Here is a 62948-nt window from a genome sequence, read left to right on the forward strand (position 1 = left end):
TATGTGAATTATGTATGATTTTAGATTAGACTCTTTAAACTAGAGACTCATCTCAGCATCTAATTGCTAGAGAGGGTACAATAAAAATACATTTAAGGCCCCATGGAAATAGCAACAGCCATTAAAATTGTACTACTACTTAAAGAAAAACTTGTAATTGAATAAGACTGCTTTGGTCTCACTATAGTACTCACATGTATGTACGTCGTTTGGAAAGGGCCAGCTCCTAGTGATATAAAATACATTTTGATTGTTTGCCTACAGTTGGGGAGGTTCTGAAAGTTACTGATAACAGCAGGGAATACCCAAGCGGGATTTTGTTTAAGAAGACAAAGTATATGATAGAGGAAAAGGTGAAGAGTCATGATATTCTTGTCTAATTTCAATTTCAGCAATAAAAGGTTTCAACACATACTCGCAGGCTCAGCACTATTGTGTATCTTGAAACTTCAATGCATTGGAATCTGTGCACAAGAACTTTGTAAAGATGTCAAGATAAAGTGACTTACCGTCACTGTGGAACTGTCTCAGCTTGCTGCAGATGTAGTCGTCACACCTGTCACACCCAGTGAAGATTCCCTGCAGATAAAAACCCAAAATTATGCCAGGGGACAAAGGCAGGCAGGATGTGTTACACACGAAACACATTTAACCAAAGTGTAAAACATACACTTTGAATTGTTCTCGGGTAAGGAGCTAGGAGTGGGAGCAGGAGGTTAGGAGAGGTCCCCAGCTCACTCCTAGAACTCTTCTTTCAAATGTATTAGGTAAATTTTTACGCTCCAGGGCAAAACTTATGTGCATTTCTTGGCAGCAAGCATCCTGGTATAAAATAGCCTTTGGCACACCACCATCTAGTGGCAATCAGGAAGAACTCAAAAAGCTCAATTTTTTTTTTCTTTAAACTCACTGGAGGAGGAGTTTATGTACCTGGGAACCTGTTTTCTTTGCATTCTTGGCCCTCTCTAAAGAGGGGGCACTTGGTTGGAATTTAATAATGGCAGAGCAGACTGCCCTCATTTGAATGATCATGCTGCCTTCCATTATCTCAGGTGAGGATAATAGTAACTATCCCTAAGTTTGTTGTGAGGATAAGAATGTCTCACACATGCTTGTGACCATGCTTGTGCAGGGGAAGCACTCAAATATCTTTGCCAACAACCAGTGGTATAGCCAATGACATTCCTACACTTAAAAACTCAACTCACCACTCGTTATGCTAAACCCAGCCATCCAGGCTTGTCAGTTGCCCACTACAACCACTCACAAACATAGGCGGCAAAGCGGTGGGCAGAGGCAGTGCTTCCACTGAGCAAGGGCAAGAAGTCCATGAAGAAAGCTCCCATTCTTCCCCCTATTCTTAGAATCATGATTCTTTCTGTGACCTCCAAACAGAATTATGACTTTAACCATTTTTGGTTGCACAAACACCTCTAGAAGGTAAAACATGGGTTTACCAGAAAAATGCATGCACAATCTTACATTTGATGGTTTTGAATGGTTCACTGACCCCCAAAGCTTATTCCCATGAACCCTAAGGTTAAAACTGCCTCATTTAGAGACTACAGTGTTATATGGAAACAGGTGAAGGGGACTTTCCCTCCGCCCCTATGTGTTCTCTGCCCTGGGGTAAATGGGCTTGCCACTCACTCACTGGGGAAAAGCTGGCAAGTAGCCTTTAAGCTGCTGTAGCCATTTAGGTATTTTGTCAAGCTTTACTCTCTCCTTCTTCCAGACCAGGAAACAATGCCTGGGAGATGCCCTTGGACAGTATGACAGCTAGAAGCCCAGAATAAAAGGCCTATGAAACACACTGACATTAAGACCCCAGGCATCTGTCAAATAATTTCGGATTTTAAATAATAACATGAGCAATTGTCCCACAGGCCTGGCTACCCATCCTACATAATAAAAGGCTAATATGCAAATAGACCAAACAGCCGAAAACAACCAGTCGCTATGATACACACTGACCACCAGGGGGCAGACGCTCAATGAAGGAGCAGCCCCTTGGTGGTTAGTGTGCTCACACGGGGGAGTGCCACTCAACCACGAGAAGGACTCACAGCTGGCAAGCACAGCGGTGGTGGCGGGAGCCTCTCCCACCTCTTGTCAGCTGCCCACTACAACCACCCACAAACATAGGCAGCAAGGCGGTGGGCAGAGGCAGTGCTAAGGATGTCCTACTGATGGCTTAGGCCCGAGGTCTCGGCTGCCTAGGCCCTCACAGCCCCAGCTGCCACCACCCTCTGCAGGGCGATCGATGGTGGGGGGAGCAGCTCCACGATCGATTGCCCCTCAGAGGGCGGCAGCAGTTGAGGCTACGAGGGTCGAGGCCGCCACTGCTGCAAGGGCTGAGCCCCTTGCACGAATTTCATGCATCAGGCCTCTAGTATCTTCATAAAAGCCACACCTTCTATTAAAGAAGTGACTAAATAAAGGTGACCAAAGCTGTCACCCACTGGAAGCCACAGGGCTTTCCCCACCCCATCATCATTCACTCCTGGACCATGGCAACTGCCAGATTGCAGCATACCTTCTCCAAACTGAAAAGCTATAAATGGCTCACTGATTTTAGGGATGTCATTAAATATAGTTTTATATAGTTCAATCATTTTAGAAAGACATTATCTGGCGTGGATGGGGGTATGCACATTCTGCCCTTCCCAGGTCAAATACGTCACATACCCAATGGACTGTAGCATGAAGCAGGAAGAAGAAAGTTGGTTTTAGTGGAGGTCTTTGGATTTTCTTCCCCCCCACCACCCCCACCCCAAGAGTTGCTCAAGTTCCATTTTAAATTTTTGGTCTCAATTTTCCTAAATTACATTCAAGCCAAACAATGCCTCTGTGGGCATCATGCCACACTAATTGTAGTCATGTCTTTAGTCAGCCACAGTCCCCGCCTTTCCCTTTTGTCTCCCAGGCATCAGAGCCATCTTTCATATCCGATGTTTTCTTTTATGATCTCTTTATACTTTGTTCTTTTCATCTGCTCTTTCATTAGTTCATTCTTTGGCTATATCTACTAATGCTCATCTATAGATGTGTTCTTTATCTGCACTTTTCTCATGTTTCTACTTGGTTCTTTTGATGTCTTGCTCTGGCCTCACTTGCTCTGCTAACACTGTTCACAGATCATTCCTATTGCAAGTCCTTGACCATCTGTTCCAATAGTTCTGTTTCAAAGGGTTTGCGTTATTCAATTTGTGGTCTTCAAAGTGTCTAGTCATGGAGACTGTGAGCTACTTCCTTGAGGGTGGCTACTACCCTGCTTATAATGAGTCCTGGGGAAGGCTGACAGTCAGGTTCTCCTCTGGTCCTTGTGAGCCTAAAGGATGAGCAGGTGAGGATGCCAAGCACCACAGAACCACCTCTGACCTTACCAGACAATTCCCACCTTTAAACTCTTAGAAAGACATGGTCTTAGGAAAGAGCTACAGAGCACCACCCCTGGGTTTAGATGTGGAAGGACACAGGGCTAACAGGTGGCTGGTCAGCCCTTCCTTTACTTCCTCTACTCCTCATACCAGCAGGCATTTTTGTCCATTTGCTGCCCTGATGTTATCTGGCCTTCAATTGGGGTTGGGTTGCTGCTTCCAGTTCCAACAGGGAAGAAGCAGGCAGTGATTGTGCCCAGGCAACATAGAGGAAAAGCATGAACAGAATCAAAAACATGTCTTCTTATAACCATCCTCAGCCACCTCACATTTAAAACCTGGGGCTGCCTCCTTCAGGGGTTCTCAATTGTTTTGTAAGTTGCCAGAGTCCACTCTTGCTTCTTACTTCTCTAGGGTTGATTTTTCTTGAGAAGCCAACAGCCCACATTGTTCATCTGGATTTGACATGAATCACCTACTATTCTTAAGGAAAGCCTCCTTCCCGTATTTGCTACATGCTTAACTCCTAGAAGCACTAGATTTGGTTCTAGATGACTAAACAAAACCTTGAATAAAAGGCCTCAGCAATAATTTAGAAAAAAACACACCATCATTTCCTAAAGGTAGTAAAAATATATTTTTAATCTAGAAAAATGAGACCTTGGCCATCCCACCATGGCCCCAGGGTTGGTCTCCATGGATTATAGAACAAAGAATAGAGACAGGAGATGAGATACAAGGATGCTTATTCTAATCTATCTCCTTAGATTAGTTCCTCGTATTGGAGAAATTGAGTGGTTAGGTGGTCAGCAGAGTGCAGAAAATAAATACCTACACACTCCATTTGCTGAAGGAGTGATTGGTATTTTGACTTAAGAATATTGAGAAAATCCAAAAATTCAAAGTGCATAGGAACAATCTGATATTGTTGACATAAAATTCCAGTTATTGATAGATTCCCAAGTACCTTCTGGATTCTCCAAAACTTTAGTTTCATTTTCTCAGACATGTAATGAGATTTAAGGAAGTCACAAACAGTGGATGAGATGACTGGCTGGCTGGTGAGTTGTGACTCAACAGCCTGCCCACTGGACAGGAAAAAGGAAAGAGACTTCCTACTCTCTAGCATCAGCTGCCAGACCTCAGTGTGGTTTTCCTACAGGAGGTAGTAACAGAAAGTATGTGAGCATTTCCACACAGCAAATGACTTCATCTTGGAGGTTTATTGGGTGCCAAAGAAGTGGTGTGGGTACAAGAGGGAGAAAGAACAAAGTAAGAGAAGTAAATACACACCTACTTCTGGGATGTGCTTCGTTACAAATCCATCTCCCATCAGGCTATGAGAGTCTTAGGGGCAAAATACTCTGAATTTCATAGTTTCAGGCTCTGCCACAAAATATAGGGTGGTGCAAAAGTAGGTTTACAGTTGTTCATACAGAAAATAATACAATAATTAATAAACAGTAATACAAGAATAAACTGTTTCACGTACTTAAAAGTGAAACTTTTGCCCCACCCTGTATATGCTCAGTACATACTTGAATAAAGGAGCCAACTAGTGCATAATGAATTGGATCAGTAACTCAACAGCTTGCTATAATTCCTAGTGGCTCCCACTCCCTACATGGATGATTCTAGTTTTGACCAGGTGACTAGCCTCAAAGTTCACTCAATTTACTATCTTGACCTTACTGGAACATAGAGCCTAAAACTTCATTGCAGGACCAATATAACCATAGCCTAGGACAGTGGTCAGCAAACTCATTAGTCAACAGAGCCAAATATCAACAGTACAACGATTGAAATTTCTTTTGAGAGCCAAATTTTTTAAACTTAAACTATATAGGTAGGTACATTGTTATTAACTTAATTAGGGTACTCCTAAGGCTTAGGAAGAGCCACACTCAAGGGGCCAAAGAGCCGCATGTGGCTCGCAAGCCTCAGTTTGCTGACCACGGGCCTAGGATTTTATTTTTTTAATATATGTTTATTGATTTCAGAGAGAAAGGGAGATAAAAACATCAACGATAAGAGAATCATTGATCAGTTGCCTCCTGCACGCCCCTCACTGGGAATTGAGCCACAACCCAGGCATGTGCCTGACTGGGAATTGAACTGTGACCTCCTGGTTCATAGTTCGATGTTCAACCTCTGAGACACGCTGGCTGGCATAGCCAAGGATTTTAAGTCCAGCCCTTAGGTGGACAGATCTCCACTAAACTCAACTTTAAGACCAGCAACCCCAACAGTATACCTCTTGAGTAAAAAGCAAGGACATAAATGGAAATTTTGGTTTCTATTTTAATGCTATGGTAATAACTCAACATTTCCCCATAACTGGTTTTAGAAATGCAATAACTAAATATAGACAAACATATAAATATATTATTTAGAAAAACACTGTTCCCAAAGGGCTGCCATGAGAAGAATGTGACTCTGGGTGATTTAAACCTCTCTGAGCCTTAATTAAGAAGACACTTCAAACCAGGTTGTAAAGAAAATGTCTAGTCTAGCACAGACCTGGCAGAAAGTAGGTGCTAAACAAAGAGTTCCCTTCTCAAACTGCTTTAGATAGTCTTATTGCTCCTGCGATTCAGAATAGCCTTCAGACATCTAGAAACAAATGCCCTCAAAATCAATCTAGTAGTAAAAGGAAGGGTGGGGGTCATTAGCAGTTCTGTGTTATAGAAAATTAGATGAAGAAAAATCATACATCTCACACATAGTGCCTGCCATCTTCATATATGCATAATTCATAAGGTTATAATTAAAAGGTGATGGAGGTAGATTGCAGCTCCCCACGGAGGTGCCACTCAAAGCTCTAGCTTTAAGTGTGCCAACTGGCTCTTGGGGACCAATGCCAAGAGTGTAGTTGAATGCTTTCTGCCAAAAACAAAGAAAATTTAATCAACATGGAAGGGCAGAAGGAACTGGGCTCCTGAACCAACATAGTCTTAGGAATCACAAAGGTGTCTTTCAGGGTGTTCTGAACCTGTGCCAAGTGGAGACAAGAGAGGTAGGTGGAGCCACAGCTGGAGAGTGGCCAGAAGGAAATGACAACCTCTGAAAGAGGAGAGATTGTGTGAAGAAATAAACCAGCCTCATAAGCCAACCCAATACTAGGGAAGAAGTACAAGGACATCCCCAGGTTTAAAGTCAGTGGCGTTCTCTCATTGAAAATTGTCTTTAGAGCAGCAGTGGCCTATCATGGAAGGGAAAGAGGAACAGCCAGTGAGGTTTTGATGTGTAGATGAAGCTGTGAGGCAGGACTTAGCCTAGGCACTGTATCATTTTGGTTTGGGTGCTTTGGGAGGCTGCACTGATAATCCAGGCAGGGTGGCCAGTAGGAAGTGACTTTAAGCCAGAGCTAACAAACCAGACCAGGTGCCCAAAGCAGCACAACCTTTTATTTAGCAATGCTCACACTTGACAGGACTCATTCTGGCTTGAATCCAGGTACATTACAGCCTTAAAGTGGAATCAAGACCAAGCACCTGAAATGAGTTGAAAACAAAAACCTGGGAGTTTACTATCAGCTAAAATAGCAACCATCTGGCCCCTTCATAGCCACGACCAAAATTAAAATGACTAGGTGGTGTTGCTATGGTGATTTAGTTACTACCATTGTAGACAGGCCTGTTCCCTTGGGTAGAGTGACAAGGTCCCATGAGCCCCACATAATACTGCACTTTACCTCTGTATTCTGATCATTACAATTCAATTTTAAACTTCTGTTTCTAACCAAAGCCTCAAGGACCCATGAAATATACTACGAGCCCAACTTCCTTTCAAATGCCATTATCTTGGGCAGGCAGCACGGCTTAAATAACCCCAGGTCTTGTGCCCTTCTAGGGATGATTCTAAAGTTAGATACAGAGTTCCCCCTACTTAGGACTTAAAAACAAAGCCTCTTAGTAATTTTAGAAAAGCATAAAGCTAAAACACAAAAGAATAGCTTGTAACCAAAAGTTACTTCACTGAGGCAACTGCAATTTACCAAAGATCTAAGGAAGGGCTCCTCAAACACCCCATGGAAACAACAACAGTTGGCTTAGGAACCTTCTCTTCCCCCAAATAACGACATAAGACACCATGGTTCTTCAGAGCAAAAATGGGGCAGTGGCTGGAGACCGTATTCTCTAGAGAGCAGATTAAATGCACAGAGGAATTCATTTCTATGACGACAAGGAGACACACAGCTGACCTTAGCTCTTTCCAGGTCCCTCCATGCTGTAGGGACTCAGATTTTTCCACAAACGCTCTGTTTATCCTGGGCTTACCTTCCAGAAGTCATAAAGCTCTGGTCACAGCTACTAGAACAGCCGGTTTCAGAAAAGACTCCAGGCACAGGCTGGATTCCTCACCACCCTTGAAGGCAGAGGCTGCTGGTTCAGAGAGAGCTTTTATAACCTCTGACTAGATTTTTTTCCTCAGGAAAACCTGAGGAGGAGGAGAATCCACAATTCTACTCAGCTGCTTCACATGAGGGAGCCTTCATTTGAGCAATAGTGCACTATTTCTTTTTTTTAAATAATTCTTTATTGTTGAACGTATTAAATATGTACCCTTTTCCCCCCATTGCCCCCCACCCCTTGCCCCAGGCCTTCACCACCCTATTGTGTGTGTCCATGGGTTATGCATTGTGCATACAAGGTCTCTGGTTGATCACCTCCCACCCACTCACCCTCCCCTGCCTTTCCTCTGAGATTTCCCACTCTGTTTCATGCTTCCACATGTCTCTGGATCCACTCTGTTCATCAATTTATTTTGTTATTTAGATTCCACATATGAGTGAGATCATGTGATACTTGTCTTTCTCTGACTGACTTATTTCATGTAGCTTGATACTTTCTAGGTCCCTCCATGCTATCTCAAAGGGTAAGAGATTCTTCTTTTTTTACTGCTGCATAGTATTCCATGGCATAAATGTACCACAGCTTTTTTATCCAACAGTGCACTGTTTCTAATAAGCAGTCAACACTTCTATGATTACAATGAATATGCTAGGTGGGTTCTTAAGAAAACTAAAGTGGCTGTATTTTTCTGGAAATGGTCATTCCCCAGAGTCTAATGTGCCGTGTGGACAAGCTACTGCCCAATCAGCACTTGGCAGCATGGGTTAAATATGTGATTCTCAGGCCTCATTGTACAGGGGTCACACCAGAGGAGCTTAGTAAGATGCAAGTTGCTGGGTCTCACCTCCAGAGATTCTGAGTCAGTGGCCTGTGATTCTACATTTGTATCAAGCACCCTGCTAGTAACAATGTTAAGTGTTCCATGGCCCACACACCTAAATAGCAGCATGCAAACGCTCAGTGGGGGCCAATCCCCGACTTACACTTTTAGGAGTCCTTCCTATGACTCCATAACTCAGGTTGTTTGCTCCATGATTTGTCTGGGACACCATCAAATATTCAAACTAACGCTAAGCCTATATCAGTCATGAACAGGGGTGGCTCCAGAACCTCCGGAAATTCTGTTTCTTTGTTACTAATGTTGTGGCCCCACCCCATAACAAAGAAACAGAATTTCCGGAGGATGAGGCCCAGAAATCAGGATTTAAAAAATATTCCCAGGTGATTCTAATGTGCAGCCAAGGTTGAGAACCACTGGTATAAAGGCTTTTTTTTCTTTAATGGACTTTGCTCTTTATGAAGTATTTTGAGATTTCTCTTACTCCTCAAACTGGTCAGTGACCAAAAGGATATATCTATGAGAAAGCCTAGAAAATTGTCAAAAATCTGTGACCAAAGACAAAGAAAGAAAACTCAGTTTAGATCAGGGTATTGGCAATACTGTACTTAAGAAAGTGCCAGGTCTATGCCAAGATGTCTTAAATGTAGAGCTAGCACTAGCATGAGGACTTGCCTTTCAAAATCTTAATGCTCCATGCACTAAGGGAAATCACTTCTCTAAGTCTGCCTTCTGCCTAAATTTCCTCCCGCTGTCGGCGTGCTCTGGTTCTATCTGTGCTGACCCTTCCTTTTGACTTAAAGATCTCCAAATTCTTTCAAAGCAGCACCTGGACAGTGATGGGTGGGGGACGGGGGTAACTAAATCGTCCCATTCATCCCCTCTGTGCTTACTGCCTTCATGCAATATTCTCACCTCAGTAGAGGAGAGGTCATTATCAAAAGTTACACAGGATGGAGTAGAAGGGAGTCATGGGGACTTTAGAGACTTGGCTGGAATTTTGGAAGACTTACCACACTTATAAAAATAACATCTCATATTGAAAACAAGATTTCTTCCCCAAAAGTTTCCTTCACAAAATCTTGTTCAAAGGGACCAAAGATCAGAACTTGTATTTCCTTTTCCTAAGAGGAAAAAGGTGATTCTTGGGGAGGAGATGTCTGTCTTGGCTTGGAGATTTCCATGGAGAAAAAAAGCAAGGGGCTGCCTGAAATGTCCAACTCTGAGCTGTGCTGAATTGGAGGTTAACTAACAAATCAGGCCCAGATGGTGTGCTCAATTGTTGAGTGTCAACCTGTGGAAGAGGAGATCACAGTTCGATTCCCAGTCAGGGCATATGCCCAGTGTGGGGCATGCAGGAGGCAGCCAATCAAATGATTCTCATCATTGATGTTTCTCTCTCTCTTCCTCTCCCTTCCTCTCTGAAGTCAATAAAAATGTTATTTTAAAAAAATATCTGGTAGTTGGGGACCTGTGGGCTGAAGGGACGGCAGATTGACAGGTGAAGGCAGTGAACAAAGACTGATTCCCAGTCAGGGCATTTGCCTGGGTTGCAGACTTGATCCCCAAGCGGGGTGGGGGGGTTGGGGGGGGCACGTGCAGGAGGTGGCCGATCAGTAATTGTCTCTCATCATTGATGTTTCTATCTCTCTCTCCCTCTCTTTGCAATCAATTTTTAGAAAAAACAAATTTTAAAGGAGTTTTAAATATTTAATTCTGTCCAGACCCTATCCCCAGATTCCCTGATGCCAGGGGCACAATGACCCAACTTTAACTTTCCTTCCATTTGATGTAAAACTGTTTATTATTAAACTATGTATGACCTGATTGAAATTTCTAATGCACTAAATGTACTTTTCTCTTACCTCTCTACCTATGCCCCCCCCCTTCCAAAGTTAGAGCTCTATATCAAGGCTTCATTAAGCTCTGCCTTTGGGCTGCCGTCCTCAGATAAGCCCAAATAAAAAATCTTTCTAATATTGTCAGAGAATCAGGTTCTTTTCATTGACAACCTCAAAGTTATTCCAGTTGGAACCCCAACTCTTCATTCCTTTGGACGTGCTAATGAAGAATGAGGTGACTGGGAGAAGACAGATCTCTGAGCACGGGACAAAGAGCAGGATAGGCTGAAGGGCTGGGATGGAGGAGTTAACATTTACTTTCAGGAACATGTATTTAAAGCCTGATGCCTTTATGTCACAAATTTCCAGCTGCCTGTGTGTCTCTACCTCTCCCCCGAATCCCTGCTATTCTCTCATTTGTAAGTGAATGGGGGCAATAAGAGTAACTTTGGGATAACTGGGAGTTACAGAAGATAGGAAGAAAAGGACACCTTTTATGACAATCTTGGAATTGCTTCCCTGTTGGATCTGCTTCCCACTTGCAGGAACCCAGAAGAAAAATTGGTCAGCAAGGAGGCACAGCTGGCGAGCTCAGGGACTGTACCTAATGTAGCTCACAGAACAGGGCTTGAGGAGCCATGAGACCAGGTGCCCTCTGCTGGTTTCCCACTGCACTGGCCTCTCTGGCAGTAATTAAGTGGGCCCAGTGTCCCCCCCCCCCCACCCCCCACCCCCCACCCCCGGCCAAATTTGGAAGGCTCTTGAAACCAGAGGCAACAGGCATGTTATGCTGGGCCAGGTGGGGGCTTGGGGGCAGCTGTGCAGATGGCAGAGAGTCATCGAGAGCTGTAACTGTGGCTGCAGTGGCTGTGGGGGAAACCAGCCACAGTGCTTAGGAGGGACTCTCCTTCCTGGGTGATTAAACCACACAAAGAGGAGCAATTGCTAAAGAATTTAGGGATGGTTTGTAGTTTTCTGTCGTTGTGGCTCCAGCTGACTTCAAAGTGAATCATAGGGCAGCCAGCAGCGGTGACAGGGGTTCAAGCCAATCTTGGAGAAAACTAGACTTACAAACTGTGAATGTAGCTTGTCACAATGATGGTGCAATAAACTAAAAACTCTCTCCAGATTCTACGCAAGGAAGTGAAAAAATGCTTCAGGAGTATGTGGATGCCAAACACCCTACAGAATCTTACCTGTCAGTCTCACAAAACATGAAGGAAGTGATTGATCCCCAGAGCTTAGACCCATGGTCGGCAAACCTCGGCTCACAAGCCACATGCAGCTCTTTGGCCCCTTGAGTGTGGCCACGAAGTTTCTATCGCACTGTACGTGCGCGCCCGCACGTGGTATTTTGTGGAAGAGCCACACTCAAGGGGCCGCAGTTTGCCGACCACTGGCCTAGACCATGGTTCTTAAACTAGAGCCCACCCCAGAATCCCCTGCAGGGCTGTTAAAACACTGACTGTGGGGTCCCACCCAGAGTTTCTGACTCAGGAGGTCTGGAGTAGGGTCCAAGAATTTGCATTTCTAACAAGTTCCCAGCTGAGGCTGGTCTTATTGATCAAGGATGTTTCTCACTGGAAGAAATACTATGCAAAGGAAAGGGCAGTGGTTTACTAGTAAGTAGTGCCTTAGGTAGGGCTGCAAGCAAATAAGGTCTCCCTAAATTTTAGTGTCTACAAACACAATTATATCGCCTGAAGCCACTGATTTCATAAAAGGCAGAGGACTTCAGTTTTAACAAAGACCTAGCTCTCTGAAGTATGCCCTACCCACTTCGTTGTGAACATACCTGAAGAGAGTTGTGGTTGTGTCTGCCTGATGTTGTTACTTTTATGGATTTTGCAATGTTTGTGTTGTCAGTATTTTAAACCTGTAATCTCATCTGATATTGAAATTTCATTTATGTATCTGGAAAGGAAACCAGTTTTCAAGGGGCAAGAGTATAAGTAGGGAGACTCAGAGACATCTGGCAGGTAAAAAGAAGAAAGGTATGGGAGGGTTTGGCAAGTGGGGCTTGTGATGTTGAGATCATCAGTATAAGGGTCAGCCTTGGACAAACAGAGGAATGTTCGTTCTCTGGGGCAGGAGAAAAGGAGTGAGAGATTAAATATGCAAATAGACTGTAGCCAGATGACATATAAAAATACAACTCTGACCCACAACCTGCAGCAACCTGTCCAGGAAACTAACCCCCTCATCTACAATATAAGTGGCCCGGGAAGCCAGTCTGCTATAAGTCAGATTTGTGAGAAGTCAGACTGCTACCTCCAGTAACAATTCCAAAAGCTAACCAACAACTTCTGTAACAATCAGACCCAAATGGCCAGGAGTTAATATCTGACAACTTCCCTAATTTTTGTCTCTACTTCCAATTTAGGATCAACCAGAGAAAGCCTACAGCTCAAAATGATTTTTCTGTTAAAGAGGCATATTTGGGGATGACATATTCTGGTTTCCTTAAGGAGATACTCTTATTTCATTTTACAGATGAGGAAACTGAGGCACAAAGTGAACTTGGAATGAATATGTAGCCTGAAATCCTTAAAATATTTTTTTTCTAAATTCTCCTATTCTTAAACTTGTTTCCCTTTTACTGGGGGTATTTACAAACAGAAAGAAACAAAGTTTAAGGTCCTTTACACGTGCTTACCTTCTTATTGAATTTATTGGAGTGGCATTGGTTAATAAAATTATATAGGTTTCAGGTATATAATTCTTCAATACATCGTCTGGATACTATATTGTGTGTTCACCACCCCCAGTCTCCTCCCATCACCAATCACCTCCCTTTACTCTCTCTACCTCCTCCTATCCCCTCCCCCCCTTTTATAAAAGCTCCTAAGGATACTCCGTTTAAGCTGCTCATCCAAACTGCAACACTGTCTCCGCATCATACCACCATCCTTTAACGAAGAACACAACATTGTATTCAAAATCAACAAGTTCCTCTTTAAACACACCCAGCGCAGAGGTGAAGAGAAGGGATCTACCCTGCAGGAGACACACAAGAAAGCAGCTGAGAGCCACGTGTTAGCCGGCAGGCGTGCACAGCTGCCGCCCCTCGGAACGGGAGGAGGACGGAAATGGAAAGGCCTCCTGAGGGATGATCCCGGCAGTGAGTCTGGAAGGGGGAGGGATATGCAGCTCGCCAGACAGAGAGACAAATAATTTCCAGGACTGGCGTGTAGAGAGGCAAAGGCATGACAGAGCGTATGAAATCTGGGGGGGGGCTCCACGTAGCCACCCGGGGTGGTTTAAAGGCGGGGGATGTGGTGTTAAAAGATAGTAACCCTCCCCCCCTCAAAAACAAAGATAAAATTATGATTCTCCTATAGATCTAAACATGGACAAGTGTTAAAGATTCTCTCTCATCAGGCAGATTTTATAACCAGCGGTTCAAAGGATCCGTCCAAAGAAGAGACACACATACAGTGGGGCCCTGACTTCCGAGTTTAATTCGTTCAGAGACCGAGCTCGTTAAGGAGCTCGTTAACTCAAATTACTCTATGAACTCAGTGCAAAAAATCAGCCGAGAGACAGCTGGTATCTCAAAAAACTCGTTAGTAGGGACACTCGTAAGTCAAGGCCCCACTGGTATTGAAACGAACGTGCAGATGGATGCAACGGTGGGAGTGGGACGCCAACGGAGCTCCCGCAGGACCGCCTCTGCGTGTGCGGAGGCCCTTAGTTTGCATGGCTGCCCCGTGCAAACAGGGCCCACAGACTCAGGCTCGGGTCGTGCAAATGGGTGGCTCCTGCGCACGGTTTTCCGCCGAGGCCCACCTTTTCCCCTAAAACGGCAGTAAGACAACATTAAACCCTCAGGTACCACCCCACAAAGAGCTCGGACTTTGTGTCAGCTTCAGCGTTTGGGCAAAGGAGGTTCTTGAGGGTCAGGCTGGGCAGTGCCAGGACCTCCTTTCTTTTGGGGGTGGGGGGGGGGAGGTGGACACTTGCCTGACATAACACAAGGACGGAGGCCCCAGTACAACTGGGGGGGCCGATGCAGCCCGGCAGCCGAGAGCCGGCGGCACGGCAAAGGGGAAGATGGCTGACACACACAGAGTAGGGTCAGGCAGAGCTCACGTGCACGCGGGGTGACGTGGCCAGAAGGGTGTCCCCGGCTCCCAGGCTTCGGGCGTCGGCAGCTGGGTGGGTGGTGGTGCGCTGCTGTGAGGAAAGACTCCCGTTTTGCACGTCCAGAGTTTGAGGTGCCCACCGGACATCCGAGTGAGCACATCCGGATGGCAGATGGAAAGGGACCCCTGAGACCTGAGGTGGAGTTGGAAGCCACCGGCGGACAGCGCTCTCTGTGAGGAGCTCCGAATGGTTCCGAAAGGCTGCGGCCTAGAGGAAGGCACCGCGGAAACTTCGAGAGAAGCCTGACAGGGCGCGGCCGCTCTGCCGCACGTTGCTGCTTCACGCGCCCGCCCAGCCGGCCTCGCTGCCCACTTCCGCTTCCGGTCGGTCGGCCATAGGGGGTCCAGATGAAGGGCGGGAAGACGGGCATTGGATCCCGGGCGGCGGCGGCGGGAGCAGCTATGGCGCCTCCGGCAGGCTCCTCAGCGAGTAGGGCGGGCGGCTCGGTGCAGACGAGGCGGCCGCCGCCCTCGAGCCCCACGATCTCCTGTGGGTGTGAGGGCCCTGCCCGCAGCCTGAGGAAGCGAGGCCGGCGGCCGGAGCCGGGCGAGGCGGGAGCCTGCGGCCCTGACGCGCCCGGGCCTGAGGAGAGCAGGAGAAAGAGGAGGATGGTAGGCCGGGCGTCTGAGAGAGAAGAGGCGGACAGTGACACGACGGGTGAGGCATCCGGGCCTGGGAAGGCCGAGGCGAGGTGGCCGCGGTGGCGGGTGGCGGGCAGGTCGGCCCTTCACACCTGTGGGACCCGCAGGGCTTAGAAGCAGAGAAGGGGGCGCGGTCCCCTGGCCATCGGGAAGACACGGTAAGGAAGCGCCCAGGGCCACTCCCTCCCTGGCCTTTGTACCTCAGCCCGCTCCATCTTTGTTTTACCGCTAGCATTTCCCTTAACCAGCGTGGGCTTTACTGATGACACGGAGAGAGGGAAGACACGGGAATTCTCTTAGCAGCGGTTCTCAACCTGTGGGTCGCGACCCCTTTGGCGGTCGAACGACCCTTTCACAGGGGTCGCCTAAGACCATCCTGCATATCAGATATGTACATTACGATTCGTAACAGTACAACATTACAGTTATGAAGTAGTCATGAAAATAATTTTATGGTTGGGTCACACCATGAGGAACTGTATTTAAAGGGCCAGAAGGTTGAGAACCACTGTAAGGGGTATTTGCCCAGTTAGGAGCTCTTGGTCATAATGACTGTAAAAGGAATTCCTGCTAGTGATCCCTTTTGGTTTGTGTGAACTGACCATGATGCAGAAGGTTAGTCAGCTTAGAACTTACACAGGTTTGTACGTGGCTCCTTAACAGAAATCAGGAAAATGAAATGGGTGGCATCGCTTTTTTTTTTTTTAAACTGGTGTTGCTTTTTTTCCCCCTCCTCAATATAAAATATTTGCTGGTATATTTTGTCGTTTTGATCAGCCAAGGAAAAAAGAAAAGTTACTGGAGCCTCAAGTGATGATCCACAGCCAGGGACTGACCTGGTAAGAAAGGAATCATTAACCAGTTCGGAATCTTTCCAAACAGTGGAGTGCAGTGAAATTCAAAGTACACCTCTCTTGCGGTCTTCGGGTAAGGAAGTTTTGGTAGACGGTATTAAAAGAAGAAGTCGAATTAAAACACTTGAAAGCTTAGCAAGTCCACTCTTCAAAATAACTGAAAATAAGGCTGCACAAAATAGAAAGGTTGAATTTCAAGATGAACTGTACAAGAATACTCCAAAATATTCTTGTAACAGTGTGTCACCTGGAGTAGAAAATAATTCCATTTTTAAATTACATGATTGCAGTTGTTTCCCCCATTCCAAGGATTGTAATGATGAAAATAACCTTACATATAAACCTGATGGTGGATGTATCCATGAATCAGAAAATTCCTCAGAGTTAAAGAAAGAAAACCTTGGGAGTCTTTCAAATAAGAGTGACACAAATAATAGTCTTCAACTTTCAAACACTGAAGAAAACTTAATGGGAGTAAATAAATTATTGCTTGAAGAAACTGATATATACCAAAGCAAAAATAATGGCTTGCTTCCCTGCCGTCAAAATGAAAAAAATAAATACTCAATAGAGGAGAGCAGTGTTGGGAGAAAACCCAGGAAAAGGATGAAGGTGTCTGAAAAAAGAGATGAAATGGTTATCAAAATGAACTTCTCTAATGTGCATAACAAGTCTGAGTTGCTGTTACAAGAAAACCATATGGGTGCTGAAAGTACAGAAGCAAAAACTTTAAAAATTTTGAGAAAAGCAAACCATAATACACTTTCTCCAATGGATCATTTATCAAGTCTTCCAGAAACAGTAGGAAAAAAGACAAGTCCTGAGCATCTTGTAAATACTATGTTTCAGAAAACCCTAGCGCCACTTTTGAAAGAAGAAACCAAGAATGCTTCAGAACCCTTAAGATGTAAAAGCACTGAGCCAGAAGTGAAAAGCTCAACAGTGAAATCACCTAGTGATTGCCATCCTATTGAAAAGAGATCACAGGAAGATTTAAGAAATGAAGCTGAAGAATCCAAGTTCAGCTGTCACAGAACAATACCAATGACGGGTAAAAGAACTTGGCCATGTTATTCATGTGCTAGAGTAACAGCCTATTGTTGGAAAAGGTCTTCCTTGCCAAAATCAAATGACTCTCTTCCTGGGTCTGGGGAAAGTGTTAGGCAAGATGATTTTCTTAAACATCAAGCAAATCATACTCACTTAATTGACTCCAAATTACCATTACAAAGTTCCATAAAAGAAACAAATAGTGAATCTTCAAGTAAAGAAAAATTGGATTCTAATGTAAATTGTCTGTCTGCGGTCTCTGAAGTAGTCTCTGCTATAAAACCTACTTTAATGGTTATAAATGAACCTGTAATCGATGATGAAAAGATGAAGTACGAGGAACCGAGCAGAAGTGGGTCAGAGGTAGTTTCTAATGCAACTGAAGATACTCGGTTAACTAATGTGACTCAAAACTTAACAGGAAATAAAAGAAAAGATAGAGGGACTTTAACAAAACTTAATTTGACACTGGCTTCCCAGCAAGGCCAGGAAGCTAACAACTCTACAGGCAAAACTATTCACCGAAAAACATGTGTTGCTAAGCCAACAGTTGTGGTTCCAGACTTGGTTAAAATACTGAACACAGGACGGCTGACTAATTTTAAAATTCCTTTACTTAAGAATAAAACAGAAAAAAGAAAAGAAATAAATGCCAAGTCATCAGAGAGAGAAGCATATAGTCCCCTAGAGCTTCTTGACAGTATATCTGGAACAGAGATAAGACAGAATAGGAATAAAGAAAACATCTCCACAGTAATTTCAGGACTTCAATCTTTGAACATACAAAATAGTGTCGCTCCAGTGCAATCTAGTTCTGACTTATACTGCAATAAGAATTTCCATAGTATTTCTTCAAGTTTCTTAAAGCAAGGTAATAATAAACCATCTAACTATACCTCTGAACCAGGCAATGTTGTTTCTAATAAGAAAGCTGTTTCTCTCACAGTTGAAAAGAATACCTTTTTCTGTGATCCTGGGTCTATAGAGAAAAGTCCTGCCTTCTGCTCTGATGAACAAGAAACATTCAAACAAGTTTCCTCTGAAGTTAGTGGTAGAAAAATGACTAAGAACTTTTCAGACATTAAAATTATTCCAGATATTCTTAAAGCATATGAAGATGATGTCCTCTTAATTGATGTAATTCAAGATGACCCAGACCTCTTTGGAGTCTCCAATGAAGGGGAGCTCTCATTTACTTCAGAGGTCCCCATGGTAAACCAGGAGCCCAATGTTGCTGAAGAGCAGCAATCAATAGACTCCAAGCACATGGAACTTCCTGAAAAAAAAGAACCAAGTGATAACTTGAGGTATGCATGTTCAAGTATGCCTTTTAGTACACATTATTGGGGGTTTCAAAAGCACTTTCTACTCTTAGGTGTCACTAATTTATTCAGTGATCATTGAAGCTCCATTTTTTAACCCTGTTACTAAATATAATATAGCATATTATTGCTGAGACATGGAAATGTCATTATGCTAAAACTTATAATTGAAATAAAACAATGATATATGTATATACATACACATATGTATATACATATATATGTTGGAAATTATAATGGAGCAGATTGTCCAAAATAAAATGATGATTCAGTCTTTTTAAATTATTGAGATTGCTTCTTTCAAAGTCAAATTTATTTTCATTATTATCAAAATACAGATATGCTTTTATTTCAGCCAAATTACTTATTATGAACAATACTGTATGTTTTAACCCACTTTCTGAATTTTTAAAATAATAGTTTTATTGATTTCAGAGAGGAAGAGAGAGGGAGAGATAGAAACATCAATGATAAGAATCATTGATCCGCTGCCTCCTACAGACCCCACACTGGCCCTGACTGGGAATCGAATCTCCTGGTTCATAGGTTGACGCTCAACCACTGAGCCATGCCACCCGGGCTGTGACTTTTTTATTAAATAAAAAATTCATTTTTGAGGAACAGAGAAGTCTTGGAAAAGTTTATTTGATGTAATGAGGACTTGAAAATAGAATCAGAAGTTAAACCAATTTTCAGAAGAAAAGAAATGTATTGTGCTGTTAAGGTCAGGGTTTTAAATGATGATTTAGCCCCCAATGAGGACAAGTTTGCCTGGTGCAACTTTAAATGGAGCCAAGTAGTAACCTTATGCTTTGGAACTTAAGCTATTCTGGGTTGGCTCAAATATTCTTTAATAGTATGTCATATTTTACTAAACTTTTATAATTCTTCAAGCTCTGATTTATATTTGTATGTTGCAATACTTGAATATTGTAATGGTCTGTGAACAGACTCAAAAGGAAACATGAAAATACTTTCCACTAAGAGAGTGGTACATGACTTAAATTTATATGGTATTTATAAATTTTAGTTACTTTTGTAATGCCATATTTTTTCTTGATGTTCTTAGTATTATAAGAATTTGTAATCTATAATCACAAAGTACTTTTTATGTGTCAAATGAAGGACTAAGAACTTTATTATTTATTTTATTTTTAAACTTGTTCTGCTAGTAATTATTCTCAAGCAGTCATCTTCAAAACTTTTTGTCAATTACCCATAGTCAAGACATATTTTACATTACAATCCAGTCAGTGCATACTTATGAATATGTGAAATAATAGATTTACAAAAACAGAATTTTCCTTACAACAAGTGGTATAACATATTTTGTACTTTAGTCTGTTTCATTTTTTAAAAAATGCTGGTTGGAACCCCTTAAATTTCATCATCCCCTTGAAAAATTCTTTGGAGGATAAACTTGATGTACTCTGTGTAGTTTTTCAGAAGCTTCTCTTGTTCTCTCCTTTTTGCTCAAATCATCTCTTTTGCTTTTCTGTACTTCTGTAGCCTCAGCCATATCTCTTTGTTTCTCTTTTGCTCCTTCTATCCTTCATTTGTTTCCCTTCTTGCTCTATCAAGGCAGAACTGTAACTTTCCACTCCACAAATGCAAAACTGTAAAATGTTTATGTGGATTGCAATTTTGCTTACTTTTTTTTTAAACTTAGGTGAATTTAACCTCTGTGTCTCTCAAATTTGAAACAAAACTAAATTACTTGTAACGAAAGTGCCATGTGCAATTTTACTTTCCTTGTAAACTATTCATAGTAAAAAGTGTCTCATACTTATGAACTGTATCAGCAATATTAAAATACGATCTTACTACTTTTAAATTAAGCAGTATACTTGCTATACTATTTATTTTCTTCATTTTGTTTTGTCAGGAATAACCTCCTGTATATCTGAAGCTAATAAACTATTATGAATATAACTTTCAGGATAATTAGAAACCACAGAAACATCCCTCACTTCTCTATTGAGTCACTTAATACTATTCATGCTATTATCTTATTATCTCACAATTTTCCTTCCTCTCAATTTTCACTGCTGGTATCTTATTCATCTTTCCCTTAAATTATTGTAAATGAGCTTCTGGTTAATCTTCCTGAACTCTCTTAGTATATCCTCTCCATAGTGTTACTGTGAAATAGAAACTGATCTGCCAGTGACTGCTTACAGTGCTTCACTAGCTTTCAGCCACTTGAGGATAGAGGCTAAATTGCTTGGCATGGCTCTTTAAAGCTCTTTGACAACTGTGTGGTAGGGGATAGGAAAGGGGATGAAAGGCTAATAAAAGATGAGCAAAGCAAGAAGCTCACCGTTTCCATAATCTCATGTATTTGATTCCTTTTGCATATGCTTATCTGGAAGTCCCGTTATTTTCATTCAGTTATCCTTCAAATCACATCTGAGATGTTTTTCTAGGGATTTGTTCCAATAGTTCTCTTGGCATATATGTCAGTATATTATGTCTGCTTGTATGTAAGTCTCCTCCTATACTGGGAGTTTCTAGACAGGAGAGAGGCATCTTCATTTGGGTCTCCTTCATGTCTTGCCTGGAGGATGTTAAGTGCTGAGTATATGGAGAGTAACTAGACACACTTGGGCCTTATTCTCACAGCACTTTTAGTCTGTCAAGGGAGGCATATATTAAGCAAGTACAATAAGATATGATTAAGTGCAAGATACTAAAGGTTTCCTGGTCAAAGTGACAGTTAAGATGAACACTAAAAGATGATTAGGAATTCGCCAAGAGGTAAAGAAAAGTGAGTAGAATTTTGTCATAGAAAGAATAGCCTATATGAAAGCCCACAGGGAAGAGCATGTCACAGCTGAAAAACAGAAATAACGTCCCTCTCACATCAGTGTTCCTCTCTCTCTCTCTCTCTCTCCCCCCCCCCCCCCCCGCCTCTGTCCCCCCTTCCACTCTAAAAATCAATGAAAATATATTCTCTTGTGAAGATTAACAAAAAAAGAATGGTGTATATAAAATGTTTTGTTCGGTTTCCCTTTTTCTTGGCTATTTAGGATAAGTTTAATAAATCCCATTTATTAAATGATTAAATGGTGGGATTATGGGTGTTTATGTTATTCTACGTACTTTTTTTTTTTTTTAGAAAATAGGTTAAGTTTTTTGTTTTTTTTTAAAATATATTTTATTGATTTTTTACAGAGAGGAAGGGAGAGAGATAGACAGTTAGAAACATCGATGAAAGAGAAACATCGATCAGCTGCCTCCTGCACATCTCCTACTGGGGATGTGCCCGCAACCAAGGTACATGCCCTTGACCGGAATCGAACCTGGGACCTTTCAGTCCGCAGGCCAACGCTCTATCCACTGAGCCAAACCGGTTTCGGCTCTACGTACTTTTTTATATTTTTGTCTAATTTTTTAAAAAATAGAATAGTGTTTAGCCTTTTGTTTTCGAGTTATAGATGTAGTTTTCATTTGTTGGAGCCTATGCTATTGGCTGTAAGAAAATTTTATCACATTAAATCTTTACATAACCTCGTGGGTAGGTGGTATTCTCATTTTACAGATATGATTAGACTCAAAGAAGTTAAATATTTTTGCCACAGTTAACACAAAGTGGCAGAACAATATTTAAATTCAAGTTGGACTAACTATGATCTCCATAGCTTTAACCTTTGGACTCAATATGTTGTTTTCAGAGACCACCAAAAAAAAAACAAAACAAAAAAAAAAAACACCTCAAGCTGCTCTCAAACCATCTTCCTTTTACATTAGCAATAAGACATACATACACATATCTTGTTTTGGTGTAATACTTGAAAACTTTTTAAAATGCTGGGTACATGCCACTGGGTTCTTTTTGAGTAACAAAGTTTGAATGGCAGCATCCTTAACAATTGAAGTACATGTAATTGAAGAACCAAATGAGGAATCTGCTTGGATGTGCTATGTTCTGAGTCCCAGTATAATTCTCTTTCCCTGGAGGACCTAAGCTGATGTTCACCAGCTGCTAAAGCTAGTATTGTATAATGTTTAGAGAAGTAGATAGTTCTGCATAGGATATGTTATAATGTTTAAGCTCTGTTTGTTTTATAATAGAGAATTTCCTGTACTGGATCCTGGATTGAAGTCAGAAATCTGTACTTCCTTGCCAGCAGGTAAAATTTGACATTTTCAGAATATGCAGTATCAAGGTATCTTTTCATATCTCCAAGCCTAGTCAAAATAAGTTCATTAAAATAAGAAGCTTTTCATTTGTTAGTTTTCTCAAGTTGCAGATCAGATTTTGAAATTTTTTTATTTTACTATTTTATAAATAACTTTGTTAGGCTTTATCTACAAAGGATAGATGATTGGCCTTAGTAATTCTTGTAGTCTTATTTTGAAATTGAAATATATATTTAAGCGTTATCACATTTTATATCTGAGTTCTTTTAAAAAATTTTTATAATATCTAGTTACAGATTTAAATACCTAGATCTTTACAGGAAATAACTTAATTTGAAAGTTAATTTTATTTTGACTTTCAAGTTTCAAAATATGTTGAAAATATGTGGACATGATCAAGAAAGATTCTTAAAAGTATCTTGATATGTTTCAATTTTATCTTACTGCCAGTTCTTTTTATACCGTATAATGGAGTTATTTGATAAAGGGGAATAATTGTATAATTTGCTGAAAACTTTAAATTTGTCATATTGGACTTTAAAAGACTGAATTCTAACTTATTTTTAGGATAATCTTTGAATGACTTGCTTATTTTGTCATTTGTAGTTTCTACAGTTAAATATTATTTCTTTTCAGCAAGTGAGATAAAATATGATTTTAAAGATGCAGACATTTCCTTAGGAGAAGTTACTAATAGGACCTCTCAAAATGAAAAACTGGGAGACTGCAATGAACACATAAAAAGTTCAGACTTGGATGAAAAGGTACTAGGGAATCTTTTGCATTTTCTTATTTTTTGGTGTGAATAGAGGTAATACAGAAATTTGTCTGAACAGTGTCATCAGATGAACAAGTCTAACTCCTTTTTATTGACTAAAAGAATAATAATACTCTTCTGGCCATTGGATATATTGCTTAATGTTTTGCATAAGCACAATAACAGTTTTAGGAACTTTAGAGGGTAAATACGTTGATTTATAGGACATAGGCCTGACCTACCACCTTTCTGCTTTTATATATGGTTTTCTGTGAATTTTTAGAAATGTTTTATTATCAATTTTATACTTAGGTATGTATATCCTATATAATAAAAGGGTAATAGGCAAATCTACCGAACGGCAGAACAACCGGTCGCTATGACATGTACTGACCACCAGAGGGCAGATGCTTAATGCAGGAGCTGCCCCCTGGTGGTCAGTGCACTCCCACAGGGGGGAACACCGCTCAGCCAGAAGCCCAGAAGCCTGGTTCATGGCTGGCGAGTGCAGCAGCGGTGGCAGGAGCCTCTCCCACCTCTGCAGCAGCGCTAAGGATGTCTGACAGCCTGTTTAGGGCGGGGAGAGGGCCTAAGCAGACAGTTGGACATCCCCTAAGGGTTCCCGGACTGCAAGAGGGCACAGGCGGACTGAGGGACTCCCTGGAGTGCACAAATCTCGTGCATTAGGCCTCTAGTATGTTATATTTATATATATATGTGTATATATGTATATATCAATACATACATTCATATATGCAAACATTATACACACATGCTGTTTTTTCCAGAAACCTTGTTTTTTCTTCTATGTATCAGTTATAGTCTGAATTTATATGTAACTATTTTTAGGTTTACTGTGGCAGTAATTGCTTAATGATTCTAATTTTGAGCCCCAAATAGTTAAAATACTAGTGTACTTTATATTTTTAACTTTTCATTTTTATATAATTGTAGATTCACAGGAAGTTGAATAAGTAGTAAAGAGGATCTGTGTACCCTTCACATAGTTTTCCCATAATTACATCTTAAGGTACAATACCAGAAACAAGAATTTGCTAGTACAATGAGTGTATATAGTTCTGTGTATTTTATCAAGTGTGCAAATATTTTGTAGCCACCACTGCAATCAAGATAATCATTCCATCACTACAAAGATTTCCCTTAAGCTTAGTCACACCTTCCTCACTACCTCTAACATCCCTAACCTTAGCAACCATTAATGTTTTCCATCTCTGTAATTTTGGTATTTTGCAATAAAGGTAAATTCATTGGAGGTTAGCTAAAAGGTTATTAATTTTATTACTATTCCAAAAGAACTCACTTTTAGTTTTATTGATTTTTTTTCTATTGCTTTGTTGTTTCCTATTCTCTGCTCTGATCCCTTTCACCTTCTTCTGCTTGCTTTGGGTTTAATTTGCTCTTCTTTTTGCAGTTTCTTAAGGTTGCAACTGAATCATTGATTTGAAACCTCTTCTTTTCTAAAAGAGGCATCTAGTGCTATGAATTTATCCATAAATGGTGGTTCAGCAGCATCCCACATTTTTTTAAATTTTGAGATAAATGCAGATTCACATGCAGTTGTAAAACAATAACATAGTAATCTCATGTACCCTTTACCCAATTTCCCCCAATGACATTGCAAAACTACAGTACAATAGCACAATCAGAATATTGGCATTATTATAGCTATGATACAAAACATTTCCGTCACCACAAGGATCCCTCATGTTGCCCTTTTATTGCCATGGCTACTTTCTTCCCTCCTACCCCTAATCTCTCCTTAACCTTTGACAACCACTAGTCTGTTCTCCATTTCTATAGTTTTGTCATTTCAAGAATCCTATATAATAAAAGAGAAATATATAAATTGACCCTCCCTCCGCTGTGCTCACCAGCCAATCAGGAGTGAGTATGCAAAGTATGCCATCTTTGTCGGGTTAATTTGCATACACAGGCACCAAGCGGCTTGGGTCCCCAGAACATCCTCGGGACCCAGGCCACTCCTAGCCTGTAGGCCTGCGCGTAGGCCTGAGTGGCGGGGGTCCCAGAAGGCCCCCAGCCACTCCGGGCCTATGGGCACAGGTGCCAAGTGGATGTTCCTGCCCCGTGGCCACCTGCACATGCGCCAAGCGGCAGCCCAGGTCCACGCCCTCCAGCCCGGCGCCCACAATGCGGGGCTGGCTGCTGGCCTCGGGGGCGTGTCCCCCCCACCCCCCTGACAGCGGGGACACGCCCCTAGCCCAGTGGACACAATGCAGGGGGTCCTCTGCACATGAGCTGCAGAGGAAACACCTTTTTTTTTTTTTTAAATATATTTTATTGATTTTTTTACGGAGAAGAGGGGAGAGGGATAGACAGTCGGAAACATCGATGAGAGAGAAACATTGATCAGCTAACTCCTGCACACTCCCCACTGGGGATGTGCCCCCAGCCAAGGTACATGCCCTTAACAGGAATCAAACCTGGGACCCTTCAGTCTGCAGGCCAACGCTCTATCCACTGAGCCAAACCAGTTCGAGCATAAAAACCTTTTCTGACAACTCATTGGCTAAGCTCCCTGTACGCTGCCACTTGCAGTGTTCTTGGTAACTTGGGTTATAAGAATCCAAGAAGGTGATCTAGGGTTTTTCCACCTCACTCCTGGAGGAAAAAGTGAAGGTCCGCTGCTGGAGGGGCTAAGAAATGTCATATCCTGCCCTAGCCAGTTTGGCTCAGTGGATAGAGCCTCGGCCTGCCGACCGCAGGGTCCAGGTTTGATTATGATCAAGGGCATGTACCTAGGTTGCAGGCTTTTCCCTGGCTGGGGCCCAGGTCAGGGCTCATGCAGGAGGTAACCAATCAAAGTGTCCCTCTCACATTGATGTTTCTCTCTGTCTCTCCCTCGCTCTTCCACACTTTCTAAAAATCAATGGAAACATATCCTCAGGTGAGAATTTAAAAAAAAAGAAAGAAATGTCATATCCTATGAAAGACACATCTTTGAAAATGCCTGAAGAAAGTTGTCATTTTTTCATGGTGAAGGGACTGGAGTCCATGTTGATTCAAACACCTTGGCGGCTGCGGTGGCTGGCAGTGGCTGCAGCAGCAGGGTGATGGGGCTGGTGCCTTCCCCTGATCAGCCCAGTCACCTCCCGCAGAGGGAGGCCAGACTGCAGCTTAGGCCACAGGGATCAGGCCTAAGCTGTCAATAGTACATCCCTGAGGGCTCCCAGTCTGTGAGAGGGGGCAGGTTGGGCTGAGGGGACCCGCCCCCCCCCTCCCCCCAGTGCATGAATTTTGTGCACAGGGCCCCTTGTGTTATATAAATGGAATCATAAAGTTTGGAACCTCTTCAGATGGGGTTTTTCAGCCAGTATAATCCTCTGGGTATTCATCAAGTTTGTTGCATGTATCAATAGTTCATTTACTGTTATTGCTTAATAACACTCCATAGTATGACTTACCACAGTTTATTTAGCTATACACTCTTTGAAGGATATCTGGGTTGTTTCTAACTTGGGGCTATTACAAATAAAACTGCTATAAACATTCGTGTTCCGGTTTTTGCATTAATCTAATTTCTAATTTCTCAAAACATGCTTTTGCCAACTCCAGTATATAAGTCAAACCATGATGCTATATGGCTTAAATTTATATAGTGACGATATCAATTATTTCTCAATAAAACTGGAAATTTTTAGGGAAAACATAATAAAATTTAAAAGATTTTAAAAAGATACAAGTAAGATTGGTTATCTCTGACTCCTCAAGTAATGGGTGATTTGGGGGATTACTTTCTTGGTGCCTGTTTTCTCAAAAGTTTAATATTTGAGCATGTATAACTTTCTTATAGTAATTTAGAAAATCACAACTCCAAAAACACTAATTGTGAAATGTTTTAAGTACAGCAATGTTTTAAATACACCTAAATATTCTTTTTCCTTTTTTACATATTTTTATCATATGATTTTCATTTGGCTCAAAAATTAAGAAAAATTTTTTAAATTATACAGATAACTAAGGAAAAATACAGATAAATTTTAGCATATACAGGGACTTGTGGCTATTTCCTATCATCATTTACTCTATTGTCTGGCATAGAGGAAGTGGTCAAATTTTGATATAATAAAAATTCAAAACAAAATTAAATAATACTCACTCTGGCCCTAGCCGGTTTGGCTCAGGGAATAGAATGTCGGCCTGTGGACTTGAAGAGTCCCAGATTCAATTCGGGTTGCAGATTCGATGCCCAGTAGAGGGTGTGTAGGAGGCAGCAGATCAATGATTCTCATTATTGATGTTTCTATCTCTCCCTCTCTCTTCCTCTCTGAAATCAATAAAAATATATTTTATAAATAAAAAATACTCACTCTGAAGCCCCTCTTACTGGTCCAGGTACCATTTCCCACCCGGCGTCTTGCCCAGTCATCCAGATCTTTTACACATATACAATTTTATATTTTTCCAAAAGTATTATCACTTAAGCCATGATACAGGATCCTAGGGTGGGATATAGACAGGTCTCTCTTCACCTCCCTGGGAGAAGGGTGGAGGACAGAGACAGGTGGGGTACAACCAATTCAGATCTTCCCAAGAAATATGCCTTTTGCCCGGCGGTCATCCCAGGTCAACACCCAGGATATGAAGCAAAGGGACTTGTATACACACCAGTACCATTCGCACATGGAGACATCAACCCCTTTAGCAGTCATTGCCTTCTCATGGGGTGGAAGTCCAGATATTTGTGCCAACAGTTTCTGGTCTGGTTCTGGTTGGGGAAGCAGCTGTCAAAAGGGGTAATCTGGTAGTTATTTTGATCGTGATGTCTTCTGCCATGTTCCTGACTCCTAAAGATGCCCCTGAAGCCACTTGCAGTTCAGTGTGATCCTCAGCAAAGATGCCTCAGTCTGACCATAACAGCAAAATGGGAGTGGAGTATGGGACCAGATGGTCTCCAGAGTATCCTCCAACTCTAAATTTGGTATCTATGTACCAAATAGAATTGAGACCTAAATACATATAAATATTTCTCTTTTTTAATATATTTTTATTGACTTCAGAGAGGAAGGGAGAAAGAGAGATAGAAACATCAATGATGAGAGAGAATCATTGATCAGCTGCCTCCTGAACACCCCACACTGTGGATTGAACCCACAACCTGGGCATATGCCCTGACCGAGAATCAAACTGTGACCTCTTGGTTCATAGGTCGATGTTCAACCATTGGGCCACACTGGCCGGGCATATAAATATTTCTAATGAAAAATAAATGTATGTTCATAAATACCACCTAAAAATAAAAGTTATTCAAAGCTTTTTTTCTTAATGAAACATAACCCTGGACAGGTAGCTCAGTTGGTTAGAGCATCATCCCAATAAGCCAAGGTTATGGTTTGATCCCCAGTCAGGGCACACACAGGAACATCCAAGAATAAACCAATGAATGCAAAAATAAGTAGAACAACAAAAACGATCGTTCTCTCTCTCCTTCCTTTCTCCCCTCCCTCTCTCTAAAATCAGTATATTGAAAAGAAGCATGACTTTTTTTTTTGCATGACTTTAATTGTTCATAATAATTTGAAATGTTGGCTTGTACAAGAGGATATCAAAAGCTGAGAAAATAGATTTATTTGTTTTTCTCTTAAGCAACAGTGGAAATTCTGAAGTCAATTTTCAGTATTTTAAATAATGTAGAGTAGGATTTTTTTCTAGGTTGGCCATAAACCAGTTGTTTAATTAACATCTAATACATTCTAATAAATCTTGTAAGCCTCATAGCTTAATATGGAATACAGATATTTAAACTTGAACTTTTTAACATATCTTCACAGTGTAAATTTTCAGACAAAGTGACTATTAAGGAAGAAAAAGAAAATATGCATGAAGTGTGCAAAAGGTCTGTAACAATTTTTAAATCTGTAACTTTAAGACAGTTATTCATATGATTTGCATCTTGAGTATGTTTTTCATTCTGTGCTGTATGTGCTTGGACTACTATGCCATAAGCCACACATGGGCATTATTTAATTAATATGTCAGTTATACCTAGATGTCAGGGATATTGTAAGTTACCTTAAAACTGTCACTAAGTTTTTTGAGCCCTTAAAATAGTTTTTGAGAAAGGCATAAGGAATAATGATCTATATAATAAAGATGTAATATGCAAATGGTCGTTACATAATGACCGACAGCTTAACGACTGGATCACAGATCAGCAGGTGGGTGGGGCAGCGAGCTACAAGCGGGTGGAGGAGAGCTACAGGAGGGGGCAGGGCAGCAAGCTATGAGGGGAGTGGAGAGGGTGGTGGGGGGAGCTACAGGAGAGTGGCAGCAAGCTACTGGCGCACGGATTTGCGCACAGGGCTACTAGTAAAAGAATAAGGACTATGTATGTGACTTTTATGATGGTAAGAATGGCGGAAATCAGATGAACATTGCAGTTTGCAGGTATTTACATGACTGCAGTGATTAGTACTGGGAGTTACAGTACACTCACTAGAACATATATAGGTACCAAATTTAGGGTTGGAGGATACCTTGGAGACCATCTGGTCCCATCCTCCACCCCCATTTTGCTGTTGTGGCCAGAGCACACTCAGATCAGGTAATGAATATGTTCAAGTCTTTTATGTTAAGCCAGTGGGTTTCTTTTTTTTTTTTTTAATATATTTTTATTGATTTCAGAGAGGAAAGGAGAGGGAGAGAGAGATAGAAACATCAACGATGAGAGAAAATCAGTAATTGGTTGCCTCCTACATGCCCCCAACTGGGGATCAAGCCTGCAACCCGGGCATGTGCCCTTGCCTGGAATCGAACCTCGGACCCTTCAGTCCACAAGTGCATGCTCTATCCACTGAGCAAACCAGCTAGGACAACCAGTGGTTTTCAAAGTGTGATTCTTGGAGCAGCATCATGGGGGAACTTCTCAGAAATACAAATTATTGGGTCCCATTCCTGACCTCCCAAACTCTGGAGATGGGGCCCATGAACCTGTTTCAATAAGGCCATCAGCTGATCCAGATTCATGCTAAAGTTTGGGAACCATTGTATTAAGGAAAAGCCTAGGTAAAAATTAGATTGGCCTCCTTTTTGTATGACTATTGATTCATGACTATTTGGAGATCTTAAAGAAAAACTAACAGGGTTAACTTTTCTATTGAAAGCATTCTGCTACAACTAAAAAGTGTCATTGCATCCTGTAGAGTTGTGTTATCACTTTGGCTCTGCCATAATGACCAGGAGTGTGACCATTAACCTGTGCTTCAGTCATCCAATCAAAAATAAAAGAATTTTACTAGAGAATCTTTTCCATCTATAAAATTCCATAATTCCTATTTCTTTTGTTTTATGTTACTGCTTTTGTTTTATTTGGAGAGGAGTTATGTTGATTGCACACTGATGTCCCAAGTTGGGAAGAGAACTATGTTTTATATGTAATTTTTTAAACTCCATTGGTGCTAAGTTTCAACTATTATTAAGTGTGGGCCCCTTTTCTTACTATTTGTATTCTCTTGTGGCCTGGGGAACCTCAGCTGGAAATGCTTATTAGAATTGTTTTTTAGATAAAATATTATAGTATCTGAGTGCTCTTCTAAAAAGGAAATTCATTTATATCTGTCAGTTCTGAGATGCTTCCCACCCTCCCCCTTGCTTAAGTTATTTCTTTTTCTAGATAAGTTTCTAGATAAGTTCAGGTTAAGTTTTTCTAAAATTGGTTATATAGAATCTTGTATATTAGAATATAGTCAAAGCTGTTTAAATGAGCAACCAAGAAAAATACATTTTTTAAACTTCTTCCCAAAGGAAGCTCTCAAGTACATGTATAAATTTATTATATATACTTGTCCTGAAGAATAATTTTTAATTTATTTTATTGCACTCTCAATAGAGTAATTGAATGATCTTTTCTGGATTGGAACACTAGGCCAGTGCTTCCTCAAACCTTTTGTCTGGCATGATCAAAAATATTTTGTTTTAGTTTTAATTCCACCACCTAACTCCTACCCCTATCCCAGTCATTTAACAAGCTTTGGTTTTCTAGCTAAGAAGGTAGAAACAACCTGTTAAAAATACTGAATAATTGGCCCTGGCCAGGTATCTTGGTTACGGCGTCATCCCAATATGCCAAGGTTGTGGGTTTGATCCCTGGTCAAGGCATATACAAGAATCAGCCGAAACCGGTTTGGCTCAGTGGATAGAGCATCGGCCTGCGGACTGAAAGGTCCCAGGTTCGATTCCGGTCAAGGGCATGTACCTTGGTTGCGGGCACATCCCCAGTAGGAGATGTTCAGGAGGCAGCTGATTGATGTTTCTCTCTCATCGATGTTTCTAACTCTCTATCTCTCTCCCTTCCTCTCTGTAAAAAATCAATAAAATATATTTTTTAAAAAAAAGAATCAGCCAGTGGCGTGGCCAGTGTGGCTCAATGGTTGAGTGTTGACCCATGAACCAGAAGGTCTTGGATGGATTCCTGGTCAGGGCACATGCTGGGTTTCAGGCTCAATCCCTAGTAGGGGGTGTTTAGGAGGCAGCTAATCAATGATTCTCTCTCATCATTGATGTTTCTCTCTCTCCTTCTCCCTTCCTTTCTCTGAAATCAATAAAAACATATTTTTTTAAAGAATCAATCAAAGAATACATAAAGTGGAACAACAAATGTCTCAATCTCCCTCCCTTCCTCTCTCGAGCTAATAATCTATAAATACCAGATAATCATAGTATAATAATAGTATATAGGAATGTATAGCATTAGGTTGTATTCCTACTTAATTTTATTCTCATTACTTTGTTTTTGGAATAAATTTAAATTGTGATTCTGTTTTTTCTGCTCACACAGCAAAGATTCTAAAAATGCAGAGATTATGGTTAGTGAATGTCAATTAGCAACACTGGGCCCAAAACCTCTGTGCTTATCACTGCCACCTTTGAATCTAAGTGCTTTTCAAGAAGACACCCTAAAGCCATGGATGAATGGTACTATTTTCTCAATAAAATTATGTTGGCATTTGATAATATAGAAACTATATAGGAGATTTTTCTACTAAAAACAAAAAAGTAAAAAAAAGTAAAATAGAATATATTAAAATTAAAGGATGTGTACATTTAGTACTTTTGATGAAATAATTTCTGAAGTATGTATTTATGTGATATTGGTAATACAAGTAAATTATAGGTTATACCTAAAATTTCATACTTTAGTTGATTATTTAGAATATATTTTAGAATGTGTCAGTTCTTTTAATAATTCATAATGCTTTGATAAAAATAAGCTAGATTGAAGAATTAATTTAGAAACAATAAAATGTTTTTGTGCAGCTCACACCTAACTCTTCTGTACCTTCACACTACTGACTTCATGCAACCTGTTATATACTATAGCAACAAGCCCATGATGGTCATGTATTTTATCTTGAAAACCTTACAGGTTTCATAATGAAAATTACTGCAAAGCTATGCAGCGAAAGTTTTAGCTTGTTCCAAATTATATCTGGATGCTGCCAAAAAAAAGAAAATTATTTAAAATTTTAAAAAGTTTTATCTTTAGAAAAAAAAATTTAAGATCCTCTTATTTAAAAAGACCAACATTAAGGAATATGATGCCTAATATATTCATCAGCTCAGGCTGCAATAACCAAATACCACAGACTAGGTGGCTTAACCCTTTGAGTGCCAACCAATATTCTAGGAACTATGCTAAAATTGCCAAGGCATTTTTGCTGATTTTACAGCAGTTTAGGGAAAAAAATTATGAATCGCAAGTAAATGAAGTTACATATTCAAAAACTTAAGGAAACCTTTACTGCATTGACATATTTAGCAATATCATCATCACTAATAAAAGCAGACTTAGAACTGGACGCCATTTCAAAGCTTTGATAGTGCTCCCAGCACTTTAGGCGAAAGACTGGAGGAGCACGATTGCGCTCCCCGGCACTCAAGGGGTTAAACAACAGAAATTTATTTTGCATGGTTCTGGAGGCTGGAAGTCCAAGATCAAGGTTCTAGCAGGGTTCAGTTCCTGGCTCGCATGGCCTTTCCTTTGGTACATGAGTAAGCTCTCTGGTGTCTCTTCTTATAAAGACACTAATTCTATCAGACCAGGGCCTCACCCTTTTGACCCGATTTAAACCTTAATACTTCCTTAAAAAGCCCTATCTCCAGATGAAGTCACAGTGGGGGTTAGGGCTTGAACATATGAATTTGAGGGGGGTCACAGTTCAGTCTGAAGCACCTGGGATGTCAGTAGCTTTCTTTCCTTAGAAAAAATTATTGTGCAACCAGAGACCTTATATGCATATATGCATAACCTATGGGCACAGACAATAGGGTGGTGAAGGCCTGAGGCGCAGGGCGGGGGAGGAAAAAAGGGGACATATGTAATAACTTTCATCAATAAGGAATTATTTTTAAAAATATTGTGTATAGTATTGTGTATAATACTTCTCTGTTTAATTTAGAGATAATCATTTGAATGCAGTGCTAATGCTGCTGTGTAAGGCTTTTAAGAAAGTATCTTAAAAAATAAAAAGAAAAAGAAAGTATCTTTAGCTTATAATAAATTTTAAATTTAGGTCTGAATATACTTAAAGAGCACCTAATCTGTAAATCATTCTGTATTTCACAGAACACCCATGGCAGCACAGTCTATGAATTGAGCATGAATAGAGTCCCAAGTAAAACTTTAAAAGCAGACAGTAGTGGTCATCTGTTTAATTGTATAAAATAAATAAGTTGTAACCTATTGGTGTATAAAGTCATTCTTAATTATTTTTAGATTTCAGATTTTCAGGACAACATTATGTCCTAAAGTTGCAGAATCCTGAAACCTGTGAAATATTTAACAGGGAAAAGATTGTAAGGGTAAGTCCCACATTTTAAAAAAGTAATTGGCCCAGCCGGAGTGGCTCAGTTTTTTAAGTGTCATCCTGTGCACCTAAAGGTCGCTGGTTCCATTACAGATCAGGGCACATACCTGGGTTTCGAATTTGAACCCCTGTCGGGGGAACGTACAGAGGCAACTGATCGATGTTTCTCTCTCACATCGGGGTGTGTGTGTGTGTGTGTGTGTCTCCGTCCCTCCCGTCTCTCTAAACATGTCCTTGGTAAAGATTAAAAACAATAAATAATAATCTTATAAAGCACATACTTTGGGCTTTTCTGGTTGTATTTCCCTATCATTTTTTAACCAGTTCCAGATATTGTATGGATTTTTTTGAATTGGGGTTGGTGGTAAAGAGGCAGAAAATTTGTCGTGATTCAGAAGATATTTACAAATAACATAAAAGGTTGAAAGCAGAAGAGGGGGTAGATATCCAAAACAGAAAATATGGGATAAAAAAAAAAAGAAAATACAGGATAAATATTCCCTATGATGAAAGGGAATAGTGATATAGAAGTTTGTCACAGAAAGATTTGACTATCATTTGACTTCTTCTGTTCATCTGAAAAGCTAAGGAAAATTTTGGTTCTAATAAATATATTTGAAATACGATGCATATTATAATAGAATTAACTTTTTCTGAAAGCAAAAGGGGGCAAGCTACACAAGGAAGAGGGACTAGATCAGCTTTTTAAGAGATACAAAGTAAAGCACTAACTTCGATGAATATTTTACACTAAAGGAAATTGCAAAAATTTAGACAACTCACTTTAATTGATTTTTCATAATTTTTGAAATGTAAATTGTTTGAAGCTTTATTTTTTATCAAGTCAGCAAGCAATTTATTTTGATACTGTTTTGGGGTATATATTTCTGATTGCTTCAAATGTTTTCTCACTTGACTATAATAAGTATTTTATATTTAACACAGAAAGGGAATTTGTCTTATTTTCTAGGTGTTTCAGAAGTCCCTAGGGTTGATGATACCCCATAGATATTGCAAATTTCATTTTAACACGTTACGTGGCTGTGAGCGATCACAGTGCAAGTTTGCTCACGTGCCTGAGCAAGGGGATGAAAAGGTAAAGTATGTAAAGTCTGGTCAGTGTTTTATCTTTGAGTCAATAAATGGTTATTTTTTAAATGACCTAAATAAGGCTTATTATAATGTTCAAGGATTTTCCTCCCTTCTGCAGTTGCTTATAATCTTGACTGTTTTCTTGACTCTTTCTTTGACAGAGATTCTCTAATTACTGTTTTTGTAATTCAGCATGTATTTCAGATCTGAATTAACCTAACATCAGCTTCTTTATTCCATTGCTTTAAATTCACTTTTAAACAAATGGAATAAGCATAAAGATAGGATTGAAATTTGTATAGTTTTTATGAAATATCAAAAGGTAATTTTACATTTTTCACAACTTGCAGGTTTGCATGGATGTGCTTAAAAAATATATAAGCATCAACGAGCTGTGTTTGCTACAACGTGCAGGTATGAGACAATGAAATGACTACTCTAAATTCATTAATGTGTTTCAAACCACGTACTATTGTATCTTACAGTTTGAAAGTAGTTTAGTACTTTTAAGTATGAAAACCAAATGCCTTAGAATAGTTCTGTTGATCTTAGAAAGAATTAAAAATAAGTGCCCTGGCTGGGTAGCTCAGTTGTTGGAGCATTATCCTGTACACCAAAAAGTTGCAGGTTCGATTCCCAGTCAGGGCATATACCTAGGTTGTGGGTTCGATCCCCAGTCGGGGCATGTATGGGGGAGGTATCCAATCAATGTTCCTCTCTCACATAGATGTTTCTCTCTCTCCCTTCTCTAAAAATCAATAAAAATATATCCTTGGGTGAGAATCTACACTAATAAAAGAGAAACATGGCAATTAGCGTACGACCGCTACCCTTTTCATTGGCTAATCAGTGAGTATATGCAAATTAACTGTCAGCCAAGATGGCTGCCGGCAGCCAGGCAGCTGGAAGTGAACATGAGGCTTGCTTGCTGCGGACTCCAACGTTCCCTGCCTGCACTGCCGGCCTCTGAACTACAACTCTAAGCAACTATGTACTATGTTGCAAATAAGAAGATAAACAAAACCCCAGAAACGGGCTTTCATTCAGCCGGGCTTTAGCAACATTGTATCGATGTTTTCAGAGGCGAGGCCTCAGAGCTAAAGCTGGCCCAGAATAAAAAAAAAAAAAAAGAAAACAAGGAGCGGTTGGAAGCTTCAGTCACTCGCTTCCAGAAAACAGCCCTCAGCCCCTCACCCAGACTGGCCAGGCACCCCAGTGGGAACCCCCACCCTGATCCAGGACACCCTTCAGAGCAAACCAGCCGGCTCCCATCCGTGCACCAGGCTTCTATCCTATATAGTAAAAGGGTAATATGCCTCCTGGCACCGGGATCAGCGGAGCAGTGAGGCTCCCGGCACCGGGATCAGCGTGACAGGGGGCGGGGCCACAACCTCCCTATCCGCCCTGCTCTGTGCCTGATAGGGGGGAGCTCCCCAATTCCCTGATTGCCCTGCGGCTCTGTGTGTGACAGGGTGCAGCGCCTCAACCCCCGCCCCCCCACGGGCCCTGCTCTGTGTGTGACAGGGTAGAGCTATAACCTCTCCATCAGCCCTGCCCCGAGTGTGACAGTGGCGGCGCCCCAACCCCCTGATCGGCCCTGCTCTGTGGGTGATAGAGGGTGGCGCCCCAACCCCCCTCCACGGGCCTTGCTCTGTGTGTGACAGGGTAGAGCCATAACCTCTCCATCAGCCCTGCCCTGAGTGTGGCAGGGTGCGGTGCCCCAACCCCCCTCCACGGGCCTTGCTCTGTGTGTGACAGGGTAGAGCCATAACCTCCCCATTGGCCCTGCCCTGAGTGTGACAGGGTGCAGCGCCCCAACCCCCTTATCCGCCCTGCTCTGTGTGTGACAGGGGGCGGTGCCCCAACTCCCCTATCGGCCCTACTCTGTGAGTGACAGCGGGGAGTTCCTCAACCCCCTGATGGGCCCTGCTCTGTGCGTGACAGGGGGCACGCCCCAACCCCCTGATCGGCCCTGCTCTGTGCGTGACAGGGGTTGGCGCCGCAACCTCCCCATCGACCCTGCCTTGAGTGTGACAGGGGGCGGTGCCCCAACCCCCCAATCGGCCCTACCCTGAGCGTGACTGAGGGTGGCATCACAACCTCCCGATCCGCCCTGCTCTGTGCATGATGGGCCGGCGCCCCAACTCCCCAATCGGCCCTGCTCTGAGCCTGACCAGGGGCTGCACCTAGGGATTGGGCCTGCCCTCTGCCACCCGGAAGCAGGCTTAAGCCAGCAGGTCGTTATCTCCCGAGGGGTCCCAGACTGCGAGAGGGCACAGGCCGGGCTGGGGACCCTCCCCCCCACCCTGTGCACAAATTTTTGTGCACTGGGCCTCTAGTCCTATATAATAAAAGTCTAATATGCAAATTGTCCCCTTGGGTGATAGTTTGGGATACTGGGAGTTCAACCGCTCACTATGACGTGCACTGACCACCAGGGGGCGGCTCAGAACATGGCGGGTGTTGGCAACACGCTGCGACCTCTCACCAGCTACCTGGGGGCAGAGGTGATAGGGATGGAGGTGTGGTGAGAATGTGGGGGGGGGGGGGGTCCGCCGAGCTCACTCTCACTCGCCCTGCTACCCTTCCCCAGGATGCCAGGGCTCGCACGCCAGGGAAGCCCCCACACTCAGGTGCTCCCCTCCCCCGCCCCCCCGCACTCAGGTGCCAGGCACCCATGAGCTGCCCGCCCTGCACCCACACGGTGTCTTCCGGGTGAGCCGGGTTGCAGCCACCAGGACCACAGGGGCCAGTTGGGCTCCCCCTGGGTTTGCACAGGAGCTGGTCTGCGAGGCTGGCTGGAAGAGAGTGCACTGTCCGCCCGGCTTCTGTGCGGCGCCACTGGGCGGCCCAGCCTGCAACATCTGGCCGTGCTCACCACATCTCCATATGGAGGCTCGGGCACAGTGACTTAGGTGGAGGGGGACACACGGGGACCCGGAGACCCAGGTGCTGCCCAGGGCCCAGAGGTCAGCTGGGACCTGCCCTTCCACACCAGATGCTCACGCTTTGATCACTGGCCAGGCCTAGGGGCTGCACCATGCACTAATTTTGTGCACCGGGCCTCTAGTTTAAAAATAAAATAAAAGGAGAAACTATATTAACATTTTAATAATTTAAATTTTAAAGTATTTAATGTCAAAAAGGAGGGATGCATGTCAATTAGTGGACTATCACACTAGCTAACAAGTTCTTTGCAACTATACCTTCTTTTTTAAACATCTGCAGTTTCTGTTTTATTAATAAGTTACAGTAGCAGACATTGAATTTCCCATGTTATCTGTAATCTGCTTCTTATATAGGCAACTATACAGATACTGCAAAGTGAATAGCCGGAAGAATTTTTCTGTATGTGCCAGGAAAAAAATTGTAGTATATAAAGAAACTTTGGAATAAAGCTGAATATTATCATAATGTATTAGTACATTTTTAGTACAATGTTCATAATCATAAGCTGGAATAAAAAATATCCTCAAGGTCAACATGTTGGTGGGGTTAAAACAACAAGAAGGGGTATATGTCAAAATATAGTCTTGCATCCATCCCCAAATTATAAAGTTTGTCATACATGACCAGGCCATTGCCTGAAGACTTCCTAGGAGTGAGGCTTCCTGGAAGTTCATATTGAGACCATGATGTATGAGACAGTTTGGACCTGTTTTTTGTGGAGAGCCTATGAGTTAGTTTTCAATCTAGTTCCTAACATGCCTGGTTGGCTTCAAATGTCATTGCCATTAACTTTTGCTTTAAATTACAATGGAACCTCGTTTTTTGAACTTAATTCATTCCGGAAAGCTGTTGGAAAACCAAATTATTTTTGCCATTAGAAATAATGTAAATTGAATTAATCCATTCTAGACTTCCAAATGGTTCCTTGTTTTAACCTTTCGTATATACAGTACATGTGTAGTGTACTATTTAATCTGTAAATAAGCACTTGAAAAACAAAAAGGACATGAAATATAAATGAAATTTTAACAAAAAGAAAGAAAATGTAAAAAATGAAAATTTAATAATAATTATAAGCAGCAAAAAAACACAAAAATATTCACAGCACAATATTCTGAGACTTTAACAGTGGTAAACTGACCCATACTCACCCATTCTCTCCTTTTGTTTATCCCCGGAGAGATGCATGACTAACCATACAGGCATCAGCATGAAAGGGTTGTCAGGTTGAGAAGCAAACTGTTTGAGATGGGAGACATTTGAGAATCGAGGTTTGACTGTATTTTCATCAAATATTTCTGATATTGGAAATGTACCTTTTAAGAAAATGAATTTCTACTACTCAGTCTTTAAAACTAGAAAAATTGTCCAATTTAGGAAAGATGAATATCTTAAAAGTAGCAAATGACTTTAATATATTTTTTCATTTTCAGTAAACATGTTTACAGAGTACTACAGAAAGTTTCCTCCTGGTATACACTTTGATTTACAAGTGCTAAATGACCTCCTGAATTCTTTACTCAAGCATTGCTTATTGAAAGAAGTATTTCAGGTATTGAACCTCAGCATAATGGTTAACACGCTGGTAAGTAACCTGAAAATATATTATTTTTAATAACTTAATTCCTCTATTATAGTTCTTGTTTATGTAATTTAAGTTATAATTTCCACATTTGTTGACTACTTCTAGAAAACACTTTTTTTCAGCATAGAGACATTTAAAATGTACTGAAAGACATGAACATGAGTGTAATTTTTTTGTTTTATCCAGCCTGCTCTGAAAATATTACTAGAAATATTTGAGTATGTGGCAACTATGAAATTAAGGAGTGCTGTACCTGCTTTAATTGGTATCTTTTGCAAGGTATGATTTTATTTTGTCTTTTATTCTCTGGTAGTGAATAATCAATTGAAAGAAAATGATTTAGAAAGAAATAATGATTTTTCAAAAAAATAATGATTTCTGCTTACACTCTTAAACTGTCTTTTATTCACATTCTTAATGCCAAAGAATTCTATTTTTAGAAATGTTTCTTTTCTCCTGAAATAGGGTTTATAAACAGACTCCAGTGACTAACAGGCCTTCCCTTTAAATAAATAGTTCCAAGCACTTCAGGTGACTTCTTTCTGATTCGTAAACTATCCTCATATCTACACCTTAAGGATAATTATAGAAAATTTTCCTCTTAGAAAAAATCTGAGGTCATTTCTAATAAAAATAAATGTATAAGTAAATATACAAATAGAAAGTCATGACCAAAACAAAGAAAGTAAATGGAAAATGGTGGCTAGTAATTAATTTTATATTTGGCATAAACAAAAAAATTATGGCTCTCTAAAAATATATTAAAATGTTTACTTTGGTTGAATACTTCCTTGTATTTGTACTGCCCCGCCATTTATTTCTGAATAGGCCTAATAGCCAGAAAAGCCCTCATTTTCTTTAGGAAGCAGCATTGGAACTACTCTAGCAGATGAACAGATATTTCAATGAATACCTCTAGTTCCACATTACAAAACTTGACAGAATTACTTGCCTGGAAAATTGTTTAATTAGATATTATTGATCACCTCTAGGAGTTGTAGAAAACCTCAGTATGATACTTCTCAGGAAGTTTACAATCAGGGATAAGGTATACATCAGTGCTTTACTACAGGTGGGATGAGTAAAAATAAGGGGTAAAGTGACAAAATTGTTGAGATAACTTGGAGAACAGGAAGAATATTCAAGTTTAAAGTTCAAATCACAGTTTTCTTTTTGCTTTAAATTCTTGAAGTCGGGTGTCTTATTATGGTTTCCAAGTATTTGAAGAAAGTATGGTTTAAATTTTTTAAGGAGTGTTAATTCTACTTGTCAATGTTTCACTTTCCCCATCACTCTCTTAGTTGTTTCACACACTTTGTGGTTTTCAACGCTTCCATATTTTTATAAGAATGACTATGGTAAAGATAAATATATATATTTTTTTTCCTCTCTTCTTCAGCTTGTTGAAGCTGGGCTGTTGCTTGACCCAGAACACTTTAGCTATATTGTTAAACTCTTACACCAAGTACAAGCCCCCAAACAAGAAATAACTGCAGTTCTAGAAATGAAATCCAGGTAAGAAAAATCACTATAATTAAGGCGTGTGTGTGTGTGTGTGTGTGTGTGTGTGTGTGTGTGTTGGTGGGGACTTATAAAGGATGAAGGCAAAGCACTTATCGCTATTCACATGTGCAAACATCTAGTTACACAGTGTACGCCTTAAGCCTTTCTCCCGTCTCTTGTTCATGTTTTAGTTACATTGCCATTAGTCAAGCTGCCTCTAGCCAACTCTCCTGGCCAGCCTCACCAGATCATTCTCTGTACCTAATTTCATCTCAGTGCCTGGTACAGTAAGTGTAAAAGGAATCTCTGTTATCCTCTGGTTCACAACTTAATTCTACTTATTGTGCTCTCATATATGTATATAAATTACCTTAATAATTTTTTCTTTCACTCTTGTCATGTAAGCTAAGTAAAATATTTTAGTTCCTCTCTTCCATTCTTTTTCTCACTGCTTGCTTTTTCTGTTCAACTTATGGCCTTCCAAAGCCCTTTAAAAAAAACTATGATAATTATAAGGGTAGTACCATAATATATCTGTATTGAGTAAAAGAAAGGCCATAAGTTTTTTTTTTTAATTACTAAACTGTACATACCAAAAGAATAGCCTCCAAATTATGTTATTCTTCCCCTGAGCTAGAGGCTCATTGCTGCTGGAGTGTCATTGCAGCCAGGTCTTGTCAGTGGACAGGACTAGGAAAGATATTATATATGCATATGAAAATATGTAAACCTATGTATAGGAAATATGTGTATACAAAACACACATAATAAAATATTTCTCTTTGTATGCATATTAAAAAACAGCTCATACTGATAGCTTGATTCTAATCCAACACCATGGGTTTATTTTAGCCTTTTCTTATAAATTTTTCTCTGACAGTGAGAAATCTGATTCTCATTATCTACAATATGTTTATTCATTTATTCTATCCTATCTATCCATCCACATAAAGTAGTCTCAGAACTGCTAACTTACACCCCTGGGGAGAGGGATTACTATCTTGAGTTCAGTATTAGTAAAAGCTGTTTTTTCTTTTGCCTTACAGTATTCAGCCAAAATACTATTTCCTACATTAACTTAAGGTAGTTCTTTTTTCCCCCACTCTCATTCAGTATGGTTATTATAGAATATTTAGGTTTATTTGTTACTGTTTGTACTATGTTTTGGAGTTCTTCTACATCCTAGTTAGTTTTATTTAGGGAGGTATATAAAACATTATTGTTACTTGTAAGAATCAAAGCTGTGCTAAAAAGTATTCAGTGAGAAGAGTTGCTCCTCCTTACCCCTACTCCCCATTTCCATTCCCTCCTTCCTTCTACTCCTTTTTTTACCTACACATTGGAAGTAACCAGTCTTTTAGTTTCTGGTTAATCCTTCTTATTCTGAGCAAATATATATATATGTATTTTATCTTCACTTCTTTCTCACATAGAGTATAGCATACAAAAAGTATTCTTTACAACTTTGCTTTTTTCACTCACACAGTATATCTTGGAAATCAATCAATCAATTCATAGAGAAATTCATCACTTTTTATAAATGCAAAATACTCCATTGTGTGGATATATGATAAGTAACTGGTATTTCAGTTCTCTCCGATTTGTTGCAATAAAAATGGCACTTGTTTGTTGATTTATTGATGGTAGCCATTCTCTCTGATGTTTAGTGACATTGAGTGTTTTTTATAGGTCTATTGCAACACTCTTAGTTTAATGGTACCTTCTTCTTTCCCTTTTTTCTTCTTTTCCTCTTTGCAATTGCCAAAGGTTGCTTCTCCTTTCCATTTTTATCTTTTTGTCCTTTCCCAAAAGCTATGCATTTCAAAATTGCCTTCTTTAAATCATATAAAATTTTTTAAGTTCCTTCTGTGTGCTCTGTGTTCTACCTACCCATACACTTTTTTTTTTCAGCATTTTTAAACTTGGTGTGGACTTAGTCTTTGTAGTGGTTTTTTTTTTAAATATTTCTTATTGACTTTTAGAGAGATAGGAAGGGAAGAGCGATAGATAAAAGCATCAATGAGAGAGAAACATTGATTGTCTGCCTCACACATTCACACATGCCCCCCACTGGTGACTGAGCCCACAATTGGGGCAGTGCCCTGACTGGGAATCGAACCAGTGACCTTTTGGCTCAGGGGTGGACACTCAACCACTGAGCCACACCAGCCAGGCTATAGTGGTATTTTTTTTTTTAATCAATGTTAGATCCCTCTGGTAGTTTCCATTTTTTTATTCTCCCCACAGGTTTGTTTTGTTTGGTTTTTTTTTGGGGGGGGGGAGTGTTTTTGCATTGTTTTTGTTTTAGTCTGACTTTGCTTGTGGAGCAGTGAAAGTGGAGTGGGAGCAGTAGAGATCAAGGGCATCAAGTGCTGTGATTTAATACTTTTTCTCTTTTCATTCACCATTATTTTGAAGCTTTGGCATTCTGACTTCCAAGTTAGGCTTAAGGTATGGTTTTGTGTGGGATTTCCTTTGTCCTTATTGTTGCCCATGGTTTGAGGAGGAAATAGTATCAAGTAGATATTTATGCAGTAGACGTTTTTTTAGCTCTAAAGACTTTTTATAGTATATTAATGCATTCTTTTTCCTCCAGTCTCTTAGGTATAAACTGTAAAATAAATGAATTAAGAGCAATAGTGACTTTTGGGGGAACAAATGACACTTTAACACTTTCCTCTATTGTTAAAGGTTACAAATGAGGCAATTTAAAAAGAACTGGACCTGTGATTTAGATTTAGCCTTGAATGAAATAAAGGTATGACACTTACTTTTTTAAATAAATTGCTGGGATCATTGCTCAGAAACATTGAATAGTAAACCCATTTTAGGAAATGTTTTAGAAATGTGGCTGTTATACAGAGAAAAAATGATCAAGGGAAAGAAAGTTTAATTTTTTTTAATACTTTGAAATGCAAACATAATTTCTAGAATTGTGGACTATCCAAAAAGTAATTCTGGAAATAATTAGTTTCAAAATTAACTTACGTTAAGGTGTAATAATCTAGAGCTTAGCCTTTATTTATTCATTCATTCATTCATTCATTCATAAAGAAGAAGAAACATTGATTTGTTGTGTCATTTATGCATTCATTGGTTGATCCTTTTTTTTTAAATACTCAAAGATATGATTTACTGACTTTTAGAGAGGGAGATGGGGAGAGAGAGAGAGAAACATCGATGTGAGGGAGAAATATTGATTGGCTGCCTCCCGTACACACCCCAACCAGGGACTGAGCCCCCAACCAAGGTATGTGCCCTGACAGGAATCTTACCCCACTTTGTGATCTATGGGACAATGCTCCAACCAACTGAGCTACCTTCCAGCATTTGTTGATTTTTACATGTGCCCTGACTGGAGATCGAACCTGCAACCATGGTGTATCAGGATGAAGCTCTAACCAACTGAGCTCCCTGACCAGGGCTTAAAGTTTAGCCTTTAATTCTTATCACTGGCAGACTCATTCAATGCACAAGCAAGTTGGCTTACTTGTCATGATCCATGGATGGCTACAGTATGTGAAATGACAGGAAAGCCAAGATCAGCATGCACTCACCTAGCATCCTATCCTATATAATAAAAGCCTAATATGCTAAGTGTCCAGTTGTCTGGTCATCAATTCAACCAATCAAAGCATAATATGCTAATGATATGCTAAGACCGTTCAACCACTCGTTATGATGTGCATTGACCACCAGGGGGCAGATGCTTCAACCAGTAGGTTAGCTTACTGCTGGGGTCCGGCCAATCGGGCCTGAGCAAGATGGGCCAGACATGCCCTGGACCCCTCCCGTAGCCCCTCTCTGGCTGGCCAACCTCCCACGACCCTCCCTGGCCCCTATGGTGCACCAGTGGGGTCCCTCGGCCTGGCCTGCGCCCTCTCGCAATTTGGGACCCCTCGGGTGATGTCAAAGAGCCAGTTTCGGCATAAAAGACTAATATGGAAATAGACCGAACAGCGGAATGACTGGTCGCTATGCTGTGCACTAACCACCAGGGGGCATATACTCAATGCAGGAGCTGCCCCCTGGTGGTCAGTGCGCTCCCACACAGGGAGCACCACTCAGCCAGAAGTCAGGGTCATAGCTGGCGAGCCTCTCCCGCCTCCGCGGCAGCACTAAGGATGTCTGACTGATGGGTTAAGCCCGCTCACTGCACCGGCCTCTAGTTTAGAGTATAAGAAATAGAGGGCTTTCAGGATGATTTTACTTTTTAAGATAATTTTTGTACTCATCTAGTACTTGTTGATCTAATCTTAATTAGTATTTATATGCTTGAAATAATTTTTTGTTGATTGGTGTGGAAAACTGTTTCTTAATTTATAATAAAAAATAATAGTAAGTTTACTAAAATTTACTTTGTAGCCCCCTTTTGTAGAAGAAATTCCATAAAATCTATCTCCACTATCTAGTTCAATTTTAAGGGTGATATCATTAAGTACATTAGGAACTAGTTAATTAAAGCAAATATACATTTCCATCTAGAACTTACAAAGGCTCTGCAATAGTCAGAAAAGCAAATTATACAATAGCATGTTATTGATGTTGTAACACTTGTCAGTAAGTTTCTAAGATTTGCAGAGATTGTATTATTAATTTCTATACATTTAATGCCTGCATATGCCTACTGCATAATATGTTTAACAGCTTTCTAAATAACAGCTTTTTTTCTGTTTTGTTTTTAATAATTCTAATAGCATTGTAAGGAAAAAGGTGACTGGACCAAATTGGGAAATTTATACCTTAAGGTAAAAATGGACTGTGAAAAATTTGTAGATTTCCAGAGATTTTGTACTTGTGTTGCTGAAACGCTAACAAAAGGCTATAAAGAAGAAAGACCAAATGTTCCATTTTGTGAATTTGCTCAAACAGGTAAAATGTCACTGTTTTGGTATGAGTTTTGTGTGTTAGGGTAATGTAATATTCTTAACAGGAATGTAAAGCTCTTAATATTTCCCATGTTGAGGATAAGTTAATATTGCAGGTTTCAGATACTTTTCCTGTTTATAAATTTTTTCATCTACATATTTTTAAGCTAGGTTAACAATATAAAGTTAAAAATTGGTGTCTTAATATCAGATGTTTCATGTTCTTATTTTTCTTTTTATTCAGATTGGTAAAACTGTTGTTAGCAAATTATATTGGAGCACCTGAATTTTTGAATCATTAAAATTGTTACAGTCTTCACTATTACAAGTCACCAAAATTCATATATTTTTGAAATTTTATTTTTACATGAACTCTTCACTGCTATATTCTTTATCAGGGGCTGGCAAACTTTTTCTGTAAAGAACCAGATAGTAAATATTTCAGGCTTTGCACACATCACATATGATCTATGTCACATTTTTTTTTCTTTTCAAAAAAACCTTTACAAATTAAACTAAAGAATTCTTAGTTCACAGGCTATATCTAAAAACAAGCCACAGGCCACATTTGGTCTGTGGCTATAGTTTGCTGACACCTGGTGTTTGTGCTCATATCATTGATTCCATATTAACTTGCCTTTTCCATTTTTTAAGTGACTATTTCACTTTCTTCCATATGCCTACTTTGTGTTTCAGTGAGCAAAGATCCGCAAAATAGTGAAGTAGATAAAACTTTGCTGGGAAGAATCGGAATCAGTGCTATATACTTCTATCACAAGCTGTTGCAGTGGTCCAAGGTACTTTAAATTTTTGTTTTGGCTTGGTATTGAAAGTGTTTCAAATTTTTGAACAGAATATAGGTTAAGTTACAAATTTGCTAATAATCATCACAAGTGACTAAATGACTCCCAGACCAGTAAGTGAATTATTAGGTGCTATATTAGGCAAATGTGGAAAGGACATGGCATCAGACTGACTATTATGAAGAATTTCAGTGTAGTAAACACTTTAGGAAACTGCTAAATATATTTATTTGAAGCAACTTTCAATTCAGAATTTATTTCCTCAGCTCCTGAGTAGCATTGTAATTGTGCAAGAGTTCAAGACACCTTTTTAAAGATAAACCCAGGATATTCACAATTAATAGAACTCCTTAAAAATCACCTCCTAGAATGCTCTGGAATACTATATACTATATATCTTGATGTCTGCCTTTGAGGTTAGCTCACCATAAAAGTGGTCTAGTGATTCCAGACCATGTTATACTACCATTCTTTAGATTTCCATGAGAGATGGTGGGTAGGATTAGATTTAGTAAACTTAAGTAGAAGATAAGAAATCCAAAATTGGGAGTAAGTGCTGAGGGATGGAGTAACATATATAGAGTGGGACAGTTGAAAGAATGCTCATTATTGAATCAACTATTAATATGTATCTTTTGTTACTTTCTTCTTATAAAATGGTTATTTCAAAGTTGAATGAGTTCAATGACATTTAAGTACATGGTCACTCATACACATACAAAAGTCATGAACTTTTTAAAATTAAAAACAACAGCAGAATCATTGTAGAAGGTCCTCAGTCTCTAAAGTCTCCAAGAGGTTTAGTACTGTGCTTGCTTCGGCAGCACATCTACTAAAATTGGAATGATAGAAGATTAGCATGGCTCCTGCGCAAGGATAATACGCAAATTTGTGAAGCGTTCCATATTAAAAAAGAAAATAAAAAGAGGTTTAGTACTCTTTGTATAGTAGGCCTGGGATGGGCAAACTGTATCTTATCTCAGGCCTCACAACCTAGTTTAAGTTTGATCTTAGCATTAATATCTTGGACATTTAATGCATGAGAAAGGACTACCTAACAAGAAGACCATTTTTAAAAACACAGATTGGCCCTAACAAGTTTGGCTCAGTGGATAGAGCGTCGGCCTGCAGACTGAAAGGTCCCAGGTTCGATTCAAATCAAGGGCATGTACCTTGGTTGTGGGCACATCCCCAAGAAGGGGTGTGCAGGAGGCAGCTGCTCAATGTTTCTCTCTCATTGATGTTTCTAACTCTCTATCCCTCTCCCTTCTGCTCTGTAAAAAATTAGTAAAATATATTTTTTTAAAAAAACACATTGATTTTGCTCATATTTTAATTTTAATAGGTTATTATTATTTCTTAAGAGGCTGGTGAATTTCTATTTTAATTAAAATTTTCCACTGTCTTATTTAGAACAGATATTCTTAGTTTTTTTAATGAAACCTAGCTTTTTGAACATAAAAGTAAAACCATTGAAATTAAACTAAAGCAGCTAACTCTTAAAAGTGCACTATTTATATCAGGGGTCCTCAAACTACGGCCCGCGGGCCACATGCAAATACAAATATTGTATTTGTTCCCGTTTTGTTTCTTTTACTTCAAAATAAGATATGTGCAGTGTGCATAGGAATTGGCTCATAGTTTTTTTTTTAAACTATAGTCCGGCCCTCCAACGGTCTGAGGGACAGTGAATTGGCCCCCTGTTTAAAAAGTTTGAGGACCCCTGATTTATATTGTCAAATTAAAAGTACCTTAACATTATAATATGCATCTGACTCAAAATAGTATAACATAATATAAAACAAGGGTCTTCAAACTAAGGGCCAAGTCTGGCTCACAGCCTGTTTTTGTATATCTTGAGAGCTAAGAGTGTTTTTTACATTTTTTTGATATATATTTTTTTTAATTTATTATTATTATTATTATTATTATTTTAAATTGATTTCAGAGAGGAAGAGAAAGGGAGAGAGAGATAGAAACATCAATAATGAGAGAGAATCATTGATTGGCTGCCTCCTCCACACCCCCACACTGGGGATCGAGCTTGCAACCCAGGCATGTGCCCTTGGCTGGAATCGAACCTGGGACCCTTCAGTCCACAGGCCAATGCTCTGTCTACTGAGCCAAACCGACTAGGGCGTTTTTACCTTTTTTAAAGAGTTAGACATTAAAAACAATAACCAAAGAAAATGTACAACTGATCGGATGTGACCTGCAAAGCCTAAATTATTTACTATCTGGCTGTTTATAGAAAAAGTTTGCTGACCCCTAATATAAAATAATAATATATGTCCAATTTCTGATGTGCAGACTAGAGATAATCTTTATGTAGTCTACATGAAGTAATCTGTTCAGTCAAAGAAACATTTTTCAGCCAATAATCTTATTCTTTTTTTTCACTATCATTCTTTATCTGAATTTGATAATAAATTGTCTTCATTTTCTTTTTCTCTCCCTCCTGGACCTCAGGATGATCAACAGAAAAAAGTGCAAAACTTATAATTAGTAATTTTCCACAGCAAGGCATGAAATCCTTGTGCCAAATGAAATCTTTAGGGGAAGCACAATGTATAAAACACATGAAGGGGGAACTGCTGAAAGGGGTCCCAGGGTGGGTGAGGAGTGATATGAACAAAGCCCTGCTTGCTTTCCTTTCCCTTCCACCCTTGTGGCTGAGCAGGCAGGGGCTTAAGTAGAGTCTTGGAGCAGTTTGAGAACTGTCCGTCTAGAACAGCGGTTCTCAACCTGTGGGTCGCGACCCCTTTGGGGGTTGAACGACCCTTTCACAGGGGTCGCCTAAGACCCATCAGAAAACACATATATAATTACATATTGTTTTTGTGATTAATCACTATGCTTTATGTTCAATTTGTAACAATGAAAATACACCCTGCATATCAGATATTTGCATTATGATTCATAACAGTAGCAAAATTACAGTTATGAAGTAGCAACGAAAATAATTTTATGGTTGAGGGTCACCACAACATGAGGAACTGTATTAAAGGGTCGCCGCATTAGGAAGGTTGAGAACCACTGGTCTAGAATGATGATTCAAATTGGATAATGGGTTTCTCTATAATTAATCAGTGTGACTTTGTATTTCTGTAATACACTAAATACTCGGTGCTCTTTATTTTTACTCTAGGGAAGGAAGGTCTTAGATATGCTATATGAATTGAAAATACATTTTACAAGTTTAAAAGGACTTACAGGGCCTGAGAAGTTAGCACCAAGATGTCAAATTGTAAATATTGCAGTAGAGATTTTTCTAAAAAGTGGAAGCATAGATGGTGCCATGTGGGTATTAAGAGGTAAGTTCTGATATATGCAAACAAAGTAATTTGTGTTGTATAAATTCTTGTCTATGTAATGAATTACCTTAAGTCAGCAATTTTCAACCTTTTTCATCTCATGGCACACAAACTAATTACTAAAATTTTGCAGCACACCAAAACATATATTTTTTGCTGATCTGACAAAAATAGGTATAATTTTAATTCAGTCACACCAGATGGCTATTGTTGTGTTGGCTGTTGTCATTTTTATTTGACAGTGTAAGGGATAAAAGGTCAGTACCCCTGACTAAATAGTCAGATATTGCATGTTTTTAAAATTTTTGAGGCACACTGATTGAAAATCGCTGCCTTTAGTTGGTATTGAATTGTGGGCGATAATTTGATCTAAACCCTAGTGGTTATGTAGGTAGGAAGATGAAAGGAGAAAGTTAACCTAGCTTTAAAGAAGAAATTGTATGAAACTTTGTTGAAAAGCTAGTTCTTACATTCTTGTAGGCACCATACTAAATTCTTTACCTGGATTATCTCAGCTAATCTTCACAGAAGCCCTATGAGTTTGGAATTATTACAATTTCCATTTTATGGATTTAAAAAAATGTTGTCAGAGCCCTAGCTGGTTTAGCTCAGTGGATAGAGTATCAGCCTGCGGACTGAAGGGTCCCGGGTTTGATTCTGGCCAAGGGCACATGCCTGGGTTGCGGGCTTGATCCCCAGTAGGGGACGTGCAGGTGGCAGATGATCAATGATTCTCATCATTGATGTTTCTATCTCTCCCTTTCTGAAATCAATGAAGATATATTTTTTTTAAATGTTATCAGAGACATTAAGCAATTTGTCCCAAGTGACATAAGTAAGGAGTGGAGGCCAGATTCAAAACCAGACAATCCAGGTTTAGAGCCTGCAATCTGCATAAATTCTATATTTGCATATACAGGCAAACATGACTTCCAGTGAAGATAAGCAGAGCTTACTTTCTCTGTAAATTAATCCATCCAGCAGAAATTAAAATGAAATTAAGCCAACAAAACAACTAAGGTTTGTTTGGTAGTAGTAGCACAGCATGGTTTCTAATGGTAACTCTGGCTACTTAGACCATCGGGTAGATTTTATTTGATAAAATGGGATAAGAATGCCCTAGCTGATTTTGCTCAGTGGATAGAGCATCAGCCTGCAGACTGAAGGGTCCCGGGTTCGAGTCCAGTCAAGGGCATGTACCTTGGTTGCAGGCTCCTTCCCGGCCTGGGCCCTGGTCGGGGCACACGCAGGAGGCAACTAAACGATGTGTATCTCTCACATCAATGTTTCTCTCTCTTTCTCTTCCACTCTAAAATCAATGGAAAAATATCCTTGGTTGAGTATTTTAAAATGTTTTTAAAAAATGGGATAAGAATAAGAGACCTCGAAAATTCAGGTGGGAAGATGGAATATATGCACAAGTGAAGCAAGTAGATAACCTTTAACACTAACCCACAAACACATACTGGCACATCTCCATATTCATATTGGTGCTTTGTTCAGTGCCTAATACAGACATCATGAGTAGACTTCATGATCAAAAGCTTGTTGAAAAGGTTTTCTTCAGCTTAACAAACCTAGCCAATGAGATTAGCTAAGTGGGGAAGAGTAAGATATAAAAATAGAAATTAGAGAAATGCAAGAGCTTACAAGCTCCGTTAGAAAGAAGAAATGTGGCAGGAAAAAGAAAGATTAAAATAGTTGATAAAAATGGGCTTGGGTCATTCTTTGAAAGGAAACTTCAGCCTGAAAGTTTCTGGCACAACTAGTTTTTCTCAAACCAGAAAATGAGGGGAGTTTGTGGTAGAGATGTGGAGTCGTCTGAGGAAATCTAAAATTCTTACAACTTTGATGTGTCCATTTTGAGATTATCTTTGAATTTTCTATAAGTTATAAGCACAGGATTCTCTTTTGCAGTGAGCATTTTAATTGAAAGTCATTTTCATATGTAAAATGTTCTTGCTTTAAAAGAAGCGCCCACAGAAGTATGCTAAGTTTTCCCCAGAATTTTTTTGTCTTAAAAGGGTTCTGCAGTAACAGGCAGAACCTTTCTTTCTCAAGAAAGAAATACAAGTGGGTGAATCTCATTTGTAGTGAGACTTATAAGAGAAGTGCATATTAAAATAACAGAACACCTGTCAGTCTAGCAAAGATCAGAGTTTGATGATTTGCTTTTTGTGAGGGCATATTGAAATGGGCATTCACATGCATTGTTTAGGAGCTTTTTGGCAAAATACCTGTCAAAATTGAAACTGCATATAGAGATAGTTTCTATTTAAAAGTAAACATTATTTTAAAAGTAAATCAACCAACATGTTCTCATCATAAGTAATAATATATGTGAAATCACAGATTTTTCTATTTAAGGTGATCCTTTTTAGAATTTGTATAATACACAAATAAATTATTAAACTTGTAGTGTAACATCTAAAATTAGTTCAGGTACCATCAATGATGTATATATCACACTTAGGAAAAGTTAGGATTTTTTTTTTTGCATTTTTGTTTGTTTTCTTTTGCCCAACTGACATTTTCTGTTTAACATAAATTGCTTTTTAAATCTTTAATAGTTTTGTTTTGTATTGTGCGTTAGGCAGTTCTTGGCTATCTCAAAATTACATATTCACTCATATGGTTTTTAAATTTTTTATTGTTACTTTTAAATTTTGATATGAGGTGGGAACCTAACTTTATCTCTTTTCCCCAAATGTTCCAACTCATCCTCTACTCACTTATTTGAAATGCCACTTTTATCATATATTAGAATCTTATATCTTCTTGGGTCAGTTTCTATACTACTCTCCCAGAGATCTCGTTTTCTGTGCTAGCACCATATTCTTTTTAGTTAATATAGCTTTGAATATGTGATAATATTTATCTTTATCTTTCATACTATTTTTTACTATTCTCAACTGTTTATCCTTTGGGATGTATTGAGTCAGTTTTGTTGACTATTTGGTCAGGATTATATTAAATGTATACATTTAGAGAAGAATGGATATGTTTTATTGTTTGGGCGGGGGTTTATATTTTTATTCATTTCAGAGAGGAAGGGAGAGAGGGAGATAGAAACATCAATGATGAGAATCATTAATTGGCTGCCTCCTCTATGACCCCTATTGGGGATCAAGCCCACAACCTGGGCATGTGCACTTGATGAAATCAAACCCTTCAGTCTGCAGGCTAATGCTCTATCCACTGAGCCAAACCAGCTAGGGCAAGAATGGATATGTTTAGATATCTCTTCCCTCTCCCTTAATCATAGTATTCACCATAGTAAAGGATAGTTATTTGCTTGTCTCACGGACTAGCCTGGAAATTTATTCAGTGAAGACTGTCTTTATAATCTTTCATTCTCAGTACCTACATTCAAAATCTTCATGGTAATGACTGAATATCTGTTATAAAAAATTTGATTCCCTTTTGACTCAGATTTTTAGACAAATGGAAATATTTCCCAACTATGGAACAGAGGAAAACATGAGAATTAATGCAATAAGAACTTTCCTCACCATAAAACTAGTATTAAGTACACCATAAACTGGCTTTTATTCTTAAGAATGTATTGTTATAAGTGTTCTTATAAAATTTGCATAAAAGTATTTATGTTGATAAAGTTGTGAACTGATTGAATTTAGCTTATTAATTTCCAAATGACTTCCCAACTATTGGTTTCATTTAACTTTGCTATAAAATAATGAACTGATTCAGATTTTTTAATATAGCTACACAATTTGGTAAGATTTCAAAATGAATCTCCTAAAATATATTAGTCTTTCAAACATGTATTATTCTACCTTAACAATAAACAATGAGTGCTAAATAAAGAACAATGAAATTTTTATGAAAAAAAAAGACCACAGTATATTTTTTGTGTCATATATCCATCAGATCTAAGAAAAAATAAGGAACTTCAGCATTATAGGTGATAATCTCTTTTTTTAAGCTGTGTGATGGGCACATAAGAGTTCATTTTATTTAACTTACATATGTTAGACATTCTTCTATACATATCAAATATTTTATGATAAAAATTGTATTTAAAATTGGGAGGAAAAGCTGTTCCCCAAGAATAGCAAAACTAATTATGTATTCTTTATTATAAAATTGTTGAAGTTTTCCACACAAATATTATTTTACATTATTACAAGTATGTTATAATGTGAACATTTTTGTCCTATAAAAATAAACATTAACTTCTGAATCAATAACTGATTAGTATACTAAGAAAATAAAGAATTTAAAAATAAGGTATTATGATCATCACTGTATACGTGTTTCTAATAAATTTGAGCCATGGTTATCTTTTTTGAGTACACATATTTTAGTTTTGTCACTTTCCAAAAGGTAAAAACATTAGTTGTGATTATACTAAGTGTAATTTTCATAGTGTAAATAAAGTGTTAGTACTTTTTTCTTTTTCGAAGAGTCAGAATGGATAATCGATACACCACAATGGCCTTGTGATAGACTGGATATACTCAATCGACACAATCTGCTCTGTACAATTGCACATGAAATCTTAGCCAAGAGCCTTTACAGACAGACATTTGAAGTTTTGCAAAATCTACCAGGTTTTCAAAATTCTCAAGGTATGTTTTTAAAAGTCTAGCTTAATTATCTCTTGCCCAAATGGTATTTAACTGTTAATAAGAAACAGTTCTCCACCTGTTTTGGTTGAGGTTCATATTCCAGCATATATTTTTAATGAAGTTGTTTTCTGTAAAATCTGTTTTCTGAAAATTGAATATGCTTTCCTGATAGTTTAAAAAATGAAAAGCAGCCCTAACCAGTTTGGCTCAGTGGATAGAGCGTCGGCCTGCGGACTGAAGGGTCCCAGCTTCGATTCTGGTCAAGGGCATGTACCTCGGTTGTGGGCACATCCCCAGTAGGTGGTGTGCAGGAGGCAGCTGATCGATGCTTCTCTCCCATCAATGTTTCTAACTATCCCTTTCCCTTCCTCTCTGTTAAAAAATCAATAAAATATATTTTAAAAAAGAAAAGCAGAAATGCTTATCTCTGAGTTGACCACAGTTCCTAACAGAAACCTTTTCATCATTCCCCTTTCCCTACCTCTGTCATGTCATCAGCAAACAATGTCAAGTGCCCCCAGCAAGCTTTATATCTTAAAATAATTCATTGCATTTAGAATAATGAAGAATACTTTTTCTTTTATTACTTAGCAAATATAGAACTTGATTTCCATTACCTTATAACATAGGTAAACATGAAATAAGTAGAAGAAATTAAGCAGATGACAAGCTCAAAGAAAAGAGAATGCTAATGTGGGCAGTGGCAGGTAGTGCTCTTGAATGCTAAAGCTCAGATCATACATGCACGGGAAGAGGGAGACCAGGAGGGAGGAGCAAAGGCTTTGAGTGGTGGGTTCAGAGTGACGGTTAGCATTTAATGAAAACCTTAACCTGAGGGCCTCCCCTTAGTGCTTCATCAATCAAAGCTGGTGTTTTAGGAAAGCTCCTCTGGTGGTAATGTTTAGGAAGAGACTAAAGGTAACGATATTAATTTTCTGGTGAGGCCTGGACACTAAAAGATCCTGAAGTGATTGAAGACCTAGAGTCTAGGTCAGTGGTCGGCAAACTGCTGTCCTTGAGTGTGGCTCTTCCACAAAATACCACGTGCGGGCGCACACATACAATGCGATTGAAACTTCGTGGCCACACGCAAGGGGCCAAAGAGCCCTGTGTGGCTCGTGAGCCGCAGTTTGCCGACCACTGGTCTAGGCTGTAGATTGAACTAACTGAATATAGGAAATAGAAGACTTAGAAATCTCCAAGGTGACTTCACTTTCTTCTAAGTGAAGAATAGAAAGGAATAGAATTACCCAATAAAGGATTTTCTTTTATTTGAAAGTGATTATTTTTGAGGGGATGATTTATTTTTACTCATGGTAAATACATGTCTGAGGTCTGAACTATAGAGAGAATGCAAACCATCGAGCCATCCATCTCAGATACTGCTGATGCGGTCACAGCTGGGGGTCATAGAGGTGTTCATGCAGCTTCTGAAATCATTGTCACCCTTCCTTTCATATTCCTCATTGTAAAATAAATTAACAGTTTGCTTTGGTTGAATGCCTTTTTGTTACTTAGAGAATATGTAAGATGATTGCTTTTGAGTGCTCCCAAAATGCCAAGGGGAGCAAAGGGAAAAGGAAAGTAGTAAGAGCGAGAGGTTTGAGAGACTAAGATAGACCAATTTCATTGTATCTTTTTTTTTTTCTTTTCAGAAGTTGTGGAGGTCTCACAGTATAGCCTTCTTTTTAATAAACTTCTAGATGCCTGTGTAGAAAGCAATAGTCTTGGTATTTCATCCTCCGTAGCAGAATTCATGATTTCAAAGAGTATCCCTATTGATTTTTCCTCTCTTAGAAGATTAATTACTTCTTTAGGAAGGAGTTGTTTATGGCTCAAAGCCAGAACCCACTACAAAAGTAAGTTGCATTTTTAAACAATTTTTTTGATATATTGGTTTTGACTTTGATTTTCTACCCCTGAATCCTTATATAATATTTACAACCAGACATTCAGATATGTACAAAGAGCAGTTAATACACATTCAAAGACAGTGGTCCAAGTAGCTATTCTGGTTTTTTAGTTATTCTGAAATTGTTGTGTTGACTTTAGCTTCAAATATATGGTTGTCATGATGAGGCTCAACAGTCATTTTTCAGAGTTTTTTAAACATTTCTCACTTCATATTTAACATTTGAAAACACTGTACAAAGAATAACTTTAAATGTACCAGGATAAAATCACTACCATATAATTTGTGAGATGAATCTGCTTCTAATGAACAGTTATTCTATACTGTAAGTAATTATCACCTATGGACATTTTGGAAGTCTAGATTTTCACCTATTAGAGTTTTAGTAAAGTTTGATCTATTATTTGATTTTCAGGTGCTCTTTCATTGAGTTGCTATCCACCACTAGAGGGAAATTTATACCGAAAACTTCTACGGATTCCTTCTTATTTATCTGAGGTTGAAATGCTTTTAGCTATTGAAATCTTCCTGGTATCCAATGCTAGTAGTATTCAGAGTCCTGGTACTCCTACCCAGACGCTGCAGATAGTTTTGAAAAGGTTGGTTGATATAACTTATAATTGCATCCTGAAAGCAGATCATGACTCCCTACACATTCCCTAGGAAGTAGATGATTTATATATTTATATAATTGTGTAGTGTATATTTACAAACTTGGTAACATTTAAATTAAGAATGTGACCTGTTTGAGACTTAAAACCAAAGCATTCAATAAAAACTTTTAACAACTTTAGAGATGCTGTAAATGGTTCAAGAGATGAGTCCTCTTTAGATGGATATCTAAAAGTTATTTATCTTTTTGGTCAACACTAAGATCTAAAAGGGAAATATGTGATAGTTTATTAGGTTCAATTAGCCTAGTTTCTGTATTTTAAAATGTTGTTATAGATGCATAAATAGTATTGTGTAGCTGTTGAATCACACTAGTATTCCTTCAAATAATTTTGTTCAAAGTCCCAGAATTTAGGCTTATACCATTTCTTATCAGTCTTACCCAGGAAACTTGTAATATAAGGATCTCATGGGACTCCTCCTTTAGAGCTGACAAGAATTTTGCTTCAGTTTATTGGTGTTACAAACCAGATCCTCAGATTGAATATTCTTTCATCTATCTATTACTGTGTATAAATTATCCCAAAACTTAGTGGCTTAAAACAGCAAATACTATTTTAGTTTCTATGGGTCAGGAATTTTGGAGTAGCTTAAGCAGGATGGTTCTGGCTCCGGATCTGTCCCGGAGTCAGGATGTGATCAGGAGCTACAGTCACCTACCTGATGGCTTGACTGGGGCTAGAGGATCCGTTCCCTAGATGGCTCACTCATGAGGCTGTTGGCAGGAAGCCTCAGTTCCTTGCCACGTGGGCCCTTCCATAAGTTCCTTGAGTGTCGTCATGACATAACAGCTAACTGCTCTCAGAGTGAGCAATCCAGGAGAGAAAAAGCAAGGAAGAAGCTGTGCTTTCTATGATCTCTGTCAAGAACTCTGAAGGCTCTGAGATTTTACCCTATTTGCAGGCTACGAGCAGTTTCATGGATCCTAGCATGACACCAGACTCCTGGGTTGGAAACAGAGGACTTTATTACTCTAGTGCAGCAAGCTGCATGATTATCTGCATATTTGTATCTCTCTTGTCCCAAGTCCCACAGATAGACCCAGAGGATACCTGCACATGCAGGAGGTTCTGTTACAGCAGAGGAATCCTGCACTTAGAAAACCCAAATCCTGGGTATTAAGCATGCCTGCTCCTCTGCTCTGCACCAAAACACTGTCTCCATCTTGAAAGGTTGTAACAAACCTGTCCTTTGCTCCAGAAGGAGAAACTCTTTTCTTTCAAGATTGTTCATCACATAAACATCATTGAAAGGAGTAGTCAGTGTTTCTGCTCTCAAAACTTCGGGAAATGCAAGGGACCCATGGAGAATTGTCATCTAACAACCTAGTGTCCAGAGTTGTACACTGTCATGTCTGCTTCATTCTATTTGTGGTAAATCAGGCATTTCATCTCGCCTATATGCAAAACAAATTAGGAAATAATTTTAGGGCCATTTTTGTTGTTGTTGACACTATTAACAAATGTTCCCATCCCCCTCCCCACCTTAGCCCACCTCAGCTCAGCCCCCAATCCCCTTTCCCTCTGGCCATCGCCACACTGCTATCTGTGTCTGTGTGTCATGCATATATGTTGTGGCTAATCCCTTCACCTTCTTTCATCCAGTGCCCCTCTCCCCTCTGACAGCTGTCATTCTGTTCCACGTATCCATACTTCTGTTTCTATTTTGTTCAGCAGTTGATTAGGGCTAGGGCCATCTTCTTTTTTAAACCAACGAAAATTGGCTTTTTTTTCCCCCTTCATTAGGTCTGTTCTTTTATGAGGGCTTCCTTATTTACCCTGTACACTGCAGTGGCTGAGGCATTGGGCTCCCCATCATCCTAATGAGGATGTGGTTTTCTCATAGGTTTTCATTCTCCACATATATGCAGCCTCTGTACTCATTTTTGGATTTTAGGGGTATTTGTGACCCCATCTTTAATTTTGTCCAAGCCAATATTGTTTTCTCTTATTATCATACTGAGCCCCATCTTGTTATAATAACCTCTATGAGAAAGAATTTTATTCATCCTTAAGAGTTTCAAAAACTGCACACAGTTGGCACATGCTCAATCTACCAGGTTCTAGGCACTAATTCCTAAGCCAGAAGGTACTAGAAAGCTCTTGACCAATCTTTCCTTTCTGTGACCGTTGGGGTTCCTGTTCCTCACTCCCACCACTCTGTAGACCACACTGTGCTGTTAATGCAGGTATGCTCATTCTTGGGATTTGCTGCTGGACCCTATAGATGCCAAGAGCAGGATTCAGCAAACACAAAAAGTGATGCTTAATATAACAACCACATCTCTATTTTAAATACTTCCCACTCCCTATCCCATAAGGGGAAAAAAAACCATTCGGTATGAACTTTATGAAATTTGAAGACTAGTAGAAAAGTTTTTAGAAAAGTAAATTTTAGCAATTTGTGAAGTATCTTAAATCAGGGCTGAAGAAAAATAACCACAAATTTAGTAAAGGAACACTGTAATTTCTGTTACCAAATGTTAGCTACATAGTATGTTTACAGTCAACAATAGGCAATGTCAAGGTAAAACATGTCAGTAACTCCAAACCTGATTAAATTCAATATTATTCTATGCATTATAATGAAAAATTATGCAATTTTTAACTTTGAAAATATAAAGATTGAGGTTATTAGCAGTGTTCTTGATCAGTGTTTTTCAGACCACGGGTTGTAGCCCATTGTGTGGTGCAATCAGTTTAGGGGATTGCAACCACATAATTAAAAATGAGACAATAGAAAATAGAGTACATTGTCATAAGGATGCATCTTGTATGAGGATTATACTAGGTCCCAACACAAAAGATCTTTCTTATTGTGTCATGGTCAAAAAACTTTGAAAGTCACTGTAGGAGAATGTAGTGAAAAGTCTGCCATAACTAATAATAATAAATGTAAATATCTTGAAGAAACTAGCTTCTTTTCAAGTTTCTGACTTTGTGAGGTCTTTTTACTTTATAGATGTGAAGAAAACAAGTCTCGGAGCAAGGATGATTATCAAGCTGCAGTGGAAAGATTAATGATGGCTGCTCGTTTATCAGACCCAAAGCTTTTCGTTAAGCACATGACCGTCAATGTTAATAAGGAGCAGGTTTATAGTTTGGAACATTGTTCTGCCCTGAAATGGTTGAAAGAGAACATGAAGTGGGCTGGAAAGGTTTGGCTTTTCAATAAACATTAGTTAATACTTTATTTTTTAAGTTCAAGTAATCATTGTTAAAAATAAAAGGCAATAAAAATAAAGACAGTTTTCATTATATTCAGCTTTTGCCCTTTATTGATTTATAGTAAGTTTGTAAACTTCAAACACTAAAAATTTTGATTGATGTAAGCAATTTGTAATAGTTTTGCCCCCACTGAAGTGATTTTTCAAATTACTTCTTTTTAAGTTAGGTAAGTCTACGTAAATACCTATTTATTTTGAAATTCAAACATTGAAAAATCACAAACTGAATGAATATTGTGCAGCATTTCATGAGAGGAAGACATAAAAGGAGAAATGTGCAAGCAGGTAACCACATATTCAGAAAAGCCGTTAGGGGTGTGAAGTAGGTTGAGTGTATACTCTGTCCAGTTTCTAAAACCTATTCCACATCTGTAATACAGAATAGTCAAGTAATGTTGAAAACTGACTCAAACACAAATTCCAGAATAACTTCTGAGTTATACCAAACTTTTTCAAGTTACCCTGTGAATAGTTTTCCTTTAGTGTATTTTAGAATGCTATATGTATTTTTAAAATACATTAGGTATGACTAAAGAAAACTTTTATTTTATTGTTGACACTTTTAAAGATGCTCCCATTTCCCCCCACCCTTTGCCCACCTCCAACCAGCCTCCACCCCACCCCCTTCTTTCTGGCCTTCCACACTTGTCTATGTCTATGTGTCATGCATATATATGTTCTTTGGCTAATCCCTTCACCTTCTTTCATCCAGCCCTCCTCCCTTCCCTCTCACAGCTGTCAGTCTGTTCCAGTATCCTCCCCTCTGAAGAAAAGTTATTTTAGACAAATATACCAGCACTTAAATATCCAAACAAGGATTGTCCCATACAAACCACCTTAGGAAGTTAAAACTCCTTTTCTGAAGTCATCTTCAGAATTTACCAGTCATTCTCTAAGGTGGTCATCTTCAGTCCTTAATTTGATACTTTAGATTTGCTACTTTAAACTGTAATCATTTGGAGAAAAAGTCTGAATAAGGTGAATAATAAAAAAAGTAAGTCGTGACTACAGGGGCTGAAAGTATTTTTTAAAGGAGCTCCCAAAATATGGTAATGGCAGCATCCTCGGAATAAGTCTGTAACCTCACAAAACAGAAAAAGGTGAATCCTAGCACGTGTGGCATGAATACTCTTCTGGATGAGAAATGGGAAGTGAGATGGGAGACGTCACAAGGATAGCCAGTTCTCTAGCAAAAATAAACTGCATGACTTTAACTGTCATTATTTAAATGCAGCCCTAGGAAATAGGTGTGGATATAACTACCATCAGTTTGAGGACAATGAAGAAGGTAAATGGGCAATTATAAATTGGTCTTTTCTATAGGAGGTAACTTGTCGAGTGTGTTTCCTTCCACATCCTGTGTGGTTTAGGGTTCGGGATCTGAAAGAGGAGCCGCACACAACTGAGAGAGAAATGACAGGAGATAATTTGGAAATATTGGGGGACCAGGAGGGCAAGTCCAACTCAAGGAGAGGGACTTCCGCTGATGCTCAGGCCGTTCCAACCTTTTATTGATCTGGGGCAGCCCTTAGGTAAGGAGATTTCAATGACACACAGATGAGCTCATCAGCAGACAATTTCCAGAAATAGGCAGAATATCTAGTCAACAATAATCAACAAGGATTTACATGAGTATCTAAGGAATTAAATGAATTAAGGTGGGGATGATGCTTCAGCTACCATTATCTAGATTAACTGGGTGGTGCACAGCTCCGACTTTCGCTAGGGCTTCAAAGGTCACCAGCTTTTGGGGGTCTCTACTCTTCTCTGCTAGTGAAGACGATATAGTCTCCGACAGTAACTGAAACCCAAAGAAAGGAATTAGAGAAACAGGAGACTGGTTAGGTGCCGACAGCAAAGAATCATTTCAAAAGATGAAGACGCGAGAGTTGATAAATGAAGCTTTTGGGGAAAATTAAACTGGTTGGAATGGATCACAAGTGACCAGATTGTTTCTAATGAGAAGTCAAGAGCCCTTAGGGCTGGAAGAAATGGAGGCATTTTTATTTTTTTGGCCTCAGTCAACAATGCCAAAGGTAGAAAGGGGAAAAGACAGGTTATTGTTATTTGCCTAATTTCATCTGTGGTCATTTCTAAGGCTAATCGAAGTCCTGGGAGCGACATATAGCTAATAGCAAAACCCAAGCTGATGGTGGAGAGTGCTTAAGGTTTGAAAGATCCTGAAAGGGCCAAAGTCCAAAGGAAAATGCAAACCGGAGAAGAGAAATTTTTAAAAATTAGCCTCAGCTCCGGAAGCCCCG

The 62948-nt window shown here is 39.5% G+C and overlaps 1 protein-coding gene, 1 non-coding gene and 1 pseudogene across 2 annotated transcripts; 2 read left to right on the forward strand and 1 right to left on the reverse strand.

Annotated features, from left to right (window-relative positions):
- The first annotated feature begins 14907 nt into the window (after nt 1-14907).
- Nucleotides 14908-60642, forward strand: TOPAZ1 (testis and ovary specific TOPAZ 1). The gene is made up of 20 exons (XM_070391448.1): nt 14908-15217; nt 15979-18412; nt 22502-22560; nt 23207-23334; nt 29138-29202; nt 32143-32279; nt 34081-34166; nt 35142-35267; nt 35614-35677; nt 39646-39797; nt 39984-40076; nt 41197-41312; nt 43992-44058; nt 45998-46172; nt 46865-46965; nt 50120-50285; nt 54713-54877; nt 56533-56736; nt 57205-57388; nt 60423-60642. The coding sequence occupies exons 1-20, from the start codon at nt 14908-14910 to the stop codon at nt 60640-60642; spliced, it is 5052 nt and encodes a 1683-aa protein (XP_070247549.1).
- LOC138992353 (cytochrome c oxidase subunit 6B1 pseudogene) lies at nt 27887-28142 on the reverse strand (annotated as a pseudogene).
- On the forward strand, nt 47780-47882 carry LOC138992837 (U6 spliceosomal RNA). Its single transcript, XR_011468165.1, has one exon. It is a non-coding gene; the product is annotated as a U6 spliceosomal RNA (small nuclear RNA).
- Nucleotides 60643-62948: the final 2306 nt, after the last annotated feature.

This window comes from Myotis yumanensis, unplaced genomic scaffold (genome assembly GCF_028538775.1).
Source record: "Myotis yumanensis isolate MYYU_CA2020_CCGP unplaced genomic scaffold, mMyoYum1.0.hap1 SCAF_14, whole genome shotgun sequence".
NCBI lineage: Eukaryota > Metazoa > Chordata > Mammalia > Chiroptera > Vespertilionidae > Myotis > Myotis yumanensis.

What these genes read in the sequence shown, in the direction of transcription:
- TOPAZ1 (XM_070391448.1), top strand. Translation starts at nt 14,908, where the DNA reads ATGAAGGGCGGGAAGACGGGCATTGGATCCCGGGCGGCGGCGGCGGGA. An exon ending in AGGTTTTCAAAATTCTCAAG is followed by an intron (nt 54,878 to 56,532) that starts GTATGTTTTTAA and finishes TTTTCTTTTCAG; the next exon opens with AAGTTGTGGAGGTCTCACAG. An exon ending in CTGCAGATAGTTTTGAAAAG is followed by an intron (nt 57,389 to 60,422) that starts GTTGGTTGATAT and finishes TTTACTTTATAG; the next exon opens with ATGTGAAGAAAACAAGTCTC.